Source organism: Festucalex cinctus, chromosome 5 (assembly GCF_051991245.1).
Source record: "Festucalex cinctus isolate MCC-2025b chromosome 5, RoL_Fcin_1.0, whole genome shotgun sequence".
Lineage (NCBI taxonomy): Eukaryota > Metazoa > Chordata > Actinopteri > Syngnathiformes > Syngnathidae > Festucalex > Festucalex cinctus.
The window spans coordinates 17,471,362-17,542,589 of record NC_135415.1 but is presented as its reverse complement, the minus strand read 5'-3'; the positions used below and the strand labels follow the sequence as shown (position 1 = coordinate 17,542,589).

Here is a 71,228-nt window from a genome sequence, read left to right as displayed (position 1 = left end):
AGGAAAACCATTTATCATTGTTGTTCTCCATCCATTTTCTATACCACTTGTGAGCTGGAGACTGTCCCAGCTCACTTTGGACAAGAGGTGGAGCACACCCGGGGACTGGTTGCCAGCCAATCGCAACTTATAGACCAGGAACCATGTCTCCAGGACCACATTTGGCTGTTTCATATGTCTGAAACCTCCTATGTCCAAATTTGTTTATTGGTTAGAAATGGTGGTCAATAAGTACCAGTCTCAACATGTCATTATTTGTTTGATTTTACAAATTATTGACAACGGAAGTGTGGAACTGCCAAAGTGGAGTAAACATTTTTGACTGGCGAGCACGTTCAAATGTACTTGGAAACACGTTCCAACTTCGTTGGAACATACTCGCAAATATGTTTGAACATGTGCACAAATATGTACATAATCGCGAGTCTGTTCAAACATACTTGTACGCTAAATGTGACAAACAGCATATTTTCCCATAATGCCACAGGGTATTACTTGTGCTTGCGCAAGTGGGAAAAAAAAACACTTTTTAAATTAAGCACTTGGCCCACATTATACCAATATGTTCAAAAATTAAGTATAAAAACATTGTTTACTCATAAATTTGATGATTTATTATGCCTGCAGTGTGCATGATTTAGGTTTGGTATTTTTTTTCCCATAATGCAATAGGGTTTTGACTTGCACATTGCTAAAGTTATACACCGTGGTATTATGGGAAAATATGCTGTTTGTAGCATTTAGCCTAGGGATGTAACAATATCCAAACATCATGATACGATATTATCACGATATGAAGGTCACGATACGATAACTATCATGATATTGTGGGGGGGTTGGCGATATTTAAAAAAGATCACAATATTGTAAAAAGAAAAGAAAAAAAAAGAGCTCATACTAAAAAAAAAAGCACAATATTGTGCTTTTTGTACATAACAGCAATGCATATAAGCCACCTACAATCCCTAATAACAATATTGAGGCACTTATTTGCTAATACAAGCACACATTTATCGCTTCACAAACAAATTAGATTCCCCTTCATCTGACAATTAGCATAGATTTTAAACATAGAAGGCCAAAACATCCCTAATGAAAATTAAATTGCCCTAATAAACTAGCCACGAGAGGGTGCAAGAACTGCACAAATGGAAATCAACCTGACGTTTTTAACAGATGTGTTCCTTTTAAATATTGTGAACATGACGACGACGATATTGTGGCAGTTTTAATATCACGATATCACGATATTGCCCTTATCGTTACATCCCTAATTTAGCCTACAAGTACATCGTACATATTTGCAAGTATGTCTGAACGTATTTGTGAGTACGTTTGAATGTACCGGTATTTAAATATGTTGAACATACTTGCAAATACATTCAAACGTACCCTCCAGTCAAAAATTGTACTCTACGTTGGCAATTCCACACTTCTGTAATTACCAATCAAAACTGTTGAAAATTCGGTTTCCTAAGAAGTTGTGGTTATGGAGCTGTGACTTTTCTGCCCAAGCTAAAGGTTACAGTTCATGTAATTCCCCTGTTGATCAAATTTAGATTACTGTTCAGAAAGAAAGAAATATTCACTTTCATTTATTTACAAAGTGTAACTGAACGAGAGCTCATGCAGCCTTTTGTGAGTGATAGTGGAATGGTGTCTGCACCGAACAGGTGAACTATTGAGTTTATGGATGTAAAATAATGACTTTACAATAACTACATTTATATATGGTAGCATCTTTAACCGTATAGCATTTTTACCCTTTTTCAAAGTGCTTTGTCAGAGGAACAGCGTGCGTAAAGCAAAACGAGACACAAGAATCTCTAGTATAAATACACAAACATCAGCTGTCACATGATCAATAAAACCAACTGAAGAACACAGCCAACGCAAGAACCCAACACCAGGAACTGAGACCAAGATCCATTTTGTATATTAGCTCACCAGATTACTCACATTGGCCATTAAGCATGCAGTAGTCAGCTCAAAATATGTTTGGATATTGATTTCCAACAGTTGTTGTTGCTGCTCCGCTGCTTGACTGTTAAACCAAGAATGTGTTATGTGAATAGTTTTGTGAGATTAATTAGTGGAAATGTGTGGTTTTATTGATGAAGTCTGTGGCAATCTGACACCGAAGCAATGCGCTGGTTGTGATACCATCAACTGATTTATGTGGTTGTCCACAGAACACTGGCAAGGAAATATGAAATGTGGCACTGACTTATTCATGATTTACTTCGATAAATAATGGGCACGATTATTCACATGGAGAAAAAAAAAAAAAAGAATATTTGTATTGGCAATAAATTTTCTCTTATGTTTAAAATCTTGTCTTGACTCAACAGCTGCTGACACTGTGATGATATTGGGCATTATTTGAAATGCTGCCCCCAGTGGTTAACAGAAATGCTGCAAGTGTCAGAGGTGACACACTGATGTTAATTCACATCATTGTTTAGCCACTACAGTGATGAGGGCTGACATATCAGCTGGTGGTTTTCAGATCTACTGTATAAATAAAGGTGGTTGGTGTTTTGTTTTTGTTTTTTTGTTTTTTTACATTTACAGTAACCGACTGACGTACACGTTTGCATGCACAGCTTAAAATGACATTATGCACAGAACAAGCGTTCACATATGAAAGCGCAGCTCATGCAGGCTTTGCAAGCCTCTCTTCCGACATCATTTTTCTAGTGTAGCGCTATCACTGGAGTGGATTGGAGGAGGATATATCAGCACAAGAGGAAGCAAGGTTTGACATTTGACAGACCTCAATGGACAGAATGAACTGGGACATGAATGGCAAGCTCTATTTTCCATAAATGATCATGAAATACCTTGAATTTATTCTAGACTTTCAATCAATGATCAATCAAGCAAATGTAAAGCAGCCATGTTGTGTAGGTCCAATATATAGTGAGAGTAAAATGGACCAACTTTACAATTATAGATCGGCAAAAGTGTCACGTACTAAATACTTGTAGCACTTTGTCTGATTGTTGCTCTTCTTTGCCACTCACCTCTCATCCAATTTTCCTCTCTCATCTCCCATCTGATTGTTTACGCCGGAAAACCATAATCTCTCCATTTCTCCCAGGTTTCCAATTCTAAAGACTGAAGTCTGAAGTCTTCAAGTCAAAAGATTCTGAGCCACACTAGGAGCACGGCATGCGAATACATCTAAATAAATGACACGACTGCATGTAGTCCTCATCTAAATTGCTGATACCGGCGGCAATGCAATAAGCACGACAACAATCAGAAGAGATCCAAGGCAAGAGCTGCATTCAAAAATCTGTTTTAACACAGAGGCTTCAAAATGGTGTGAATCCTGAAGAGCATTTCTACTTCCATGTTTCTCAACCTATTCAAAATACAAAAGAATTCTGCACATTGAAAACATCCTGATCCACATAGCCATAGTTATGGCTCAGAGGCCAGATCTGGCCCACCACATCTTTTTAATGTGGCCCACAAAAGCAAATCAAGCATGTGAAAAATCTGTCACTACAATATGGCCTATGACAAAGATGAGTTTGGCGTAGTGTTGCAGTTCTCAAGGTCGGATTTAGTCAATAACAGGAAAGAATGAGTGACGATAGAGTTAAAGAAGAGCACAAAGAGAAGAAAGATTCAAGTGTTCAGAGTTTAATTAAGAGTAGAGGAACCCCAGCGGCTGCCAGTGCAAGAAGCGGCTGACAAGTTCTGGGAGGCAGGCCAGAGAAAGCATGACCATCATTGCATCCTCGAAATCTATACATGGATTTATGTCAGCTATTTGTTGACTTATTTGGCCAATCCCTACATCTTTTCCAACTCTCATTTTTATTTGCCCATCACTTGCTACTTGAAATGCTATCAACCACCTGACCGTGTCCATGCTTAACTCATTTGCTCCCAATAACGTGTAAATACGTTTTTTTATGTTGTAAGTGTCCCAAAGACGTATTTATACGTGTTGTTTTTTTGTTTTTGTTTTTTTTTATGCTAGAGCATACAGAAGGCTTTGATGCAGCCTCTCAACTGCAAAGAACGGTTGCAGAAATGGTAGTTATTACAAAAACGGCCAGCAGGTGGCAGCAGAGCAAAGGAGATCAACCAAGGCCATGTAGAAAAAAAGCTCAATTACAATTTTGAATAGATTTGTGAAAACTAATGAAACTTAGCTCTCTTCTAAATGCTAATTGCTGCAAAACGAAAACAGATAGAAACATACTTTCTTTCCTGATGAAAGAAGAGACTGTAATCTTTCTTTTGATAGGTTCCATTATAGCAATAGAACACATTATTCTGTGGGCCTTGCAAAATCAGTCAAAATCCAGTAAAACAGCCGGAGCAAACGGGATTGCTTCTGTGAAAATGGCTGGGAGTGAATGAGTTTTAATGTACCTCAAACTTCTTGTCGAGCTTCTCTGAGTTATCATTCTCGAGCATGCGCTCAACTCTAATTGAGCAGCCAAAAGATAAACAAGAGGACAATGTTAAGGTAACAGTTGAATGAATTAGAGGATATTAGTGAAAGGTGGTTTGCGCATCTTTCTCACAGCTCTGACGTTTGTGCTGCAATGAGCAAGTTAGAGGCAAGAAACTCATTCATTATGAATCTCACCATTCATCAGTCGGAGCAGAGTAAGGTAGATGGTTGCTAACATTTTCCATATTCACTGCACTGGGAAGAGTGTACAATAGCAAAAAAAAAAAAAAAAAGAGCACAAATAGATAATTTTAGAGATGAAAAAGCCAACTTTTCAAAGGAAAACACTCTCTAGACACACGCAATGTGTCATCTCCTCATCCCACACTCCAGACCTGGAAGCACTAGACATGAGTGTTTGTAGTAACAAACCCCATGAGTCATCACTTTTCATTATATTGTAGTTGCGCCCACGTCAACACTCACACAGGCGCGGGATTCCACGACAACCACAGTGACGTTAATTGGCTCCTGAAAACTTGACATTGTCATTCTACGCGACAATAAAAACAAAATCTCAAGGGTCTCTCAAAACAAAATGCCTGCATGTACACTGTACATCGGTTCTGAATGAACATTAAAAAATAAAAAAAAAGCAAAAACTGAGCATTGTGGTGAGAAGTTGGAAATAAATCATTGCAAACTAAATTCACTTCCTCACAACAGATTTTCATTTAAGAAGTCAAAAAAATGATAACTCACCATTGACTCAACGGATCTCATTATCGAGATTAAAAGGAAATCCCCTCATGGCAACCAAGCGTCGAGAGTATTAGCCCCCGTGTGTATCTTTGCAGCCAGACGTCGAGATGACATGCAAAATAATGGGAGCAGGAATCCGTAGCGAAAGGCGCAGCCTCCACAGAGGTCACCAGAAGTCACGCACATGACGGGACACATACAACCACGTCAGGCTGGCAAATCGTCACCTTTGTAGATGACAGGCATCGCGTAACGGACGGGAATAACACACTTGCCCTACGTGTAGCATTTGCCGAGTCACAAATATAAACCCCTCCTTATGTCCACTAAGTGTCCCTGAGATGAAGTAGAATGAGGCAGATGAAGACAGGACAGACAGACTAACAAGGACAACAAAGGAAGTTGAAAGTGACGTTAAATGAGTCAAATTAAAAGATGAAAATATCCCGAAGTACAAAATCTTTTTATAGATGATTGGCCTGGCACTAGTAGTAATGATGACTTGGAAATAGCAACCACCTGTTGTAAAAGGACGCTCCAGGAAACCGAGGGCGAGTCTCTCTCTCTCTCTCTCTCTCTCTCTCTCTCTCTCTCTCTCTCTCTCTCTCTCTCTCTCTCTCTCTCTCTCTCTCTCTCTCTCTCTCTCTCTCTCTCTCTCTCTCACGGGGCTTGAAAACCACCCCCTTTGTAATGTGACAGAATGGCAACCATCACTGACTCGCATGAGATAAAATGGAACACATCACAAGCCAATTCATGGCTGCTGTTTCACTTCAAGCTACTGCTGACTTTGAGATGGATTACACGTGTCTCATATTGCTCGAATATACGCTCACCAGCCACATCATTAAGTACATCTAAGTACACAACAGAAGCGTCCCCTGAGCCCCTTGAAATGTGCAAAGTTTTTGTTATTTATTATCAGCCTTCACGTTATTTTACATCTTCGACTTCAATGTTGTTATTCTGCTATTTTTAGGCAACTTTTACTGTATTTTCACTATTTTATGAGCTACTGCTTCCACGTTTTATGACCGATTCTCACTATTCCAACTTCAAAATGTTCCAAAAATTCACATCAGGTGTGCTTCTATAATTGTTCTTATTCAAAAAAATTAATAAATAAATGAGGTTTTCCCGATATTCAAAATGTTTCAAACAAACTTTTGGAAGGATTTTCAGCATTCCAAAAATTCACACATACCAAAATATCACATTTTTTACAGTACCGGTCATTTTTCTAATATTCACATAATGTTTTCAGAAAATTCACAAATTCATATATTCTATGGGGTTTGCCTGTATTTCTACATTTATTCACCAATTCACAGAATTCCAATTTCAACACACTTTAAAGATTCACATTATTCAGGGTTATTTTTATCATTCCAAAAAAAATTTCACAAAATTTCACTATTATATTCCAATGGCACATTCAACTTAATAGATTTAAATTGTTCCTATTTGAAATTCAAATCATTCAGCACATTCAGTTCATCTTGGAGACAATTTTCAACATGCCAAAAAAATTCCACATATCAAAAATTCAAAATTTTCACGATTAAAATACAACCCAAAAAAATGTAAAACTTTTTAAATGTTTTCTCCTCTCATTTTTGCATTTTTATTTGACCAATTCAAACCACTCCAACTTTTAAGTGTTGAAATTACAACCTGTTTTTCTCCTCTAATGTTTACATTTTTCCACCAATTTAAACTGTTCTGACTTTAAACTGTTGCCCTTATTCTTATCCCAAATTATTTTCCAAATTTCAAAATGAAAGTAAAAAATTCAGATTCTTTCTTTTTTACCTCTAATTTGTACATTTTTTTTTCACCAATTCAAACTGTTCCAACTAAACTGTTCAGCTTAATCCAACCTCAAAATCATTTTCAAAATTTCAAAATAAAAGCCAAATTACGATTTGGTTTGTTGGTTTTTCTCCTCTAATTTCTACATTGTTTGACCGATTCAAATCATTTTAACTTCAACATGTTTCGATCATTACAGGTCATTGTATCTCATTTCATGTCATTCAAATATCATTCCACATTTGTTATCGTTCGCTCAGCCTTCACACACAATTTCTCCAGATATCGCATTCTCTTATTTTTTAGTCTACCGTACCTTACAACCAAACTCAGTTATAGTTGGCACTATCTTACCCACAATCCTAATGCAGACAAGTGCTGCTGAAAATGGATGGATGGATGGATGGATGGATGGATGGATGGATGGATGGATGGATGGATGGATGGATGGCTGGCTGGATGGATGGATGGATGGATGGATGGATGGATGGATGGATGGATGGATGGATGGATGGATGGATGGATGGATGGATGGATGGCTAGAAATGAAACAACAAACATTCATTAATTTTTGAATTACAATATGGTGACGTAGGACGAGAAGTAAATCTAGCAAACAGCCTCCCCAGTGGATTTTATGGGCTGCATATTATTATTGCTTCAGGGAGCCTCATTTGCAAATATTCAATATCCACTCACCACACAGGAAGCCAGGTCCACATTGAGTTGCAAATGATACATGATTAGCATGCAGCCTTTGGTCACTATCCTTCATATTCTAGTCTGCACGGACCTGTTCTGCCTTTCATCACAACTGTAAAAGCTTCCATGCAGAGCTCACTTGCACTGCTCAATTTCAATCGGCTTGAGGGTGGAGGCCCGTCAAATCAATGTGGAATCCGATCAAGCGACATTCATTACATCTTGAAGCGCTGGGAGAGAAATGACTGCCTGGAAGTAACCAGCAGATCCAAATTAGTTAGCGTTAGTTTAGTTAGTGTTCATTTTTGTATCATATCTGGGCTGTGTCCAGCCCAGAGAAGCATTTTGGGCTTTGTGTGGATGTTGAGCTTTGGGCGCTCTTGGGCTCTCCCATTTTGACATGTCACTGTTTTTCATTTGTTTGAACAAATCTCTCATATCTAATTGTTATGCCACTGTTATGCTGTAAAATGATCGATCCCTGCAGGAGGGGGGCTTCTCCTCGTCTCTCATTGATCTCTATCTGTTCTCTCATTACCCTGACTGGCGTGTCTGCCCCAGGTTTCAGCCTTTCTAACGATATACTGTCTCCGTTTGACAGTTGTGTGATAAGGTAGGTCCAAAAATACCCTTGTGTGCAATCATTCACATTATTGAAAATTGGACTGTTTTCTGCAGGAGGCTGACGGATACGCCGGATGACAATGACATGGGCCAAACAGAAGGTCGAGGTTTAGTATTCATACAGATGTCCACTATGTCTCCTCAGGATGCTTTTATAAAGGGACGAGTGTCTCCATCAGATGGGCTAATGATGGGATCGCAGAAGGTAAATCAGGCAGACAATAGAAAAAAGATTATCCCTCAAGGTAAATTGGTGGACAGGGCGGTATTATATTTTGAGGCTAGCCGAGGGCAAGGACGAAGTCTACAGTATGTCGTCACATGATGAAGACAGACAACTACTGTATTTTGTTGCCTCGTCTGACGGTCAAGAATAAACAAATAAAAATAGCTAGTGATAGATAATTACTCAAATTTTGTGACCAGCATAAAACAATTTTTTTTTGCATGTTGCTCATAAATTTTCATTGCCAAGAAAAAGCCTGCTACACGTGTGGGAGGAAGACACTTCAGCACGACGTGAGCGTTCAAACCTATCATCTCCAAATAGTGTTACACATTTGATTCGATTGCCTTGACCAATTCCATTTGCCTCAGACAGTATTGCGGTCGGCGCCAATCATGTACATCTCAGTGACAGCCACCAGTCTCACAGGCTGCGATGAATCTTAATTCTACAAACGCCCCCGTGACATTTCTAGGAGGAGGCCGCAAACTGGTTGGCAGAAGTACAAGTTCAGGGGATTTACACCAACACGCTGCTCACTTCCCAAGACATATAGGGCCAAATGCCATCCATGTACAGTATGCAAGACAAACTGGCTTAGTAAATGGATGTAGCTTTAAAGAAGAGACTCCATATTTACTTCCATGTTGTGTGAGTGATTGTCTCAATTATTGTGCTTACCCAATAACATATAAAACATGAGCTGTGCTGGATAAAAAAAAAAAACTTGACACAAAAACCTACTTCTCTGCTTCGTACAGTATGTGTTAAATATTTCAAAGTGTTCCATCTGATCTGATCTGATCTGAATGAAGAAAGAACACAAAGTACACACTGAGCTTTATTTAATCCATTATGACCTACATTTGTTAAACGTTACTCAGCTTGTATTATTTTTGGACATAATGTGAGTTTGTCTTTTATTTTTCCATTGCTTAATATTGACACTGTTTTTTGGATTGTTTGTATCATTTTACTCAGAGGAGCTGAAGTTGTGAAAAAAAAGTCATCCAATTCCATTGAGGAAATGCTCCTAGACCACCATTCAATACTCTCAACAGTATTAAGTTAAAAAGCAAAGAGGATTGAGTATAGAAGATGATGATGATGTACTGCTCAGTGTCCCACATTAGTGCAAGTGCATCACAATCAATCTCACTGGATGAAAGTGGAAAGTTGTTGACTTTTGATTGCTTTACAGGATGGCCACAAGAATTACTGCTGAGCTCATTAAGGTTTAGGAGGACTGTTTGTTGTGACAGAAATCAAGTCAAACGTGGACCCAGTAACTTTAACACACACTAGAAATTAAATGTACTTAAATGTTCAAGTATAAATAAACTTCAATAACAAAAATTCTCAAAATTTGGCATTCATCCTTCCTCTTATTGTTACGATAGGTTAAAAGTTCCACATCTAGTAACTGTAATTTATTATTAAGGGTTATTTCAGATTCTGAATTATTTAGTCATGCACAACTTTATAGTCAAATGTGGTCTTGATACTTCCCATTAGGAGGAAATGTGTCCCATTAAAAAAAGTGAGAAGGTTTTTAACATTTTCTGCTTTGAACCTCCCCCCATCTATGATCATCACCTCACTTCTCTTCCATCTACTAACTGGAATGCAAAATGTGAAAGTTTCCCTTTTATACATTTTAATGGTGACTCTTGACCACAAGCACAACCCTACACCTTGCCAACTTCTTTAATATTAATGCAACGCCATTAGAAAAAAAAAAAAAACCACACAGACACTGGCCAGTGTGAGCATTATGTATTATTTAACTCAACTGGCATGTTCAACAATGACGCTGCAAGATCGATGTGAGTGAAGCCCTCTTCGGTTGAGTGCAAGCGGCTCAGAGAGATTTAATGGTGGCCCAAACTCCAGTATGGAGCAGCAAGTGTACTTAATTGTTAAATCACTTTTGGACAGCTGTCTGGTGCTGGACGCTTTGGTTGGCGCCAAAAGTGATGGTCCGATTAAAAAGGCTTTACAGTAATGAAAATCAGTTATATAGTGAGCAAAAACAGAAGGCAACACTTACAGTTGTGCCATATGAAGATGCTGATTCGACAGCACGACTTTTGCTGGCAAGGATGAAAGGCCAGAATTCCGTGTCACACTGTGGCCAAATGTACAATACTTGTCGCTGGGTAGCTGAGATAGACTACAGCTCACCCACGACAAGTGCAATTAGAAAATAGACACTTCAATGTTACCTGACAGAGCTGCAAACTTCATTTCATTGCACCGTACATAAAGGCGTATTGGGGGCCTAAGGCAAACCTCGAGATCCATGTACTGCATGGAATATTAATGTTTATAATCAATGTGAACTGTGAATGAGAATTTTCTGCTATTTTTCAAGCAGGAGAAAGTCCTTTCAACCCTATCTAACAAGTGATTCACCTCGGAGCTTGTACTTCAATTGATATGACATTAATCAACATTTAATTTAGTTTACCATTTGGATCACTTCAGCAGTCACATCTTGGTGATGAAAAGTGTCACTGTCCATTTCGACTGCATCCTTCACAGCTAACTGGCAGTAGTGTGACAGCAGTTGGCAAGTGTGTCGGTTACATACATTCACTGTTAACGTCAATAATAGGGATGTAACGATAACGGCAATATCGTCATATCACGATATTAAAACTGCCACAATATATGGTCGACGTCATGTCACAAACATTTGTTAAAATAGTCATTTTGATTTCGATTTTGGCAGTTCTAGCACCCTCTGGTGGGTAGTTTTTTAGTGCAGTTTAATTTTCACAAAGCATGTTTTGGCCCTTATATGTTTAAAATCCATACTAATAGTCAGATGAAGGAGCACATAATATACTTATGAACCGAGTCAATACGTGGAAGAACTCAATGTGTGCTTGCATTAGCAAGTGCCTCAATATTAAATGTTTTAGAGATTGAAGGTTGTTTATAAGCATTGCTGTAATGTACAAAAGCACAATCACAATATTGTCTTTTTTTTAGTATGAGCTCTTTTTTTTTTTTTTTACAATAATGTGACCGTTTTTGTATCGCCAACCTCCCCACAATATTGTGATATTGTGACCTTCATATCATGATATTGTATCATGATGTTTGGATATCGTTACATCCCTAGTAATATATTATATATTACAAGGTTGAATTTTTTTGTAAATTTGATACAAATTTTGCTTTTTGTCCTCTCGTCATGTCCTCGCTACTGTGCTAATTACGCACCAGCAAGTTTACCTGAATCATGTCTGCTCATGTGCAGTGTTATGATCTCGTCCACTGCATGAGAGGAAATGACAGCAGTCAAAATGACTGATATACTTTGATTTGAATTTCTTTAAATAAAAAACACGTCAGCATTCTGTTTTCATAAGATGTTTAGGGACCACTGGAAATCTGAAAGCCCCATGTAACTTCTTGTTTGCCAAATGCTAAGTCCATCCCTGCCTTTCTTTACAAACTAGTGTTTTCAAATAACAGTATAGTCATATTCTATTCTGCTTGCAGCCATGAGGCAATATCTGGGGTGCTATGCTTTTATGTATTAACTAACATGTTATTCCTAATAGAGGAATCCTCAATTAATGCGCACTTTAAAGCTCCAGCATGCCCCAGAATTAGCGTGCAAATTCCCAGTTCACAAAAAAGGCAGCCTGCTGCACTGCATCATACGGAGAGGTGTACCTAATATTGTGGCCCACTCATGTTAGAGTATAATGTGTTTCATTGACGTTGCAGTCATGAGGCCCATACTACGTTACAGCTACGTGAGCAGCGTAAGTCGTGCATAGAGTGAGCACGTTGCATCATCAGAAACATCTTGGAATGTGCAATTGTATATTCAGGTCAAATGTAAAATGAATGATAGTGGAAATAGCACATGCACGGTGTTGGTTAAGTACTGTAATGGAGTTGTACTCACAGAATCACTTGGCTTGTTCCGCAGCTGCCCCTCTTCCTGCAGGACCGCGGCCGGGTCCACCACCAGCTTCTCGAAACACGCCGAGCCCAGCGAGGAGCTCTTCTGCTGGGACGCGATGAGCCGCGAGACGTGGATCTTCGGGCTTCCGTGGGCCGTCAGCTCGGGCTTGCTCCCCGTGCTCCCGGAAGCCGAGCCGAGATGCTGCTGCCCCTCGGCGGCTCCTCGGCTGGTCCCGGCCGCCGCGTCGCCGCGCTTGTCCCCGGTCCCGAGAGACAGCGGCGGAGAGGAGCAGCGCAGATTGGGCTGCGAGGACGAGAACACTCGGTCCAAGTGTTTCTTTTTCCTCTTGAACATCCACAGCCCGGACTCCTTCTTGGCGCCCTCTGCTCCGCCGCTAGCGCGACGCTCCGAGCCCAGTTTGGGACTGAGCCACGGCTTGGTTTTCTCCTGGAAAGTCTTCCACATCCGCCGCTGGTACGACTCTTGTCCCCTGGACGTGCCTTCATCCTTGGCTGCTTTTTGCTCCATGGTGCCCGAGCAGCATCCACCCAGCCTGAAGCGTGTGTGTGCGCGCGCGCGTGCGTGTGTGTGCACTCACAGCGTGCGCTTCAATGCTGATCCGGTTAGGACAAACACACGAGTAGGAGGAGGAGGAGGAAGAGGATGATGATGATGATGATGATGATGATGGTGGTGGTGATGATGATAGTTGGCTTGTAGTAGAATGCAAGCACCACTTCGTGGAAAAACTCTTATGTCTTATGTCTTACACAGCATTCCAGTTATCTAAGTCCACAGACTTTATTCGAAAGGCAGGGAAGACCCTAGACTGGTCGCCGCAGTCAATCACAAGGCACATAGAGCCTACAGCTTTATTTTCTTGCCCATTGGAAATCTGGTGCAATCGGTCTAAATCTGCGCAGGGGCGGGCTGGACTAAGTTGTGGTATTTTTCACTGACCCATGCAAACGGGAGCGGCAGGTTGGTTTTCACATTTTATTTTATTTTTTTAAAGGGCTTTTTATGCATTATTGTGGCCGACTTGATTTGCTGCCAATTGAAGCGGCTCCTCTCATTTTCTTTAATTAAATGCTGCTCGAGAGAGGCTCACTGATAGTCCTTGACATGACGGAAGGATCAAATGTGTCTCTGTGTGAATAGCTGTGCAGTATCCAGCAGGATGATTTTAAAAATATAATCACAAGGATGATAATGATAATGATGTATTCAATGAATTGATTATTCTGTGGTTTTGATGCACGCTATTGCTGTCATGTTTCGGTTTTGGGCGGTTGGGTTTTGGTTTAGTTTTGAGTGTTTATGTTGTCAGTTGTCCGTTTTTTTTTCTCACCTAGACTCGTCATAGTTCTCGTCCACCTGTGTGTGTCTTCCCTCCCCGTATGTGTGACTAATTAGTGCCCTCTGCCTGCTGTGTTTCCCAGGTGTGTCTTGTTACTGTCTCGTTAGTGTTGTATTTAGTCAGTGGTGTTTTTTCACGCGTCGTGGTAGCATTGTCTTGTCTTGTCCAGTTGAGGTGTTCTACGTCTGGTCAAGTTTCTCTTCGTCTGGTCAAGTTTCTCTACGTCTGGTCAAGTTTCTTTACGTCTGGTCAAGTTTCCAAACGTCTGGCCAAGTTTCTTTACGTCTGGTCAAGTTTCTCTACATGTGGTCAAGTTTCCATACGTCTGGTCAAGTTTCCCTACGTCTAGTCAAGTTTCTCTTCGTCTGGTCAAGTTTCCCTACGTCTGGTCAAGTTTCTTTACGTCTGGTCAAGTTTCTCTACGTCTGGTCAAGTTTCTCTTCGTCTGGTCAAGTTTCCCTACGTCTGGTCAAGTTTCTCTACGTCTGGTCAAGTTTCTTTACGTCTGGTCAAGTTTCTCTACATGTGGTCAAGTTTCCATACGTCTGGTCAAGTTTCCCTACGTCTAGTCAAGTTTCCCTACGTCTAGTCAAGTTTCTCTACGTCTGGTCAAGTTTCTCTTCGTCTGGTCAAGTTTCCCTACGTCTGGTCAAGTTTCCCTACGTCTGGCCAAGTTTCTTTACGTCTGGTCAAGTTTCTCTACATCTGGTCAAGTTTCCATACGTCTAGTCAAGTTTCCCTACGTCTAGTCAAGTTTCTCTACGTCTGGTCAAGTTTCTCTACGTCTGGTCAAGTTTCTCTACGTCTGGTCAAGTTTCCCTACGTCTGGTCAAGTTTCTCTACATCTGGTCAAGTGTCTCACCTCCTGGCCAAGTGTCTCACGTCCAAGCCAAGTGTCTCTCCACCACCTCCAAGCCAAGTGTCTCTCCATGTCATGCCCAGTCCTTTATTTAGTCACTGAAAATAAACTTCCTTATATAGTCTTTCCTGTTTGTCTCACTGCCGCGTTTCTCCGCCTTTGAGTCCATCCACCAAACCCACACACCTTCATTTGTGACAATTGTCATGTTGAATGAAATGCAATGTCATCAACCACACATGTATGCGGAGATCACAATCTGTCTGCCTGCACCTGGATCAAATTCAAATTACACTACCGGTGTCAATAGTTAGACTTGGTTCAAACAGGTGTAAAGTTTAGTCTACTTTCAACCAGCAAATTGTCAGGTGTGCCGGTGAGATTAAAAAAGGTATGAATAGAAGAGAGATGACATCCAAACAATCCAGTCGTTGCCAAGTGCTTCATCATTTCATTCATTGATTGAATTTAATTCCATTGAGAAAGGGTGCAACACAAATGTTTTAACACTTGAGCATTTTAAGATGGAGGACAGATAATATTAGCGTCAATGCTTAACTGCCAAGCTGTCATATATAACGACTCCCTCAGGACTGTAATCTCACTTTTAATTATTGAATGCACGTCGGTTGTATAACTCTGACAGCATTTGCTCTTTGAATGTGTTTTAATTTAAAAAAGAAAAAAAAAAGAAAGAAAAAAAGCTTCCATGAATCATGTAATCATGCACTTTTATTCATCCTTGAAGAAGAGATTGCTTGTGGCCAGGGTGTGAATAAACTTTTGCTTTAGTTATGTTGGGTAAGAGGCTCTCATGTGGAATCAATCTGGATTCAATCCAGGTTATATGTTTAGAAGCCATGTAAATTTAACAGTGAGGAAAATTAGAGACTTATGTGAAATTATGATGTAATTTGATGTGCTTTAACAACAGCTAACAGTTCCCACAATGAAACCATTTCCCTCCATGAGAATGATTTTGGAAGACATATTGGATGAAGGTGCCCACTCTCTTCTAGTGTATCTTGTTTCACTCTTTGCACTGTTCTATGTCTGGATGTGCTCCACTCTTCAAATAGGCCAAGCTTTAGTGAATGTTCTCACCCACACGCAGCAGCGCATAAGTGCAGCACTTTCTCTTTTTGGATGCTGCACTGCTGCAATGTGCACGATAAACCATCACATCACATCCCTTTGCGGCTTGTTCATCATAGCCCCCCATTAACACTCCTGCCTGCATAGACAAATTCAGCCGCTGTTATTAAAGTCAACTCTCAGTGCGTGTCTCTACGCATGGGTCATAGTATACGGAATCAAATGAATGATCATCTGACGCACAGCGCCGAGATGACGTACACGTTCAAGGACTTGTTTGCAGTTTGCTTTCACATTCTCATGATGGGATGTCACCCTGGCCTTGACATCGCTGAGGGATGATAGAAATGGAAGGAGCGCCATTTAAGCTATGGAACATTGAGTACTTTTACACAATATAAACGGCATCCAATGCAAGAGCTCTATGAAATATTCTTCCTCTACAAAGATAACCATGATATTGTCTTTATTTTTGCAGTGGTATATGTTCGTAATGGAACTAAATAAATCAGCCAACATATTACAGGGTTTCTTGCAGGTGTCAGGAAATCTAATTTAGTGCTTTTTAATCCCATTTTTAATGCAATTTAAAATGAATTCCATCCCCAAGTTGGACTGCATATACACACACATACATACATACATACATACATACATACATACATACATACATACATACATACATACATACATAAATGACTGTTTATATATTAGGGCTGTCATTTTTTTATTACAAATTATAATCATAATTGCATAATCATATTAATCACACATTATAGCTGTTCTAAATCTAGACTATAGTAAAACACCTCTAAAAAAAAAATAAAAAAAATAAAAAGATTTTCACAAGTATTACTTCACATAAAAGTGGACAAATCTGGTTACCAAATACAAATTTGGTTGTAAATTTTAGTTCATTTATACATCAATTTTATAGTAAGTAATTCATAGTTATTTGAAACATTGAGTGAGATTTGTGTTGTGGTAATTGTCTGCCACTAGGGAGCATTAGTGTTTCATGTTGGACGTTGGTGACAGGAACAGTACATTTTTCTTTTCAAATTCAGAGCAAATGGTATTTGGAGCATGAGGCAACTTACGGACTCCAGGCCATTTTGTTCATTGGAAATTACAGCCAGTTCCCAGTCTCCACAAATACATATATTTTCCTTGAATACATTTATTATTACTAAATTGTGTTGTATACTTTGCATAATATTACATGTGAAATAAAGCATGAACAACAATGTCTTTACAACAATTGTATTGTTATTATTATTTTTTATGCTTCTAGACATCGTATTCAGTGTTTTTTAATGGCCCGCAGAAACACTGTATTAGCGCCTCACTATAAAGCAACAACAACCACATCAAATGTTAAATTTACATTATTAAATCTTAATCATGCAGGTGTACCCAATGTCTTGGCTAGTTAGCCTCATTAAAAGAATAAAGTCTCATGAACAACTTTACTTTGCAACCCAGCAGCTATCCCATCTGCGTGCTGTGTTTCTTTTAAGAATGTGTAAATTATCCTCCTTAATGGTTTGATCAATATAAGCAATAATGCATCTAAACTTTGTTTTTCTTTCTCTTGACCAAATGCAATTTTACTGACAGCCAGAGGCAAGTCCACCATGCCTTAAGTAGAAGGGGGATTTGAACATGTGAGCCAAACAGCTCTTTATTGACTTTTCGATTGGACGAGAATAACCAACGAATCTGCAGCGTGCATGCGGTTCCTTTTAATGATCCTGCTGACCTGCTCCCGATGACACTGTATAAATGAGCACGACGCTAAATGTGCTCCTCTAGTGACCGCAATGGCTTCTAATTCAATTCCCCCACTAGGACAACTTGACACACAAGGTAAGATAATAAAAGGTCAGCTGGGTTGAAATGAAATGATGAAAATACAATTTCCCTCCGCGCGAGTCTATTCAACACAAGTGTGTGCTCATTGAACACATACACTAAAATAATGATCTGCTACAGCTAACGGACACGTGCTCACCGCAATGACACTTTCCTGGCATCAACACAGCTCACAGTAATGAAAAGCTTCATCTTGTTTGTTATCGCAGCATTTCATTTTCTCACATGACCTGTAATATCACACGTTGATTGAATGTGACTTAGCTGTAGAGCATATCATTACGCAGTAGCATGACCTATCTACGTGTGCAGTCAATCATACCTTCACCTGCCACAATATTAGCTAGACCTGCACAATCTGATGACAGCCAATGTGTCGTGTTTGTAGATTATAGTGTCGTCACTGCACTATCCTACTGAGCGCTCCTTTGAATATTCACGTAAAGCACCACTGAAAATGACAACCACAAGAATATGTGTTAATTCATGTCAAGTAAAACTGTTAATTACAAATGCAATTAAAAAAAACTATTGCGGAGAATTTGCTAGAACCATCTACACACAACGTAAGATATGTTTTTCATACTGTGCATGGAACTTGTTACAACTTGTCGTAAGCCTCTTTACTTCTGAGAAATTGTTTATATGCTTTGGTAGGTGCTCCTGTTTTGGTTAGCAAAGTTCAAATGGGCTCAGCAATTATTACCAATTTAATGTCCATGTGCGTACAATAACAACTAAAATGCTTTGAACATCTTCCTGGTGGATGTGTTAGATGGCCACTATTTGAGGAAAAGAAGGTATATATGTAAAAAAATTAAAAATAAAAAACAAATAAGAAAACGCTCTTCTTATAGCTCTTATAGATCTTTTGCAGGTTAATCTAACGTCACGACCGATGTGTGAACAGTTCAGCGTTCATGAATTTTATATATTTTCTGATGTATTTCTCAATTAATTTTCTGGTCTAGTTAATCTCATTTAGTGGGAGTAGTGAAAAGCTATTTTTAATCTCACATATTGGGTTTCAATTAAACACTGCAACACAGAATAAAAGACACACCTCAGTGCTTAGGGAACACACTTTACAGTAGACACTGCTTATGGACTGGGAAAAGTATACTACCTTTTTTTTTTTTTTTTTAAGGGGCTGTCTGCCGGTTTCACTCAGGAAAATGCACTTTTTAAATACAGGATTTAAACAAACAAACTACTTCTCAATTTATAGATATGAGCTTTTCATAACGTGTGGGAGTGATTTTGTCCTAAACCCCCACACCCCCAGCCTGTATTTTGCCATTTTGTGTTTGTTTTGTAAACAGCGGGCCGTTTCTGTGGAAAGACAGTGTTTACACCCCACCAGCCAATCGCAGAGCGGGGGTGTGGCGTGTCGCAAAAAAAAATCCGTGCACGCTTTCAAATTGCCGCGGGAGTGACGTCACGCAGCTGACACGTATGCCCGGCCCCGTTTGCGACAAGCCACACCCCCGCTCTGCGATTGGCTGGTGGGGTGTAAACACATTTATTTTTTTATTTTTTAAGAGATAAATTTCCCTTTTAACGCAACAGTTCTCATCCACTTATGAGCATTATTGTAACATTATATAAGCTCAAATAGTGCAGAACGAACAATATAATTGGTGGGCAGGTGGAAACTAGCCAACCACACCAGCTCCTTATAAGAGTGCTCCCCACTTGACAAATCCAATTTCACACCTTTGCTTGGATAACTTAAAAATTAGCCACATGTGGAATTTTTTTCTTAATGGTAAAAGGTGTAGTATGCATTTTTAAAAACATATTTTTTCTTATTTATTAAATCCATCAGTATAAACCTAACAGTAGCAAATTAGTAATATGATCTGTAAAGTGAAACAAAAGAACAAACTTTCACATATGGTGCTTGACAAAATTCTAGCGTTAACCTGCTTTATGTAGTACCCGACAAGGTCTTATAATGGAGGACATTCGTAGTCAGCGGAGGTCGCCATGCGGTGTTGCCGGATGAGACTGTCAGCCTCCACCCCCCGCTTCATCATCCACACTGACGCCAGTTCCTGCAAGGTCGTACATCATCACACTCACATGCATAATCAAACACAGTTTCTCAGTCATGGAACTGATGCAGTGTTCTTGCAGTTCAAATCGACATACCCTGCCGCCTTTTAAATCTTTAATCTTCTTTAATCCGCAGGCTCCACCATAGCCCATTCAACGGTGCACACACCCACACTTGTACACTAAAAGTTGATTTGATTACAGCTGATAGGATGATGCGGCGGCCTGGGCCAAGCCTCTCTGACTCCTTCCATCCTACATAAGAAAATACACCACATGATGTGCACTGGATTTTGACCAGAGATCACAAGGTTATGTTACTTCTGAAAAAGTAATAGAAGTAACGTGTTCCCATAGGAATTAAACACAAAGTAAAAATGTTAATGGGGAGTAGGTAATATAATAATAGAAAATGGGTAATAATAGGTACCATGATATCCAATTCTCAGCCAGTGACACGATAGCTAGGCTGGATGAGATTCCTAAACAAAACAATCACTTCAAAATATTAGCCAACAGTCTCACCAGGAAGTTACGGGAAATAATGCCATACAAATAATACTATTCAGATAATTTGAAAACTTGTGAGGTATTCGTGTTTGGCAGTGTCATTTGCTAAATGTATTTCGGTGATGAAATGCTGCATGGGATCACCGTCCGATCACGCAATGTTGACCTTGAGAAGATTTCTGTTGGATGCAAAGATTAGCGATTGTTGCGTGGGGCACTTACTTGATTTCTCGGCGTTGTGTTTGTTTGACGATATGCCACAAGCAAGGCTTGTCGATGGTCGAGCAGATGTGGGCCATGGTTGAGGCTAGCTCACTGCAAAGGTGGAAAAGTGCTATTAAGTGGAAGATCCTGCGCCCAATCTGCCCTATAAGGAACTTTTCCCCCAGAATATCTTTACGATATCCTTTTTATTTGACCATCTATAACTGAAACATCTTTAAATGAGTAGATTAACACCTTCGCTCTTCACAGTAGGTACTCCTGCAAGACTCTGGCCATTAGTTTTCAGACTGGATTCAGGTTCGAATTTCCTGCCCCGTGTCTGCGGAATGTGACGTCATCTGCACGTTGTGACTATGAAGAATGGTATGTGTGTAAATATATTTTGGACATTATCTGTTGTAATTTTGTGCTTTCTTTGCTGAACGTGTTTTTTGGGGGTTTTCAACTATGACAGTTTGTTTGAAAAAGAATATTATTTGATTAATCTGTTAATTGATCTTGCTAAGTTTTATATTCATAAATGTAAATGTGCAAAATCGAAACCTATTTTTTTTCTGTTTATGAAAGAGATTGATGTATATTTTCAGTCCATTTCTACTTCCAAAAATAAGAAGGCTGTCAAGACTTTGATTTTGTGTTCTCATTTTGGTATTTTTAATATTTCTTAGTTTAAGACCCCTGGCAACTTTTATTTTGTTATTGTTTTTTCTTTTTTCCCTTTCTCTTTATTGTTTGTGTGATGATTATTTTGTGTTGTATTTGACATGTTTGGCTTTTGATTACAATTTTGTCAATTAAAAAAAAAATGGTATGTGTAGTTTAATTTTTCATTAACAGGTGGCAGTAGCGATTCAAAATGGAATATTCTACGTTCAGTAGCTTTAAGATGTGAGAATTTCACCACTGCAAAAAAAAAAAAAAAAAAAAAAAATCAGTTTCTATAATTCTTGATTTTTGTGTTTTTTAGATGATGCTGTAGCGGTCTGACTCTAAGCTTGCTCAAAATTCCAAATTCTAATTAGGGTTTAGCGAAAGCACAAATTATTTTCATAACACTGAAGCAGGACAATTGGTTGGCAACCGGTCCAGGGTGTCCCCCGCCTACAGCCCAGAGCCAGCTGAGATAGGCGCCAGCACCCCCCGCGACCCTTGTGAGGAATAAGCGGTCAAGAAAATGGATGGATGGATGGATGGATGAAGCAGGACACATTTCCATATTACAGCATATGAAAGTGGCTCTCTCAGTACAGCACACTAAATAGACAATTAATGTAATTAAAGGCTGTCAACAATTGAAACATATCTCAAGTCCCTCACTGCTAATTAGTTCTGCTGGTGTTGAAAGCACAAACGTGGATCATGATGTGAATTATACTCTGCTTCATCAGCTCATATTCACATCACACTGTCATTAATTATGAGACCACATTTCTTGGGCGGGTTTACTTGCAATGGATCCCGTTTTACTCTCTGTTACATAGTCACTATTTTTATTCTGATTTTTTTGGCTCCAACAACAGAATTGATGATTAACCTGCAAAAATGCTTGACAAATGCAATATCTCAGGTGCTTTCCTTGATTATTGCTGCACATTCAGCATGTTGTCTGACAGCTCGTCACAGTCTTCCAAGCTACTCTGTCATGGTGTGTAACACCTCAGTGGCACACAAGCATGCTGACAAGCACTTGCATTACATCATGACTTTGTGATGTGTGCGTTAGTCTGCTAAGTAGAGACGGTAAACACAACACTACTACAGAGCTTTAAATTGAGTGGATGGTGGAACAAACCTTTCAGGAGAACTTTTTCCCCACAAATTACAATATGGTTTCTACTTCCGAGGGATAGTATAAATGTCTGTGACATGCTAGCACCAAACTATCCCAAGGATCAAGAATTATAGTACACTTTTCACCCTTATTACCAATCCTCGACAGTCTGTTTTAACCACATCTCGTGTCTTCACTGTTGAATAGTATCGTATATGGCCGGCGTAGATGCTGTGTCTTTCCTATTTGTTCCTCTTTATGGCCTCACGCGACGGGTTACATTCTGTCCTATCACTTCCACTCCCTGCTTTCTCCTAACCTCATCTCAGGTGTGATGGTGGCATTCGCAAGCAGCGCGAGGAACTTGAGAGACAGTAGAAAATGACAGAGCTCAGCTGTAAATATGATGCTCAAAGACTTCAATGTCAGTGTGACAGCTGGCATATTATTGCTGACAGAGGAGACTTCAAACGAAAATGCCAAGGATGACAGATGAACTGTACATAGTTTGCAGTTTAGTTTAGTAAATTATATCATTTGAATGTCGCCTATAGGGCAATTCTCCCATCACGTGTGTGACATTCTCACAAGTCTTTTTGTTCTTCCGGGCTTCAAGCTCACAAAAACACGTGATGTGGTGCAATTGCTTCGGTATCTCTGAGAAGGTAAGTGAAAATGTTGAACAACAGAATTGTGAGAATGTCACACACGTGACAAGTGGTATAGAAAATAGCTGGCTGGATAAAGTTTTGAAAGTAACTCCTAGGATCAGGAATCCCCAACGATCAAATAATATTAGTGTGGCTGTACAAGGGCTATATTTAAAAACGACCAATTTTACACCACTTCGTCAACAGAATGTCCCCATGGAGATTAAAACATAATCCGTTCTTTTGACTGTTCTTTGTCACATTTAGTCATTAGTCAGAAAGGCATTTATTCATTGAATGCTTCGACGCCTGAATGCAAAATATAGCTGAAGCTTTATGCAGTGGAATGCCCGCTTTGTGGAAGGTGATATGTAATTTACAGCATCTGATTGTGTCACACCTTATTAAAAACATTCCGTGTATGAAGCGCAACCGCCGCCTGAAGAAACAAATGAGATGTGAAATGAAATCGCATGGGGATGGATGTGAAAGCTCTGCTCATAAATGTATAATACTGCTCCTCAGCATATGGCCTTCTTTGTTTCATTGCTATGCTGCTTTGCAATTTTTCTTCACAAGATCGTACTGAAAGATGGATTAGAACAAAAATTGTTCTTAAGAAAAGCGACAAAGAAGCGCAACACACAAGGTTGCTTTGACTGTCGGGTTTTTCTGTGCGGGTGCTGGTTGGTAAATTATGGTGACGGAAGCATGGACCATTAAGATGATTGAAAAAGCAGAGGAAGCAGATCAGGGCTTTAAGCACGCATCGCAATGGACCTCGGAAGAGAGGGTTGCTCAAACTGCTGACCTTGGCGGACAATATAAAAGGTTGGAGATCATACGCAGCTTTTAACCTTCAAACTGCTAAAGTCATGTTTCCAGCAACTAAATGGAGATGACCTGAGACCACAGGGCCAAAGAGGACATGAATGTAGTTGGTGTGAGAGCAGAGGAGGCAGAGGACAGGGTTAGATGGAGGCAACTGATTCGTTGTGGCTGTGTGAAGCTTCCTCTCCAAAAATGCTCAAGTATTTTTGGTGAGCCCTAAAACTGGTCTTAACAGGCCAGAGGTGCAATAAGTGTAGACAGGAGACACAAAATTGCATCCATTTAACGCAGCCACAGTTGATGACGGATGCTTGACTGAACGTCACTGTCAGAAGCGATCAATTCATTATCATCACAAGGTGTGACATATTAACTCCTTGAATGCCAAAAACGTTTAATGACGATTGGTAAAATCACGATGTATGCTGCCATAAACGTTAAATGACTTCATCTACTTTATATTTTTTTAATTTTATTTTTTTATCAATGTTAAGTGCAACGTCTAAGTGCAGCGCTGCCTGGTCAATGGGTTATGGAATCAAAAACACCAACTAACTATGGCCAGTAGATGGCAGCATTGTGTCTCTTTTCAATGGGCTGCCAGTTTATGGAATTACAACGAAACATGACGGATGAAATCTGCTGAATGCTCGTAATCGGCAAAATCAGCTGGCACTGTGGAGGTTGTGTTGTTTTGATAATGTGTGGCAGTAAAAGAGTTAATAGAGGCAAAAAGAGGGTGTGAATTGTGTCTGTGTCCTTAGAGAAACACACACTGTTTTATCATTGAAGACACGCTCCGAATGTGGGATTAATTTTGAACTCCGAGAGTAATTTTATGCACGATGTCCATCGACCTGAAGAAAAATGTGATTGCTTGTGTCGCTGATCATTTATTCCAAGCTGATCCAATGTCAGTAGCAGTGACAAACTCCAAGTGACATTGACATGCACTCCGTGATTGCTCATACAAGCCATGTCATTAGCTTTCGGAGAGGTCACGTTTAAAACCGAGGACACACATTCTGAAGGTTGAATTTTTCAACTCAATTTCATAACAGCTGTTAAAATTTGCGGCTGTACCTAAAAACCTAGCTCTCCCTTCAAACACTACCTTAAAGCCCTGAAGCTTTGAAATAGGGATAGACCGATTATCGGCCGGGCCGATTATCGGTGCCGATATTTGGCATTTTGACAAATATCGGCATCGGCCATTTTTTAAATCTGAAGGCCGATAAAGCTGGTATCTCACTGAGCAGTGAATACTTGTGAATGTAACGAATTTGTGGTTTTCATCAGGAATTTTAAGATATTCAGTCAGTTTTTATTTATCGTAAACACATTTGGAACATATTCAGACAATTTCTCACTGCGAAGATCTTTTGTAACGTTTTACGAACCCGAACAAAACCCCCAAATTAGCTATATTAGCATGCATTTGTCACTCCGTGAGATATGGGGAACTTTTCATTTATTTAAGAAAAAAAAACTGACACTTACACTTTTTATTTTAAAAAATTAAATCAAGAAATTATGTTGAAATTTTAGAAAACTTGGGAAGCTATTTACTTGCTTTTTAATTATTATTATTATTATTTTAATTTAGCTTAACCCATGCTAATGACCCTGGAAGCGCTGCAATTTTTGTTAACAAATTGTCAATATTGTTTTTATATATATATTTGTTCTATTATATTGCAAATTGAATATCGGCTTGAAATATCGGTTATCGGTCTCCTTGTTTACGAATAATCTGTCTCGGTATCGGCCTTGAAAAAACCATATCGGTCTATCACTACTTTGAAAACCCAAGGACACACATTCTAACAGCTGAATTTTTCACCTACATTATGCAGTCACTTAACCTTGCTCTCGCAAGATGAATTATCGTGTTATTTGTGAGTTCACAAACCCTGGAGAATACATCTTGTACCGCTCCCCCTCATAACCGCCGTTACGAACCACCAATCACAGAGCGACATTGTGTTTGGGGGCGGGTTATGCAACTGTGACGAAACCAGTGCCGGAGCTAACAAACAAACCTAACATGGACGAATGGACGCTGCAATTAATTCTGTTCTTACAGAATTACTCACCGCTTCCTTGTTGAATGTTGAACAGCGAGGGGCACTTCGTGCATTTCTAACTGGTAAGATGTTTGTGCTTTTCCCCCCTTTGGCAAGAACGAAGAGGAAATTTTCACCCATGGCCGTGATTGGTTAAAAAACAAACGTATAGAATGACGCATCGTCTAATCAGCTCGAATTATTGTACAGAATGTCCCGCCTTGACCCGACCAAATTACTGTGAAGAGGTACCAGATGGATATTGCGTGGAACTCCCACTTGAGTGAACCGCATATCCATCTGGCTATTGCCAGGTTAGTAGCCACTGTTAAAAATTGGGCCTCTGTGTGAAATCCAAACCCTCCTTTGAAACCCTACTTTGTCTTCACACCTTAATTTGACGACACGAACGTCTAGTGTAAGCCTCAAATGATCTCTCTACTTTCAGTTATGACATTCTGATGATTTTTTTTTTTTCCAAAAAGATGAAGGGTTTGTATGTTAGTGATAGAGTAGGGCATTCCGAATTACAAATTTGGATTACGTCGTCACTTTAGGGACATAACACCATCTCTTCATTGGAAAGTATACGGAAACCCAGCGAGATCCATTCTGGTCATTTATGACCATGCATTTCTGCCTTTTAAGGCAGTTTTTTTTTTTTTTTTTTTAAATCAGATTGTTCAGGTGTAATATCGAGTGCATTGTCCACATTCTCATGGCTCATTTTTCCATTTGACATGTCGAGAACACATATTTCTGTGTGTCAAGATGAAAAGAGCAGTATTCATCACGCTCTCAGTGTATCTGTGACTCAGATGAAGAAAAACTGTGAAACAAGTGAACCAAACACAAGTTGAGACTGCTGGAGCAGATAACATGTTTTGCTTAGCTAAAGGTAGAATCTAAACGAGCTGTCAGCCACATGAGTTGAGCAGTACGAATCCTGACAAAACCGTAAATTGGAGAAACAAATAAGAGAGGAGGCTTCATTAAGGGGCGCAGCTGGTTAAAGAGAACCACCTCAAAGGTGGTTGACAAGTGATGGTGACACCCTGTCATCAGAGAATAAACCTGGATGCACATCGAACATTTCCCATGAGGCCCGTCGCGCAAGCACCCCACCCCTTCCTGTCTGCAGCTGGTATGAAAGTGCAGACAGCTGGAAAGAAGACAAAAGCCTCCATTGCTAAATTGCTCCACAAGTTACTGCACAGTAAGGGTGTCACGATTTCGATTTTTTATCGAAATCGATCGAAATTACGTCACGATTTCGAGCATCGAAATAGAAGAGAGGACACACGATTCGATGCCCCCCCCCGCGCCCGCCGCCACCGCCGCCACCGCCACCTCCCAGGAAAGCAAATGAGACGCAGCCATTCAGCTACTAGCTAACGGCACTTGTTAGCTGACTTCTCCTGCAGTCATGATGGCAAGCGCGGACAGACACAGCAATGGTGCTTCAAGCCGCTCCCGCTTCTCTCGTCACCAGTTTGGAAACATTTTGCGTTCCCGGTGAGTTATGTCGACAACGTTCACGTTGTCGATAAAAAGACCACAGTTGCAAGATATGCTATGTGCGCGTACTGTACTCGGCCACGGTGTTACGCCCGGCTCGTCAAGGGGAAGGGAAGTAACACAATAACAGAAAATATAGAGTAGATAAACACGGGTCGACTTTAACATCTGAGTAGTTTTAATTGAAATTTCAGGCAGGGGTTTGACAAGGGAGTGAAAGTGGAAGGTGAACAAATAATAACCGCATTTGACAGAACTGACAGAACGGAGGAGAAACAATAACTAATAGGGGTATAATACACGGATACACAATAGCGTCGCGCTGGCACAGTCGTCCAATCGGAGTGTCGCGCTGGCACAGTCGTCCAATCGGAGTGTCGCGCTGGCACAGTCGTCCAATCGGAGTGTCGCGCTGGCACAGTCCTCCAATCAGAGTGTCGCGCTGGCGCATTCAAACTGAATGGCCCGAGCCGCCAGCCGTAACAACGGGAAACACGACAAACATGACGGGACATTTACGCAGGCATCACAAAGATTTAGATTTATCAAATTCAACTAGAAGTGGGAAAACAACGGTCCAACCAACTATTTCATCCTCATTTACAGTGAAACTTCCACACACTTCAGCTCGCGCGAAACGCCAGATCCATAGGTCTATTTATAGCAGCAGACCTGCAGCCTTGGAAAACGCTGGATTCAAACATTTAATTAGTGTACTTGAACCACGCTACAGTATGCCCAGCAACTGTAAATGTTGGGATATAGTTTGTTCAGGCTGTATTTGTTCCATGACTTTGGATACAATATATTTTTTGTTGTTGTTGCACATTGCACATTATTTTAAGAGGAACGCACAGCACACTGTTGTAACCAAAAACAGTCAATAGATGGCAGGCACCCACTGTGACTTTTTGTTTTTGTTTTTTTATTTTTTATTTTACACTTCAGTAAGAACAAGACGGTTAACTTTATATTGTAAATAAATTCTTTGAATTTGATCATTCCTGCCTAATGTCAATTATCATATATTACATAAATTTACACAAAAATAATATGGAAATTGCATCACCTATATGTAGCCGATCTTTTGAAATAAGATTTACTGTACAATGAATAGAACCAATGATCATAGACTAGCCTTAGCCTACAGAAGCATATGCCTCTGTGTTATAAAGTGGGGGAGCGGAGAAGAAAAAAAAAAAAAAAAAAAATCGAATCGTGACCCCAAAATCGAAATTTAAATCGAATCGTGGAGTTGGCGAATCGTGACACCCCTACTGCACAGACTCGAAGCTCGCAGCGCTACCGAGCGCCCATCCATCACTCTGTTTTAAAAGTAGGATGAATGGATGAGAGGAGATGAGCTGATGCATAATTGATACTGGTTGTAAATACTCAACGTGCGGGGGCGTCTGGAGGGTGACAGACATCCAGGATGGCTTCCTCAAGCCAGACTGTTTACATAGGAATGAATGCAGTAATTTTGCTTCAAAGGGTGTTTCAAGCTTTACGTCTCCCATCGAACCTTAATAATTACGAAAAGGACTTTGCTAACATTGGTTGCTAGCTAGCAGAGCCATATCGACTTAGCACATACAGCTACCAATGGCACGCAACAGCTTACTACTTTCTTTTGGTAATGTTTACATACTCTAATTCAGCAAGAGGGGGAAAGCTCTGATTTTACAGTCAGCTGCAACATACATCAATTCGTGTGTCACAACTTGCGCTGTTTCCAGTTGCTGTTTTTGGCGTACTCGATGAGTACGAGTGTGTAAGTGTGTCTGTCTCAGTTCTCCGAAGCATTTCAGAGATGACACCGTGCGCGCTCGCGCCCATTGGTGGGAGCCTGCGGAAGGAGGGCATATGGGGTGCTGGTGCGAGTGTTGGGACGCAGCTTGCGTGTCGCAGCAGTGGCCGGAAATGGCGTGAGTGTGTGACTTACGGAAGTCGGAAGTCCGTGGCATCTACTCCATTGTGCTTGCCAAATAAGCACAATCCAATCTTTGCATTGCCCTCTTGTGAATAGAAAGACAAAATGTGACAAATTCAACTCACCTAAAGACTCATTGAAGACATGGCAGCTTCTCACAACACAGCTAGAGTGCCTTGAACACAGAACTCATACAAATGCACTTCATCATAATATTACAGTGTTAGCAAAACAAGAAAACATGCTACCTTACGCTTACTTGCCACTTACTAGCCCAGTGATTCCTAGCTACTGTGCTGTGGCATTAGTATTCAATGATGAGAGGTCCTATTCTTCAGGTGTGCAGCAGGCAATACCATTCAACTTTGTCACTCTAAAATTATTTTATACTATAAATGTTATCTTTAATCTTTTCCCGAAGCTTCGGGGACACAAAACAACAATATGTTCTTTCACAAGACAGCATAATATGGAAACAGAGATGTCACACTCGGAAATAAACTTGCTCTCGCAAGATGAATTCTCGCGGCATTTGTGAGTTCACAAACTCCCGAGAAGCGAAGTGCGCATCTCAAATTCAAGGTGCATTGTGGGTAGGCAAAATTACCAAACGGTCATTTAAAATGAATTGGATCCGATGGAATCGGCTCTGATAGAAACGTTTCAACGGCTGGAAAGTTGCTGTTTTTTTATTAACATGCACAGCATGTGGTATACTGATATCTGGAAAGTTGACTTGCAAGCTTTAAAGTGTACAGTTAGGCAAAGATTGTCACCACTCTAATCTCCGCCATTCAAATTGATAGGGTACTTGGTTGCCTCGTTTTTTCCCTTGCGCATGCGCAAACTTAATGCGCACTTCGCTTAATGAGGGAAGCGCAATATCAATCCGGCTACTGCCAGGTTAAAGCGGAAGTGCTCCGCATAAAATTTTGTTAAAAAAAAAAAAACTTTAATTATGGTACATGGCCAGTACCGGGATCTAACCCACGACCTTGGCGTTATTAGCGCCACGCTCTAACCAACTGAGCTAACCTGCCATCTATCAGAAATCGAAGCATGTGGTCTACCAAATGAAAACATAGGCCTGGGTAGGGTATAGAGTTTCTGAACGCGTCAATACTAAAATTGATTGGCCCGTACGGGGATCGAACCCGCGACCTTGGCGTTATTAGCACCACGCTCTAACCAACTGAGCTAACCGGCCATGTGTCAGAAAGAGAAGCATGTTGTCTACCAAATGTAAACAGGCCTATAGGTTCGGTTGAGCTTTTCGAAAGGAAAGGAAGCACAATTGAGCAGCATTGGGCGTTCATTTGTGAAATGTTTTCTCCCACCTTCTTTTTATTTTATTATTTATTTATTTATTTTTCCAGATTTAAACTGTCACAATGTTCATATTTGGTTTTCATTCATAAGGTGTGATCAATATGAAGAAAATGTGGCCCATCTTTATTTCACACAGAATGCAAGTTAAGTTTATTTCTATAGCACATTTCATACACAAGGCAACTCAATGTGCTTTACATAAGGAAAGCAACAAACAGCTTTTAAGAACATTCAAAAGCAAAGCAGCACAAAATGTACCAAAAGAACATAAATTGGCAATGTTAAAACATTAGACATTTATAGACCAGTAGCAGAATTTTGAAATATATTCTACAGCTGACTGGGAGTTCCGATTGCTTTATTTTGGTCAGAACCCAAGCCTTCTGAATGAGCTGGAATTGTCTGCTGTTCTTAAAAAAAAAAAAAAAAGAAAAAAAAGAGGCACAATGTGTTAATTAATCTGCTGTTATTTGGGGATATTGATAAAGTTGCGTGTCATCTGCATAACTACGATAGTCACCATTGGCGATCTGAAGCATTTGACCCAAAGGTAAATACTGACTGACCAATTGGGGGAACCAGTGATCTAAAAATGTTTGATATTCATTTGTTCTAGGTTTTAGCACATGTGTGAACATATCTCAAGACAAAGAAAGAAGCTGTGAATGAAAATCCAACAATCGTTGATCCCCCTTCATTTTGGCGTGCTCCAAAAGTACCTGTGTAAAAAATGAAAATGCATATTAAAAGTCATGGGCAGAAAGCAGCTACTGGAAGTTTATCAGAAAAGTGCAGAGATGTTCAAAGGATGGTAGTATGGCTTTACATGAATTAGTTCATCGTCGTTTTTGTAATGCAGGTGCCTGAGCAGGTACCAGCTGGCCACATGCGCCACAGTCGCAGGTAATTCTTGAAACTTGCCATAGACCAGCTTTTCCAACAGCCTCCTGGTTTCTCTGCAGATGGCACAAAGGGAGACGCAGCTGCGGTAAGCAATGCTGCCGTACAGTACTTATGCTCATTATCTAATGGAAGCGTTGTACAGTTCAAATAGTATCGATACTCGTAAGGGACCTAGTGGGAATTGTGAGGGGAAGCACAGGGTGTTTGATACTTAACCATATGAGCTCTTAAGATGTCAAGAGAGACTTGAATAACCCATTAGAGTTCCACTGAGCCTCTCTCTATGTAGTCACTCCAGGGCCTAAGAGAGCTTCTTTAGCTGCAAGTTATTTTATTTTTTTGTGTTTTTTTTCTTTTCTTCTTTTTAAAGGGCGGGAAAAAAATTGTCTTGAGGTGACCACGTTTGTTGTTGATCAACTCTTGCTGTGTTTTGCTTTTTCTTTGGCTTTTATGCCTTTTTTGCAGCCGTTGTTCAGGAGAATAAGGCACACGCATGGTACAACTCACCTTAATATTACATCTTGTTCTTCCTATTGCTTTTCTGAACATATGTATATGCTATGTGTTGTTATTATCCGTTATATTTTTACTTTACTTTTTCTTTTTACACACGATTGAAAATGAAAAACAATCCCTCCCCACCCCTCAAAATATTTATTTTATTTTAATATTGTGGTCTGGCAGTCATAAAGGTTTGCAATGGCGACAGTTTGACTGTGGAAGGGAAGATTTCCACTCATTTCATTTCGAATGGGATTTCTTCTTCCAAAAATAAGAAGTTTTAATAAATATCACTGGTTTGGGGCTGAACCCTATGTCACATTTGATCAGTCTGCGTGTTTGTGCATTATTTACAAATTAATTAAATTTATCAATCTTAAATGTTGAAAATGGCTTGCTCTACACGATGCAATGTTAGTGATTGAACAAGGAGGTACAAGGAATAAGCCTGATGCCAGTGATGATATTTAGTCTATTTTTTGCAACCTTCTCTCTTTTGCAACCATAAGTGTTTTGTTGAAAATATCCATACATATTACCAAATACGCTTTTGATACTGTGAAATAGTGCTGGGGTACCTGGCACCCATCTTGGTAACAAATTGGAGCAGGGCTTGGAAGAGGAGAGCCACAGGGGAGGAGCCCTGCTTCAAGGCTTCTGTCGTAGCTTGGCGGACCAGATCCTTCCAGTCGTTTCCGGGGACACCTGCCTGAAAAAGTCACACCAAACATGGATGCACAGTGAAGATGAACGTGCGATAATCATGACACTGATGTGAAGTGTTTAGGCTGTTTTTTTTTGTTTTTTTTTTCTTAATCTGCTGTTTGTATATATACGGGATTTACTATCCTCTTCATTTGAATCACAAAGATAGCTCCTTATTTGACTTTCCATTTGACCTTGGCTTATCCTACAGCTGGATGTCTTTCATCTCTTCTGCTTCATGTTGTCCAGTGCGTAGGTTATGAAAACAAACAAACACTCACTCACCAAACTGGGCCTCAGGGCTAGTAGGCTGAGACGCAGCAGACTGGCTACTTGACTGCCATGCAGGCCGAGCTGGGAGGCGATCTGCAAACTCTGTCTGAGAGCCATGACGGCCTGCACGAGCAGACCCTGGCTGACGTGCACCGCGGCTAACCACTGGAAGGTTGTCAGAAGAGATGATAAGAGTTTACATTATCAATGAGTTTACTTATGACAACTGAAAGTTGAACCAATTATAAAACTACTGTAAAGCAGTACCACAATCATTTATAACATATTTAACAAAGTATAAAGTCAAACTTTACTCCATATATCAAATATAGTTTATAATCTTTTATAGCAGCTCCTCTAAAATGGAAATTGCCATCATTCCAAGGAGCTGCAGACTGCACATTTGTTCAATAGCAATGTATGGACACAAAATGGAGGTGCTACTATAGAAAATATTCAGTCATCTTTGCAGTCAGTAAGCATTACTAGAGTCTTTCCAGACTATCACAATACAAAGTAAGTCAAGCAAATAAAATGATGTTATCTTTGATTGGCTCATTTTTATACTCTATAATTGTTATACTCTATGAATGTGAACAATGAGGCAAACACAATTGCCTGATGGACCAGCGGTGCTTAAAATGACTGAGATAGCTCATCCTCACATGCCACGCCGCAATATTGTTGGGGTTCAACGTCACAGCGCTGTTGAGCTGCTCCAAGGTAGATTCTGAAAGCAAAGTACCATCGCCGGCCTCAAGGAGGCGCTGACACTGTACTTGTCTCAGCGACAACGTCACTGCGGGATGGTCTGGGGAAACATTCAGCACCTAGAATGAAGTACAGCAAAGACAAGTCGGTAACAAGGATATTCTACGTACTACGAGCATACTCCACTACTGCATTTCAATTTTGGTTAAGATGGTTATGATACTAATGAACTACAATACTTTTTGTTTGATTACCAATGGTCAACAATAGTCATATGTCAAATACAGTAAATTATAAAACTATAAGACTAAAAATGAGAGAATATGAGTGTGTAATGTCACCTGTGAGCAGAGTGCTTCTGCTTGCTCATGTTGCCCACTCAGCATGAGTCCGCTCACTGCCTGTTGTAGTACCCATCCTTCCAGAGACTGAGCTAGGGGGCGCTCTATCTCCTCCAGGCTACGCACTGGGATACACATGTTTTGATTTAGCTGTGGCTTCTATCATACACAACACAAGATGAGGGTACATTTGCACTCAAATGACATCCACTACAAGATTTTGTTGGTGAGTGTGCAAAGCTACAATCTTGGCCTTGCACAACAATGGCCCAAAACAGTCAGTCAAGTCGCCAAGTCAGTCTAACAGACCTCAAAATCAATCAAAAGCTTGCAGAGCTGAACCTTCCAGTTTTAAGACTTTCTGTAAAGACGAGTGGGCCAAAAAAAATCCCCTTCTTAGCGCATATGTATAATGTATCGTGTCAATTCATTAACAAAAAAATAAATAAATAAATAGACATGGATCAGTTCTTTGTAAGTGAGCAAATTTACAAATTCAGCAGGGAATCAAATACGTTTTTATCCCCAGTGTAGCATAGCGCAGGATACAAAACACATACCTTTCTCAGAAACCACTGACATGAGGATTTGCTCTAGTCCTTGCCTACGTGTGGCTGAGCCAGAGAGATAACAGGAAGTGTTTTCTGTGTGACAGGCAGCCATTAATCCTGCCCACGCTGCTGGATCGTCTGGAAGTAGAGGCGACACTGCTCAAATACCTTACAAAAAAAATGTGGTCTCAGTACCTTAACTGTAATGTATAGGCCAGCAATAAATGGAAAAAAATGCTTCTTCTCAGCTACACATATTCAATTCTTACAGAGTGACATAATAAAGCCCATGTTTTGGTGTTTCCAAAATGTGTGCTTGCAAGATGGGTGTGAATCTACCAGGACAGAGCAGCACAGCTCTCTGCATGGTCTTGAGAGCATTCCTGTGAGCATCCTCTCCAGAGTGTCTTCCACATGCCAACTGGTTCACTCCACTGTACAGCAGTGCTCTCTACAGGTTAAAATTGTTTTATTTAGCAAAGTGAAAATCTTCCTCCCTCTAGTGTAGGGACCAATTAGTAGTTATAGCTTTATATAGGCCACAGAGGAAGTGAGCTAAAAATATAACAAAAGCAATTGATGATAATACACTGGAAATATAAGGCTAGTCTACCTTTCCCTGGGTCATACTTGAGAAACAGGCAACGTGTCCAGCAATGGCTCCCCCCTGGAAGACATTAACTTTTAGCATAATTTGGCAAGCTATACAAGTGTATTTTGGTGTTTGCAGGTGCTTTACATTTGCCTTCCTGGGGGAGTACTTGGGTACCAGTTTGGACAATAGCGACCACAAAGATGAGTTCCCCGGATAGCTGAAAGACACAAAGTGCCCCGTAGTAGTTAGTTGACATGTAAAATGCAGTTGCATTGTATCTATAAGTGCATATTTTTCCAGCTCACATGTGAACAGCTCTGGAGGCCTCTCTTTGCACTGCACTGTAGTTGCCCTGCAGCGCCAGTAAGGTGCAGGTGAGAAGACAGCGCTGTTCGATAACAATTGCACAGGATGAGCCTTGTTTGAGCAGCTCGGTACGGGCAGCAGTGGCCAACGTCGTATCATTGTGAACCAATCCAAGGGCACATAAACACAGAAGAGACTCTGGTACTGGTTCCTTCAACATGGAGCTGAGGAGGACACATTAAGGCAGTGCATCGGGGAGTCAAAGTTTAGTTTAATTATACCTTGTGCCAGCTAGTGGAAAAAGCATTTACTTGTTATGACCGTCACTAGTCACTAGCATAGATGAACAAAAGTGCAATATTTTATATATTGTTACTAGTAATGTGCTTCTCGGGTCGAATCCCTGAAGCGTGTGCCGAGTAATGTAGATGAGTGGTTCATGAACGGCGTGTCAGTGTGTGTGTTGATGACGTACGTGGTGACGTTTGAAGCCCCACGAAGCAGGTGTACCACGTGACTGATTCAGGAAATGATTCGCTAGGTTTGAGTGTAGTTCGAAATGAAAGCGGCAAAGAAACGCTATGGGTTCCCCTTCACTTTTTCTGTTTTCCGGTCCCTTATTGCGCTACTTTTTTTGCTTTTGGCATTCGATTTGACGAGCTTATTTTTGCGATGGAACCAGCAAGAAAGAGATTTTCCCTTGTTTGGGACTGGAGCACTTTGAGCAGATCTCACCTTAGAAGGTAATGCACTGCAATTACGGTACTATTTTAACAGATTCCAATAATAAAATAAAATAAAATGTGACAACACATAAAATTCACATTTTTCTGTTCACAGTTGAAAGTCCCCTTCAGTGCTGGGAATCACAGAAATATACGCGTCCAATTCTATACAAACTTGCTATCTCATATCGATGCACCCCTGCTTCGTCAGTAACATGTGAAAGAGTTTTTTTTTTTCCAAAGCAGGTGAAATTCTCTGCAAAAACAAACAAACCGCCTGAGTCCAAAAACTTCGGAAAAAATATTGTTTTTAAATAAAAATGAATAAGCACTTTATTTACCTCCTTATTTCACATTTTCACTTGTTGCATAAGCACAAACATAGACAAAGTAACAGAACAATTCATGTTAAAACACTCTTCAAATATATATTCTTTTGTATTTAGAGCATGATTTACACCCCACCATTTTATTGCATGCACCAAGCATGTTATATATTTTTCTGTCCACATGATGGCGTAGTCGAGGAAATGAACCATCTTGAAGCCCCTACGTGTGTGTGAAGCATTTCACTGCAGGGCTTCATTGCTTTACGGGGCTTCATTTTGCCATCACTAATTGTTACATTGAAAGTTTTTTGACCGCTCACAGTCATTCATCTTGAATTGATTTTTTTTTTTGTGTGTGTGTTGATCAGGGTCAGACAGAAAAAGTTTTGCTTCTTTCTGTCCCCTTTCATTTCTTTTAAAGAGTGAAAAAAAATGAATTGAATCTCTCACCAAATACTAATATGCCACAGCACAGTGGTTGAGAATCCGTAACATAGTGGACTTACCATTTGAACAGCAGGGTCTTGGCAGAGTCTACGTTGCCCTGCTGGTGTCGCAGCAGGGCAAGCGCTGTCAAGGCGTACGCTGTCTGATTTTCACTCGAGGCCACAGCCAGGGCACGCTCGTATGCTACAGAGCACATATAAAACATTTCACAGTCCCTCGGGCATACAATCTCAAAGGGCTCCAGGGCTGCTACTTACTGCTGATACTCTCTTGTATGAGTCCTGCCTTACAGTAGGCCAGAGCCAACCCTGACAGATCACTGAGCTCCTCTAGTGGAGTGGACTTAAAAACATGGATTGCCTCCTGCCACCGGCCACAAGAACTGAGAAGGACACAGTAGAATTGAGTTTATGAGGCAGAACAATGATGAGCAGCGGTGCGCACATTAAAACACTCCGTTTGCTGGGATTTAGGAGGATTTCTCACCACAAAGCACGAGCGTAGTTGCTCTGAGCAAATGACAGTTGTTCTGAGAGGGATGTGGACCGAAGCAGCTCAACAGCTCTGAGGAGAGAGAGAGAGAGAATTAAAAACATCCATCCATCCATTTTCTTGACCGCTTATTCCTCACAAGGGTCGCGGGGGGTGATGGCCCCTATCTCAGCTGGCTCTGGGCAGTAGGCAGGGGACACCCTGGACTGGTTGCCAGCCAATCGCAGGGCACACAGAGACGAACAACCATTCACACTCACAAGCACACCTAAGGACAATTTGGAGCACCCGATTAACCTGCCATGTATGTCTTTGGAATGTAGGGAGGAGACCGGAGTACCCGGAGAAGACCCACGCGGGGACGGGGAGAACATGCAAACTCCACCCAGGAAGGCCGGAGCCTGGACTCGAACCCGAGTCCTCAGAACTGGGAGGCGGACGTGCTAACCACTCGTCACCGTGCCGCCAGAATTAAAAACACAATTCTAAATCAACATTATTGTTACAAAGCATGAATCATAAACAAAAGGTCAGTCAGTCAGTCAGTTAGGTAGGTTGATAGAACAATAAACACAATTTTCAGGAAACTTTACATTTTGGTGCAAATATGATGAAAAATATACAGCATTTGTCTCAGCTTCATTTGTTCACAATGCACCATAATTTGATAAAATATTAGAATGCAAGTCATTCATTTGCTGCCATCTTGTCATGTCGTGAGATCTTTCAAGTGCAACAAGCAGATTTTTCCACCCCTGTCTGTGTTATACGTATTACTTCCTATTCCTACTAGATATAAATAAGAAATTGTAGAAATAAAAGTTGCTAAAAAGTTTCTAGCATAAGTAAATAGTCCTTGTTGTGAGTTTTTTTTTTCTTTTAGCACAATGATCTATAAAACCCGTTTTCATAAATGTATTGAACAGTGGTTAGGATATTGGTGCAAAATGAGGAATTTGAAATCACTTTTTGAAGTTATAATCTTCATGCAAACCCAGCAATGGAGACAAAAACTGTACAGAAACTGACAAGACACACACTTGTGTATGAACACCACCTACAGGACGGTAGTGGAACAATATAACCCAATGTGTGAAGATTTTTTCAAATCAGACAGACATTTCTTAGGATCGTTCAGTTCTTGTGGACACCTTCTCTGAGGAAGAAAAAATAAATATAAATATAAATATATATATATATATATATATATATATATTTATTTTTTTTTTTTTTATTTGTGTTTTCAGTTATACCTGTGATAAGCTTGTACAGCTTGTCTCTTCAGCTGCAGATGTTCGGCCAGAAAGCCCAGCATGATGAAGGCATCCGCATCCGACTGTATCCTTTCTGGAAAGAAAATTTCACATTTCATAAGAGCATCTTCATAACCCACATAGCAACAACAGCATTCTTTGATGGCGTACCGGTGTATTTGCTGAGTGCCACCTGGGCTGCAGAGATGGCATTCATCTGCACTATGTTGTAGCGGTACAGTTCAGAGTCTCTCTTGCTCTTATCCAACAAGGTAGAACACACCCAGTGGGCATAACCTTTCACTCCTTCCGTCTTCATGAAGGTGCGTAATCAGGTAGAAAGGAGAGAAATATGCCACACGAAAAGGTTATACATACATAAGGTTAAAAAAACAAAGAAAAAAAGAAAAAAAGGTTTTGGTCCCGTACATGTGTGCTAAGCTCAGTAGTATGTCTGAAAAGATCCATGGTGTCATAGCTGCCAACTCTCTCGGCTATCAGGGCCTGGAAGGATGGAAAAATGTCACATAAAAATAATAATAATAATAATAATAACCATTGTACTTTTACTTACCATAAGCAGGCATAAAAAAAATCCCAAGTCAGTTTAGTGACAAAAAAAAAAAAAAAAATTCATTGAACCTACCTGTCCAATCCAGCAGTTGACATACAGTGGCTCCAATGACTGTGCAACCTTGAAGGCCTCATGGGCAAGCTAGACAAGGCATTAACAATCCAAGTACATCTATCAGTCACCAATGATGAAAAACAATGGAGATGTTAAGTTTAATATCAAACACTCACCTCAATATTGTCCTTTTTCAAATACAATGTGCCAAGGTTGGTCCAGGCAACAACATTCTGCAAAGATATTAAAATCCTAAGAAAAATATCTGAATCACATGTATCACCACCAAGGCCATTATACATACATTTGGTTCAATTTGAATGGACTTGATGAAGCAATGCTGAGCCAGGGCCAAATTCTCCAGACCTGGTGTTAATAAAATATACCATAAGAAACTACTGAATTTAAAAGCATTTTTTTGACATCAACAATTGCTAATTTTGGCCAATGATAAACAAGACCTTTGCTTGTGTTGATCACTCCCAGAGCGTTCCAATAGCTATGATTGCCACCATCCAACATAACTGCCTTTCGTAAACACTGAAAAAAGCCAAAAGTGAATTTAAAAGTGCATGTATGGTGGAAATAATAAGAATTGCTGTATACTTGTTGTGCTTTCTCTAGTAGCAATGATTGCTCCTCGTCTGCATCGCAGGGCAGGCGAGCTTGATGAGAAAAATTGAGTCCGAGATCATACCACAGACTGGCAACTTCTGGCATGAGCTTCAATGCGCGAGTGTAACACCTGTGGATGCAGTTTGGAATGAAAGCATCACACAACATCAGTAAGTAATTAAAGATAGAGGAGGTAATTAGCAGGAGTCGCACCTTTCACCAACTCTGAGCGTCTGAGCTTGGTTCAGCAGGTGGACGTGAGCTTGTGGCTCCAACCCAGCCAGCGTTGCTGGCATCTGAACCTGAGCCCTCTTTTGCGACACTGTGCTGACAGCAGAGCAGGCATCTCCTAGCAGCTTCCACAAGCAGGACAAGTCCGATCGCAGCTTTACAGCTCTGAGGTCAAAGATCACATAAGTTTCACCTAACAGGCAAATCCAGTTTGGTCAGGTCAGCGTGTAACAGCCATTTGAAGACGCAAATTAATTCAAAATGACAGATTACTGCTACGACCTTATATTATACATAAACATTTTCCACAAACAAACAAACTTCAATAGTTAACTCAAGATTAATCGCAAACTTTATATCTGTTCTAAATGTACAATAAAATGTACAATACAATTTTTTGTAAAGTTTTCATACTCTTGTTAACAAAAGTGAAAAAAAGTTAAACTAATAGAAATATGGCTTCATCTTTTAGTCACTTATACAGTAATTTCATAATAATACAATTTAGCTAAAATTAAAAAGATGTACTTGCACTATAAAAACAAGTGTGGTATTGATTTACGTTGGTCATTTTTCTGCCACTAGATGGCAGAATTGCATTTGTAAGATGGTGACAGCTTAGTGCATTTTTCTTTTCATATTAAGAGCGCTCTAATCTTTAACATGTTTCCTGGTACAGGCTTTCCAAGTAAGTGGAGGTCATTAATCGTATGTTAAAAAACATTTGTGGCGTTAAAGTTACTTTAAATTTATTCAAAATTAACACACTAATTTTGACACCCGTACTTTATAGTAATGGAATATTTGCACCTGAAGGATGGAACTTACAGTTCACTGATTGAACTAGGAAGCCAACTGTACTGTTAGAAATGTAGTAGAGCAAAATGAACTGAACCATCTGGTGGAAACGTGGCTGTGGATAAGGTGGGAGACACTTTCAGATGCCGCATTTCGAATTCCGACTTACTTGAAGAGGTTCTGTATTGCTTGCTCAATCAAGTCAATGGCTCCGCCGTCTCTGCAATCCTCCATTAAACTTTTTGCCAGGGAGAGCTGACATTCACCAAGACCTCAAACACACAATTCAAGTCAAGCTAACCATCGCAAGTGATAGGAAAAAAAAAAAGTGCATTATCACACACATTGTTCTACCTTTAAGAGCAGGGACGTAGTTGTGTTGTGCTGTGATCTGCAAATACTCTGCGACGGCCTCGTTGAATTTGCCTAGGGTCTGTTTGATCGCGGCGACCTGGTAGACACTATAAATGGATGTAGGCTGAAGAATGTGGGCTTTCCCAAAGGCCTTCAAAGCTGCTGTGAAACTCTGGCGGTTAAGGTAAGCCTCGCCTAAACACTCCCAACACACCCAGTCCTCCGGATCTGCTCTCAGAGCTGCCTGGAGACTAGAAACACATAACATATCACCATCTACAATAACAACAAATTCTTGAATTTCCACAATCAAAATGAGCAACAGAAAGAACTTGGTCCTTACTCTGCAATAGCCTGTTGATGCTGTCCAACTTTTAAGTAGTAAAGGCCTCGTCTCATCCAGGCCCATTTTGCAGAACCTGGAGTTGCCTTCTCAATCACTGACTGGAGTATTGCCAAGGCGCTGTCCTGTAATATTGAATGTAGTATAAAATGCTATGCTAAAAACACTCTGATAGAAACATGAAAACAAAAACACACAATCAACAATGAAACAAATGAAAAACAAGTCCCAGCGTTACCATATCTCCATGCGCCATGCTGAGATCGACTGCAGCCGCGCCAGACTCGGCGTCGTCACTGTCCAAGTCAAAAGCCTTCTTGTAACAGCCACGCGCCCGAACTGAGTCATTAGCCACCTCCCGATAATAATGTCCAAGGTAGCGGAACACGCAACTGAGGTGTGGGTCCAACTTGGCAGCCTGAGACGCACACAAATGAGGCTTAAGAAACCACCAAGCTTTTAAGAAATCATTTCTTACCAACCTTGAGAAAGTTTGAATGCGCTTTGCTTCTATCTTTACGGGTCTCTTCTCCCATGGTCCAGTAGAGTCGGCCCAGCATGAAGAAATACTCACCGCAGTCGGGGCTTTGTGCGACCGCCTTGAGGAAACTGGCGCGCAAAGGAAACTGAATTGTATTGACTGATCCTGGTCCATAAGACTACGCTTTTACCTCTGCTCAGCAAGTTGCTTCTGGTCCTCCGCTAAGTGGGCCAGTCCCTTCAGCGCCGACGCCTGGGCCAGGTTAGGGTGAGAGGCCGCCAGCTGTGATGACAACTGCGAAACGTGCAGTGTTTATACAGTGTAGGAATAGGAAGTAATAAGTTATAAGAAGCTCCCGTTTTTTTTGCAACACTGTACGAGTGTGGTCAAACTAACCTTTAATGATTCAGATATTTGTCCTTTGTTAAGGTATGCACGACCTTTAAGTGCAACGAGTAATGGGTCTTTGTCAGCATCAGTGATCTAAAAGACAGGAAGACAAAATGCACTCAGATGAAAAGTTGTTAAGGGTTAATTTTACATTTAAACCCAATCAAAATATGTTATTTTTTAATCTCAAGGCTATTACAGTCCATGTAAAAGGAATCAGTGATCCCATTTGTAATTGTGATAAAAAATAAAAATAAAAAGTACAGGTCAATTTCACCAGCATGGCAAAACAAGCGTCAAACAGCACATGTGATGTCATACCAGAGAACATATCTCTAAAGCCTGCTCTGCAGCCTTCTCCTCTCCACTCCGAACCAAAGCTTCAAGCCTTAGCTTCAGCAGTCGGATCTTCAGATCCTTGTCTTCAGGCACACACGCCGTTAAACCTATTGGAACACATCCGTACACACTATCAACTTCCTGAAACTGGTCTTACGTGGTTACTACATGTTTTGTATGATACCTTTGGCACATGCTTTAGCGCAGTCTGAGTATTTGTGCACTTTTAGCTGAGCCTCCGCCAGACTGTACCAAGCTGGGCTAAAGTTCCTTTTCTTCAGTCCTGACAAAACAGAAAAGAAGTCAACCTTAACAACAATGTATTGCGAGCTGGCTTATACATCATATATGTGCTACTTTCATGCAGCTACAACTTACTTTTAAGTATTGTGCAGGGCAGAGTTCTATACCAATGCTAAGTAAAACTACTAAAATAAAATTCTTAAATATATATCTTTGTTATTGTGTGTGTGTTTGCTCGCACACATTACAAACCTTGTTCAAGGTCCTTAACGGCATCTTTATACCTGCCCTCATGGAGTGCTTTCGTGCCAAATCCCAAATCACACAAAGCGTTCTCAGGCGCCAAATTCCGAAGCCGTGAAAAGCAACTAACTGCCTCCTCACTCTGGACACCTGCGACGATACAACACCGCATATACCCTTTCTGCATATTTGATCTGTAAATATCTCTAAACAAGTGAGCATCTACACAATGTGAACCTTTTTTGAGGTAGTGGGAACAAAGGACTTCAAGAGGATAACTTTGGGCTGGATAGAGAGCCAGCATGGTCTCACACGCTTGTTTCATTTTCTCTTCTTCCTCAGGCAGCTGTGGCAAAGACATTCAAGGCAGAAACAAACAGTTAGCCTAACAGAATATTTGAGTGAGAATCTATACCGAAAAAGCAAGTACATTGGTATTTTCTATTGATTTTTTTTGACAGTAGGTCAAAATTAACTTGGGCAGTTCTGCTGTGAAGCTGACGAGATGCTCTTACCTTGGAAAGACATTTAATGTAATCGACCGAGAGCTTCCTGTGTTCTTCTCCGGGTGTTGGCTCTACAAGAGCCATGGCCTTCTCAAAAGCTGCGCATAACTGATACAAAGCATAGGATATTAAACACAAAACTTGTATTAGGAGAAAGTCGTTTTTAAGTACAAGTGCAACTCTTACATGCTTTTGAGTTTCGGTGTCCTGCTCGTTGTCATTGAGGCAGTTTGACAGGAGCTGGGCCATCTGCTGCCATAGTTGCAGTAAGGCTTTCTTGTCTGCACCATCGTCCTCTTTCAGTTGAATCAACTGCAGCCAAACCTTTGCCAACTATATTAGCAGGCAACAAGAATGGTCAAAGACAGTATAAAGGTGGATCAAAAGTGGGACTCTTAAATTATCTAGATTCACTAGACACAGTAAGAAATATTTCATGATTTTTATATTTTACAATTCTGATGATTATTGCCTTAACCAACCAAAAAAAACACACTCATACCTGTCCTGTACATGTAATTATAACAGAAGAATCAATCAAAATTATTTTAATATAGAAATTGACCTTCTGAAAAGTCATTTTCAATGTGTTTAATGAATCTGTATTATAGATGTTATTTTCACATTTTCACTTTTAAGAAATCTACTGGAATTAAAAAAGAAATAAAAATACAATATTCTACTTTATTGAAATGTACCTGTATGCATGACTACAAGAGATGAATAATGCAAATAACAAACCTTGGAATATTCTTTGTCAGAGTGATGTATTTCTTGCAGCTTTCCAATCACCTCATAGCACTTGTTTTTGTCCGTGCTTGGAAAAGAGGACACAATTTGAAAACAAAACAAAACAAAACAATCAGAAGTATCACACAATTGTGTTGGCTTTCGACACTCTTGTATTTTACCTTGCATACAGCTCGACAAGCTTTTGATAGACATTAGGTAGCTCAATTTTGAAATCCCACTGATCTGTCTTCTCGTATAGATTGCTCAGGCCCTATGACAGATTAGAAAGCGAGTGTACTACACACTTGTGTGTCATTTAGAATGCAGTGAGTAAAGTATATCTATCCCTTATTACCTGCCATGCCAGGAGCTGTTCTGGCTCCAGCTCCACAGCTTTCCTGTAGGCCGTCTGTGCCTGATCCGGTTGCTCCAGCTCGCTGGCAGCCAGGCCAATGAACACCCAAGCATTGTAGTTGTTCTTTTCAAGCTTCAAAACAGTCTGTCACCGCATAAGAAAGTAAAGTCAGACATGCAAGCGTCTCTGCTGATGTCCAACAAAACTTTTACAAGGGGATTCTTGCCCCATGGCAGCAACAAAACCCAAATGTGTACATAGGTCTTACTTACGCTAATTCTACAGTGCAAACATTTGAGTGACAAACACATGTAAGCCATCAACATACTGTTGTATACTATAAATCTATTTCATGGGAAGCAGTATAACGGTAACCCAGTGTAAAATCTTTACGCCGTTCGTAACCTCAGACCGTCGTATATCGAGAACTCCTGTGCAGTATTGCAGTCGAGACTCGAGACCATGGTTACACCTTTCATTTTGTCCTCACCTTGCAATGTTTCAACGCCTCTTTGAATTCCTTGCTTTTTATAGCTTCCTTGGCACTCTTCAATGCAGCTTTCACTTCTTTGCTCGACATGGTGGCGTGGTTACCTAGGAAGACATTAAAGCAGGGTTGGGCAAACTCGGTCCGCGAGGGCCGGAGTCCAGCAGGTTTAGGATGTTTCCCTGCTCCAACGCACCTGTTTCCAATAAACAGGATTGTTATCAGGCTTATGTAGAGCATCCAAAACCTGCAGTACTACGACCCTCGAGGACCGAGTATGGACAACACTGCATTAAACGTACTAGATATGTGATAAACACTTGAGTTTCACTTAAACGTGTAAGCAAATGACACTGAATTGCTGTGATATGATTGATAAACCGCTAAGTGTCTAATTCGACAGGGGACTAACAAAGTAAAGGTATTTTTTAGGTACCCGTTAGCTTTTTTTGTAGCTCCTAAATATTGCCTGTTAGCGTCAAACACCAAGAAATAAACCGCTAGTGTTTTTTATCATTTATTGTGCATATGACAAGGTGAAGCCTTTATAAATTAATAAAAAGTTAGAGAAACTCACTGTTGTACGTCGACAACTTGCACGGCTACAGCCAGTGACCCGGAAGGACAAGAAACGTCATCGCGCTAACTCTTCAGAATCAAATGCACTACAGTTATTTTAAATCGCCGTAACGATTTAAAGGGGGAGCAATGGGGTATATGCCACGGAAGATGCGGGACTGTTTTTTGCACAAGTTTGTTTTCGGTTCGGTTTGCGACGTGTGGGCTGGGTCAAAAATACTTGTGCTTCCGACTTTGTGCCCTTCGGTTGCGCGTTCGCAACGTGGACCGGAAATAAACTGCAAAATCACGTCCCGCCTCTTCCGAGGCATATACCCCATTACAGAAAAGTAAAAATAATAATAATATTAAATAATAAAAATAATAAAAATTCGAAACAAATACATAAAAACAAAAGTACAACAAATTGTGCTCGGTATTTAATTAAACGAAATACTCTAAAGTATATTTACAAATGTTGGAATTGTAAAAATTTGGGATTATTTTCATACAAAAGATCAATATCTTTTGTAAAAGTATGATAGTGCTAGATTTGGTTGGTTTATTTATTATCAAAATCAGAAAACAGTAATACTCCCTGAGGAATTGCGCTGTTGACTTAATCTCAGTACAAAGACAAACAAAAATAGATTAAAAATGATAATAATAATAATGATAATAATTTAATAATAATAATAATAATAATAATAAACCAGACGAAAACACAACAGGCAAATGAATAGAAATAACCAATAACAAAACATTGCATATCAAACGTCAAAGAATAAGTGAACTGATTATGTCTGAGCATACAAATTTGAAAAATCAAATTTGTGAATTCCAGAAAATTATATATTCAATTCAGAGAAGAATTCACAAAATTGAAACATTTTTTTACAACATGACTATAAAGCAAAGAGTACTAGTAATCATAAGGAATTGTCCAGCCACCTGTCAATAAGTCTCTCATTGGTAACGACATCTTTTTGCCAATCAATGTGCCACCTGAGATTGGCTATGACCTGACTGTAGTTACTACGTACACTTTGGCGCCAGGCAGCAAATTCTTTTTTGTTGTAGACATGGACAGTTGCAGAAACGTTTGGATAGTCTACAATGCTGCGTAACAACTTGTCTAGTTGTGCCAGCACATCTGGGAATTTGAAGGCCACGTTGTTAAGTTCTTCCTTATCCCGTGTTAGGTCTGAAAAAAAAAGAAAGAAAAAAGGTATGCTTAATTTCAGGAGGTCACCTTGAAAGCTGGAAGCATGTGCTTACCAAAAAGCTGAGGCGGCACACTCAGACCATCAGCATAGGCGATGTATTTCCACTTGCCACTTCTGAGCATGTAGGTTGAGGCATTTACATTGCAGCCATGATATTCGCTCATAACCCAGTCTGGATATTCCCTCTTGGGAAACATTTTGTACTTGGATAGAAGAGGAAGCAATGAGTGGCCACTGAGGTTCCCTATTCCTGAGATTTCAGCAATATCTGCCACACAAGACAAATGTGAGTAGGAATAAAAATGTGCAAACACTGATATGCTTTCATTCTTTCGATCATTTTGTTTACCCATCAAAGTAGGGTAGAGATCAACCAATGACACAAGCTGGTTGACCTGCAGCCCTGACGTTAGCCCAGGCCCCATGATGAGCAAGGGAACGTGCGAGCTTCCCTCAAACATAGACATCTTGTAGAACTGACGGTGCTCCATAGCCAGCTCGCCATGATCGGCCGTGAAGATCACTACAGTGTTGTTGAGCAAACCTGTGTCTCTTAATGCGGAAATGACCCGTCCTGTGGAGAGAAGGTTAAACAAATTTTAGGAACATGGTTAAGCTGGAGCATATTCCAAGTTTATTTAGTGTGAGTCATATGTATTAAGAGTCCATTGTTTTTCAGTCTAGACATGATGTGATAGAAGTGTAGACTTTCGGTTTTAAATGAAGACCTTTTGCAAAAATAAAGCATTTACTACTCCTGGGTCATTTTCGATAGGATGTGTCAATTTTCATTGGCTGGATAAGGTGACATGTTTGTAAATAAAACCATAATAAGTACTATTTGGATAAGAACATTATTTTATGAAGTTCAGGACATCCTAAAATTCTGAGTTTCCTCTTAAAAGTCACTTTCACTGTTGTTTGCGGGTCTTACTGCCTTCTCTTCCATTTTGTTGCCTCAAAGAGACTTGAATTACTTTCGAAGTATTTTTAGAGGCATTATCCAAATATTTTTCAGCTGCTGAAAAGTGACGTACTCCCTCATAAAATGTAATATTTTTTGCTGTCAACCAACCCAACATTGCATCTGCTTCAGCACACATGGCATAGTAGAAAGCCCGGATTCTCTTGACTTCCTCTTTTGTGAAATTCCCACTGCAGTTTTTGGTAAAGGTGGAGTAGTAGTCAACAGGGTGCATGGAAGTCAAGGGTAGCCACGTGGGAACAGAGACGAGCTCAGAATTAACCTGTGTACATACCGTAATTGAGCAATTTAGGTATAGGTAAGCAGTTCATTACTGCAGAGAAAAAGTTGAATCATGCCTTTTTCAGCCAGTAAGGAGACGAGCGATAGGTGGATCCTCCGGCATTGGGCCCCAGGGAATCAGTCTTGTACGTGTGAGGTAGGTTGAGGCCAAGGTAAAGGGCGAAAGGCTGGTGCGAGTACGCAGCCTTCTGATGGATCCATTCTGCGGCAAAATCTGTGTTTTTCCAGTCCACAGTATTGACTCTCACTGTTGACATGTTTCCAACCAGCTGAGCGACAGGCCGGCCTTCTTGGCGCAGCAGGAAGTGAACATCCCGTGTCCAGGCCTCAACACGATTACTGTAATAATATGAGCACCACTAAATGCAAACAAAGATGTATGAGGTGTGTAAGAAATGTCTGAGGACTTGTGTCATAAAAGACATTTCAAATCCAAACTACAAGTTATCGCCTTAAAAGTAATCAACACATTTTTTAATTCCAGTGTGCTTTCAAATGAGTAATGCCAATTCACATGCAGTGTAATCCCACCCACCCCTGACAGGTACCTGAGAGAATGCCCCCCTGAGGTGTAGTCCAGCTTGCCAAGCATCTTTGTAAGGTAGCCGCTCTTCTCCAGCAGATCCATCCATGTGGTCGCATTAGTATCAAGGCACTTGTAATTGTTCCAAGCCTGGTTGAGGTGAACAAACTGGCCACTCCACATCGCTACAAATGCAAAATACATGATGTTTCAACAATATTATTTCATTTAAATGTAGAAAGTCACAATTGGATGATGATTGACATCAATTAGGATGGTGATGACTTGCCTGCACGGGAGGGGCAGCATATTGGAGAGTTTGTATATGCATTAATGAAGGTGCTCCCCAGCTCTCTGAGGTAGTTTATATATGGAAGCTGCACGACTTTACTTCCAGGATCAAATGTCAAGCGCCCATCCTGCACAAAGAAGAACAAGTACAACATCCACTACAAGAAGTGTTTAAAAAAAAAGACAGTAACTCTTCTGTATTGATTTGAAAGAGGTTTTGATATTTAACATGTTTATTTTTGTAGTTTGAAGTATTCTAATACAGCCCTGCATTGCACAGAGATGTTTCAAACAGTAAACATGTACAATTAAATGGGACAGAAAGAGCTCTGTGCAGTTTTACAACACTACCGCATTCTACACAACTAACACGATTCAGTATGTCCAATGCAAGTGTCAAAAAAAAAAAAAAAAAAAAACTTAGCATGATTGTTTTCATGCTGGAATGCACGTCATATAAAATACATAAAACGTGTTAACGTCTACTCACAAATGCATCAGTCATCACCATGACGATGTTTGGGCTTGTTCCGTTATGACACAAACCTTCAGCAAACATTTGAAATAGGCACGCCAAAAAGATTATTATATTCATGGTAATGTGCTGCGAAGCGGCGCGGGTGAAAACTTATCAAAAAGTACATCAATAAATTCCTCATCTGTCTGCAAATGATGTACTTTGGCACCAACAACATCCGGGTTCAGTTAACAAAATAAGAGCTTCTTTACCGCCCTACTTGCTGATGTTCATATCATTGTTATATAATTAAAGATTGCTATTGTTTTGCCATGTTTATTATAATATGAATTTACACTGCGTTAGTGTATATTCTGACTTGATTTGTCAGTTGTCACCATAGGACGGGAACTCGGTCGTAAGTTGAGCAACCCCGTTACGTCCTTGTACATGTAATGACACCTTATGACCGCTAGATAGAAGCATTGATCCTTTTCGAGTTAAGATAGAAAAGTGCACTGTGTAGTACTACAACTTTTGGACTTTGGGTGGTAGAGAATCTTTGGTGTAGTTAGTAGAATGTTTAATAATTGAGACTTTAATAAAGCAGTCTTGTAAAGAATTTATATGAGGTCGTTTGGCACTAATGGAACAAAACAGGTGTTTTTTTTTCCTTTTTCTTAAACTGTTGTTAAAAATGAAAATATATATATATAAAATTAAAATAAATAAAAACTGATCAAAATTACAGCACCATGGCATAACTTGAATAAAACTTGTCATAAAAATGTTCATAATTAAACGCAAGGTAGTTCAGCCTCTGGATAGAACACATCAAACTTGTGATATGCTTATGGCAATATGTGTACACAGAACTCGTCCGCTCTTATGAAAAGGCGTAGGCTTAATGTCAATGTGAATATCACCGCAGCATGAAAAAAAAAAAAAAAAAAAAAAAGCAGTACAAACACTCTTCCTCTCCCTGCCTCTTCAGATGAAGCCAAATTAATAACAAATGGCATTTGGTGTTTGTATAGCACATTTTATTTACACTGTTCAAGCTATTATTGTTGCACTTGGCAGCATCATTCATTTCTTAACAAAAAAAAGACACACTAAGAAAATTTTTAAGCTATGGATGTTTCATTTTGTATGTATATATATTGTAAATGCTATTAAATCTGTCCCTGTTTACACATGAGATAAGCAGTTTGTTTTGCATTTTGATGCCTTTACTGTAGTCATTGTGGATAAAAACTAAACTAAACTACTAAACCCTGGCCTACGGTGTGAGTACCTTTTTTTATTCAAATATTTTTATAATTATAAAATTCTATTCAACCATCTTTGATTGCCAAAAAAAAAAAAAAAAAACTTGTGCTTTTAATCCATCCTTATCAGCATGCATCAGCTGCATCAGCATTGCTCAAGCACCAAGTTGTGAGAATCAAACCCCCGGATACCATTGGTTAGAGCCTGAGGCCATATTGTTCAACCACTTGTCAGTTGTCTACCCTACAAACGCATTCAACTTGGCCTTACTGTAATGTTTTTGTTTTTGTTTTTGCAGTAGGCCTACTGCGATATGGAAAGCCGCAGTGCTGCTCAACAGGTGGCGTCGCATCATAGTGCAGTAACCTCAGTGGCCTGCAGATGGCATTTTGAGCTTGTTGGAGTTGTTTTTCTGTTCAAACACAATGGGATCCCTGCCCCCATTTGTGAATGGATCCTTTTTACATTTTCATGCAAAAACAACATCATGCGGACTTGAAGATGTCATATTATTTTATTCAAATGCTCATGATCAATTTTTTTCCCAACACCTCCACCATTTCTACTAATTTATTGGAGCAAGATGTTACAAGCCCTGCGTGATTGGGGAGTGTTGAGGAGCACGAGTGTGACAAATGATGCATGATTGTGCACACACACACACATACACAGTGCAGCCAAAACATATGCCCACAAATTGTTGGAAGCTGATCAACACATGGTGTTTATATCTAAGGTGGGGATCATGCTTGAGTTGGTAAAGGAACTAGGATTTGTATAATTTAGTCTATGTTTAAAAAAACAACGACAAATGAATATATTTCGTGTAAGGCCAGTCTCTTTATACCATCTTTCAGCTGTTTGAGCAAACTTGTCATCTGGCCCTCTCCTCCTTTGCACAAGGCGGAAGGAGGGGGCAGCGAGTGATGGTTGCGCATGCGCACGGGCTTGTTTTTCACATCTCCCATCGCTTAAAGTGAGGCGAGCTGCCAGGCTTGCCTTGTCTTTAACCGGAGACCAGGCGGCTGAGAGGCGGACGATAACAGCATCCGTTGCTGTTATTCAGCCTTCACGCATCTCAATGAACCGCACACATCGACACCACTGATCGTGCCTACTGCTTCTCGCAGGGAGGCACCAACACTTTTTTTTTTTTTATTCATTCCCCCTCCACCAGACATTTACTTCAATGTTTAAGTGTCTGTAGCCTCCTCCTTTTTTTTTTTTTAAGCCTGTAACCATGGTGCTCGGGAAGGTAAAGAGCTTCACGGTGAGCTACGACTGTCTCAATGACAGCAACGTGCCCGTGTTCTCCAGCGGGGACTGCGTCTCAGGGAGGGTGATCGTCGAGGTGACCGGCGAGATCCGCGTCAAGTCCCTCAAGATCCACGCCAAAGGCTTCGCCAAAGTTCGTTGGACCGAGTCGCGGAACGCCGGATCCAACACGGCCTACACACAGAACTACACGGAGGAAGTGGAATATCTCAACCATAAAGACGTTCTAATTGGACACGAAAGAGGTAAGACCGGCTTTTACTTGTTTTATTAAGTTTTGGGGGAAGATATGCTGCAGCTTCACCGTTGCATTAATAAACATTCAAAACTACACCATAATGGAGTTTTTAGGGCTTTAATAGTTGCGCTTTGTCACGTTTTTGAATGACAGCCGCATACGTGGTTACCTGCTGGAGACGATGTGACAGAATGAATGACAGCCGGAGCCCAGCTGGACGTTTCACTACATTTGATGGGCGAAAAACTACTATAATAGACATTTTCGAAGCGGCCTGAGAGGATTGGAACATGCACGAATGTCTCCACGGCTTAATTAGTGAAATTTTGCTCACAATCATGCGGTAAAATGCGTTTCTTTGTGGCTTTTCTTAAGTTTCCACCCATTGTTCAAAGCGGTTCAATCCTGTTCAGAAAACTGGATTGGGAGTGGGCGGGTTTACAGCCCTGGCTCCTCCCTTGCCTCTCTGTGATTGGCTGAAGCGCTCATGTGGGGGCATAATTACGTCACCTTTGCGGATGGCGACTGGAAAACAAGTTTTTAATTCAAAGGTGTATTAGATGGCTTTATGATAAAACTGCTTTCACACAATTTTATATTGTATTATTTTCGTGAAATTCTATAGTCATAGATCCAAATTGAACCATAAGGAACCAAGTTTCATTGAGTTTTGTGTATGCTCATGTCTATATTTTTGATTCACTTTTATTTAGCTTTTACATCTTTGTGACCTCTCTGGTGTGTTCTATTTATTTAAATTTATTGTATATATTATTTATATTAATTTTTTCGACATATTTTGTTATTGTTGAAGTTATTTGAAACTATTTTTTAATTAGTATGCAATTATCAAATCTTGTATAAGTATTGAATGAATTGCACACAAGAAAGTAGATTGGGATCGCCTGAAATTCAAAAAAGATAAATTAATGCAAATGATTAATAATTGTTATTGCTTGAATTATAATTTTATTATTCTGCAATCAGTTTCAACAATAACGATGAAATGGCAAATAGACTATGGGAACTGAGGTGTTTGCACTGAAGTTACGATGGGCGCCTTATTCACAATTGTATTATTCTGCAGTAAAAAGCCACAGCGGGATTTATGCTGCAACAAAAACATGAAAAATTGAACTTTTTGTATTCAAACAAGTCAAAAAACTAAAAGTGTGTTCTGGATAGAGGAGCTACAAGACCAAATAGTTGAAAGAAAACAAACAAAAAACGTAATTTACACATTATGTCATTACGTGAAAGCAGATGCAATAAAATAATTCCAGATGCATTGAGGAATACAAATTTATACAATCAAGGAATGGAGAGACAAAAGAAGGAAATGATGACTAAATAAGGGACAGCAAACACCAGGGAGCTATATGACAAAACAAAGGTGAGATTGTGAAAACAAAAGCGATGATGTCATGGCATCATAAATGGCTCATAATTAAGCGTCCAATCTGTTTACTCTGATGACATCCATCCCTTATGACAAACTGTCTTGTATTCATCCACCGTCAACTGCTTCCCAATATCAGTGTAACAAATTGGTTGTTTAGAGTTCATTAAGTGATAATTTAGCAGCAAAATGAAACATCCCTCATGAAGAATTGCACTTGTAGCACAGTACTTTCTTCTATGGTGGAGGATGAAAAACGCTGTAGTAGTTCTTGCAGAGCCGAGCTGTGCAAGCTGCAGTGTCGCGCAGTGAATGTGTAATGAATGCATGTGTATGTCTGTGCAGGGTAGTGGGGCTGGAGTGGGGTGTGTGTGTGTAGGAGCTGCTCGCACCGGTTTAGGCCGGTCTCCTCCTGCTGCTGCCTTTTGACTGACAGCTCTGCACTTGTTTACCACACGTCTGCTGCTTGCAGGCGGGGCGGGAGTGCTGAGCTGGCAGAAGCAGCTTTTGACTTGCCTCCTTATGGCGTCAATGGCAAATGTGTTTTATTCCACAGCGGAGCTGCGAAAGCTGCACATTATGGTGTGGTTGTTGCTAAGCAGACTCTGGTGTTGTTGCTTGTGGACTGGATTCCTTGGTCCAGAGATTCCGCTCCCAACTTTTATTGTGCTCAGTACATCACGAAGGGACCGTTTTAGTCTGAAGAATATGTACAAATATGAAGCATTAAACATTCCTCTACTTTTTTGACCCGAGTGGGTTAAATGTTTTGTGGGTTTTTGTAACAGTTCCTCTGTGGTTGTATTTGTTTTTCGTATTTGCATGGTGGGCTGGGTCAAATGCGCTTGGCACCCCTGCAATGCATTACTTATTCACAGGCAGATATCCTAGTAAAATCAATTTATTCTCTTCTGTCTCCCCCACCCTCTTTTTTTTGTTTTGTTTTTGTTTTACTTTTTCTGTGGTATGACTTTCAGATACCCTCGTAGTGCAATGTAACCAGGTATGGTATACATGTGTTTGGAATAGCGTCCGCCTTGTTTTTCAGATGATGACAACTCTGAGGAAGGACTCACCACTATCCATTCAGGAAGACACGAGTATGCATTCAGCCTGGAGCTTCCACAGACGTGAGTGTGCTCACCCTGCACAAAAAAAAACAAAAAAACAATAAGTAGGTCTGGGTTTTAAAAATGGAATACTGTAATCGATATTAAATAATTTTTTCTTTTTAGAGCCTGATGTCAATTCATAAAACCATGAATAGATTATTTTAATGTCCCCCCACCCCCATAAATTCATAAGAAAATAGAATTTTAAAGGCCAACTTTTTTTATTTTATTTTTTGTTCCCCCCCCCCATAAATTCACAAGAAAATAGAATGTTAAAGGCCAATGTTTGTATTATTTTTTTTTTTTTCTCCCCATAAATTCACAAAGGCCAACTTTCATTTTTTTTATATCTTACTCTTTTCTTGAAATTTACTATTCACATGAATTTAAAAGTATTTTCTTATATTTATGAAAGACCTGACTTATTGCACTTTAAGACAATTCATAATCTTTTTATTGTATATTTACAATTATTGAATTAGAATTATGATTTTATTTTATTTTTTTAATCTCATACTTGCTGATGTCAATGTTTGTGCACCATGTTGTTGTTAACAAGTTACATTCTTTAATAAACTAAATAATTTAACCAGTTACTGGCTCTTCAAAATTTTATTTGGAATTTAATGTTTGTGGAGTTTTTAATCATGTCTTTTGATATTTAAGAAGAATTGATGTTCCATAATGAATCAATATCGTATTGAATTTGAATCAAACTGAACTCTTGTGAATCCAAATTTAATTGACTGAAGAAATTAGAATCAATACCTATCCCTATTATTAAACTTCTTGCATGTAAATGTACCTTTTTTGCACATCCTTTGCAGACCTCTGGCTACCTCTTTCGAAGGGAAGCATGGCAGCGTGCGCTATTGGGTGAAGGCAGAACTGCACAGGCCGTGGCTGCTGCCCATCAAGACCAAGAAGGAATTCACAGTCTTTGAGCACATCGACATCAACACTCCGTTACTGCTGGTAAGTGAGAAAGTGTGACACAACAAGAATGACTCACCCGAGACCCAATTTTCCTTTGGCGTGTCACAACCTTGGAAACTTTTACAGCCGGTCTTCTTATGCAATTCCAAAACTGTAATTTTCGGTTACCGCCCCAGTGCTGTTTTATAATCTCTGAATTTTGGATGAACCTTGTGATCAGAAAATAAGCTCTTTCCTGGGACTCAAATTCATATAAAAAAAACAACAACATAGTAACCTAGTGCTTCATTTAATCTGTGACCACTGTGGAAAAGCTCAAATTTTACTCTAACAGGCAATAGAAGCTGACCTTGGACCGTTTTTTTGCGAAGTTATGTTTAATTTAGCTTCTTTTTCAGTCACCACAGGCCGGCACAAAGGACAAAACACTTTGCTGTTGGTTCTGCACCTCAGGTCCAATTTCCCTAAGTGCCAAAATTGAACGGAAGGGGTACACCCCAGGTAAGAATGCGGCCGACACACTTCAGTCGTTCATTCGATTAAACCTGAAGCGTCTTCATTGCTTCGCTTCTTTTCCTCCGCAATGACGTTACAGGAGAGTCGATCCAGATCTTCGCAGAGATCGAGAACTGCTCGTCCCGCATGGTGGTGCCCAAGGCGGCCATCTACCAGACGCAGACGTTCTATGCCAAAGGGAAGATGAAGGAGGTCAAGCAGCTGGTGGCCAACCTGAGGGGCGAGTCCCTCTCCTCGGGCAAGACGGAGACCTGGAGCGGCAAAATGCTCAAGATCCCGCCCGTGTCACCCTCCATCCTGGACTGCAGCATCATCAGAGTGGAATACTCGCTCATGGTAAGTGTTTAGGAAGATTGTAATCTGAGTGCAGGGGATCTTTGTGAGTTTAGAATTTCAAGGAAAAGATTGTGGAAAGTGGGTACATTTTGAAATAATCAAAATTATGTTGCGTTGAATTCAAGTTAAAATGTACATTTTTGTTTTTAAGATTTTACTACTTACAAACTGTGGCTTGTATAAAATTTACTCAATGAATTGTGCTAAAATATTTAGTGCTGTTGAAGTTAAAGCGTTAGCTAATTAATCACAAAAATTTATCAAATTAATCATGTATTAATGTAGATTAATCACACTATTAATTTTGACCGCTGATGATCCTTTAGCTGACAGCAGATGGTTACATTAAAAGTAGCACAGGTGTGTTTGAACAATAAACATAACTACATGCATCAAACTAAAGTGTTTAATAAATGTTTGCGTATGACATTCAGAATATTTGTTCATGTCAAACTCATGAGTTGTGCCCCCCCCATTTTAAATTATGAAAGTAGTTAACTGATTAGAAAAAGAAGAGGATGAGTGTTGTGCAGTGGATACAATTTTTTTTTTATTTTTTTTTTTTTTTTTTTTTTTTTTTTTGAACATTGTTGTTGTCAAACTTGTGCTCTGGGACTTCAGTCCATTTATCATTAATGAATTGAGTGGACATGTGAATATTTACTTAGAAAGTACCAGTGTGCCCCTAGAATTTCATGTTAGAGGCCACTGTACTCCTAGTTAAAAAACAAACAAACAAAAACACTTGGATCTTTCTCGTATCTACTATAAGCATCTGACCCGAAGACATTGACCCAAATTACAGGGCGTTATTCAATATCCCTTCAGGTTCTTGAAAGAACTCATCTTTTGTGGTCTCCTTGTGTGCTTCTGTAGGTGTATGTGGACATACCAGGGGCAATAAACCTTTCCTTGAACCTGCCGCTAGTCATCGGAACCATCCCCCTGCATCCATTTGGCTCGCGCACGTCCAGCGTGAGCAGCCAGTGCAGCATGAGCTGGCTGGGGATGGGTCTGCCCGAGAGGCCTGAAGGTAGGCGGCGGGCGTCTGTCTGCTCCTTTTGGATTCGACTTTCCTGAATTGCTAATGCGAGTGGCTTCTTCGTTCGTAGCTCCTCCGAGCTATGCGGAAATTGCCACGGAGGAGCAGCGGCAGAGCAGTCTGGATGTGCCAGCAGCTCGCGAGGATCTGGATGGACCTCTGTTTGCCTATATCCACGAGTTCCGCTTCCAGCCTCCGCCTCTCTACTCAGAGGTTAGCCTGGTTTAACACATTTTACATTACAGACTTGCTTAAATAAGACGCACATTGACTCAATTAAAACCTCAAATATGACTCGTATAACCACCCAATGTGGTTGGCAACTTTGCTACAGTAAACGATCGCCTTGAGATGTGGCATCTCTAAAGCCATGTTTAGAGAGAGTTATTGCAACTAAACTTTTAATTATTTGAACGAAATGAAACAAAAACAAGCTGGGACCTGATGTTCACTGGAAAGTAAAGAGCACGGACGTTTAATTTGGAATCGGAGAGAAAGTTGTTATACAAATGTGTCAGTGATTTGCAAAATTTGGTAGAAGTGCCACAATTGGTACGTGGGCTCCCTCTGTGGTACACGAAAGAATCACTCAATTAGATGCAAATACTATTTACAATGTAAAAAAACAACAACATGAAATTGAGTCAAACGTATTAGAATTAATCAGCCTGCTTAAGTGTACTTGTCACATACAGTTCAGTGGTACTTTTAAATATATTTGCATTTGTGTTTTTCTGAAGTGTTTATTAAAAAAAAATCAAGTTCTGTTTAATCTCTTTATCAATTTATTTCAATGGAATCATTTATTTATTTATTTATTTATTGCAGTGTTAGTGCTCAAACTGGGAATAACATTTCAGTGGCTTACAGTAATATATGCAGTTATAATTTTGGGAATAAAAGCACAATGTTGGTTATGGTGGTTAGCTAAATATGTTTTGAGGCTGTACTTGATGTAAAAAGTTTGAGAACCGCACCTTAATAATAGACCAATATGTTTTGTTTTTCCCCCAGCTCCGATACCAATTTTTATTAGTAGTCAATGACATCGATAAGCGATATTTCGTGACATTTATTTTCACTAAATAGAAAATATTGGCAGCAAAATTTGAAAAATAGAAACTCTAGCTCTTATTTATTATTTTTTTTAATTTTTAAATATGTTTATTGACCAACTTTTAGGGTTTGTAAAATATTGGAGGGAAAAAAAATCTTTCAAAGTTCAGGATCTCCTGAGGGTAGTAGCATGTATTGAAAAGTTAAATAAAAACTTAAACAAGTAAATAGCTCCTTATTGTTTTCCAAAATATCTGAAGTATTGATTTATTTATTTATTTATTTATTTATTTTTTTAAACATTTAACTCAACCAAAAACAGAAAGTTGTAGAGTTCCCATCCATGGTCAGCAGCATCTCTGAAAATGTAAATAGTTAGTTCCCTGAAGTTAACACTTTTTTTTTTTTTTTTTCCTTAAGTGGAACTATAATCAACCATATGATTCTTCAAAATGGCCGATATTCATCAAAATGCTGAATATCGGCGCCGATAATCGGTCTATCCCTACTTAACTCATTCACTCCCAGCCATTTTCATGTTCTATTGCTATCAAAACATGGAACCTACCAAAAGAAAAGTGTCTCTTCTTTCATCAGGGGGAAAAAAAGAAAAAAGTACGGTATTTTTTTTATTTTATTTTTTATCTGTTTTTATGTTTTGTAGCAATTAGCATTAGAATTAGCTAAGTTTCATCATTATTCACAAACCTGTTGAAAATACTGGGAAAAAGAGCTTGTTGCAACATGGACCTGGTTGATCTCTTATACTTTGCTGCCACCTGCTGGCCGTTTTTGTTTTTTTGTTTTTTATTGTAATAAGTACCATTGCTTTAAGCGACCGCTTCAGGTCAGAAACTGCATCGAAACCTTCATACAAAAACTCTAGCATACAAAAACCTAGAAAACGTATAAATAAGTTTTTGGGAGTGAATGAGTTAATAAACACTTGCTACTGCGTCAAGGTGGTTACTGTAAATAATAATGACATAATATTTTCCCTGTTCCCCAGGTGGATCCTAACCCCGACCATGCCGACCGTCCAGAAGTGCGCAGGCCCGACGCCTGTCCATCACGCTGAGATGTCGTCCTCAAATTCCCTTGGCTGACTCGGGAACCCAAAGAAAACCCGCACGCTACGAGGCTCCACGTTGTTCATTCTTCTCCTAAAACGGCGTCGTCGACGACCTGAGAGAAATCCGAAGGATCTGACCAACAAAGACTGAGTTGGGATTGGACAAATGTGTTCCTTCAGTGACACAAAACGGACAGTCACAGTTTTGGTGGCTCGCTCGTTCGTTGGGGTTTGGCCTGTGTACAGACATTTTCCATCTGTATGGCGAGCCTCCAGTAGCGAGGAAGAGCGTGAAGGTGTGGCACATAAAGGACACGATGCTTCACCAGTCACGTCCAGACTGCATTAGAAAAAGCGAAACGACGCCATCGCCCATGGTGCGGACGCCCTCGACGAGAGCGCCACCGATAAGAGCAAAAGTCCTCCTGCCTCATTTTGGGATTTTGTTTTGCACATTTTTTTTTTTTTTTCTCCTTGACTTGACTCGAGTGGCTCATTTTAAGCGCTTGCGTTTCCAGATTGCAGGAGATGCAAGACTGGAAAAGACATGAACAATGCACTGATTTTGTTTTCCTTGAAAGCTGTTTAAGATTTCTTTTTTTTTCCCTTTGTGACGTTTCCTGAGCGACTTACGACGAATAGACTTTTTCTTGTTTCTTTGTTTTTTGTTGGACACTAACAAAACCAACCGCAGCACACTTTTTGTCTGCCTAGAAGCTCTTTGAAGACTTTGCCTCCTTTGCTTGGATCCAGTTTGGCTTCCCTCTTTTTGTTGGCGCCGGTCATAGAATTATTGATTTGTGTGTTTGGAGCAGGGGTTTGCAGGTCTCATTTTGATACTAAAACGTGGAGACTTTTCTCCTTAATGTATGCCTGCTGCCCCTCTTTTCCTAATCTTACTGCCCAGAAATCACTGTTGAACGTATCAAACAGTGTGAACATAGCAGAAGATTTTTTTTTTTTTTTTTTTTAAATTGCACTGTTGAGAATAATGAAGAGTTCTGTTTGTGTCATGCTACCAAAACTATTTCGACCGACGTGCAGATGAGCTTGGCAGCTTTTGTTAGACACATTCCCTTTTTGTCCTGCTGCACTTGCTCATTTTATCAGACCAGTGAAGCCAGAATGCTTATTTATAGAAAGAAAAAAAAAAAATTGACGCCACTTCTAGTTTGGAGAAGCAAACCTAATTGCGCAGTCTGGTCAGAACAAGTAGTAGTAGGTTGACATGAGTACTACATTGGTTTTCTCACTCATGCAACACAATAGGCCAACTGCGGTAATATTGGGTTTGTCAGGAAATAGGATGTGCAGCACTTTTTTTTTTTTTAAATAAAAAAAAAAAGCATTGTGGTGAAGGTCTGGATTAAAAAAAAAACTCAAAAAGGTACTAATCATGTTTCAGCTAAGCAGTGTTGTGTAGGATGTGGATGCATTATTTAATCACGAAATATGAGTTTACATTATGTGATGCGTGAGTATGCGTGCATGTGTGGAGATCCAGCCGACAACCCGAACGCTTCTGACGACAAGTGACAAACTGCAGATCATTCAAGTGATCTTATCTTTGTGGCCTTGACACAGAAAAGATGTTTGTTTCGTTTTTTTTTTTTTTTTTTTTTAAGGTTAGTTTTTTTTGCCTCTCGTTGGTTCTTGTCACCGTTTTGTCGTTAATTTCCATTCGAAAGGACAAAAAGGGAAAAACAAGTCCTTTTAGCAGCAAGATAAGACAGCCCAGAGAGGCCTGATTAATTTGTTTTCCACTTATCCGAGGGCATTGGTGTAGTTTAACAAACAGGCAACCCACGCGGTCTCTCAGGCTGTTGATCAGCCCGCCTCCGAGGAAGATGTAAACTGCCTTCTCCACTTTTTTTTTTTTTTTTTTTCCCCCCTTCCCCTCTGTTGTAATTGTTTGACGCTCTTATGTTTCACAATGATGAATAAGCTGACATAAGCTCCACGCCGGTCGAGTTCGCCGGCTTGAGTAAGTCCAAAAGTAAGATTAAGCTGATAAAAGGCAGGAACTGAAATGTTCAGAGGAGAAACAGATCGGGGGGGAGATGACGTCTGAAACATTTTAGAAACAAAGTGCAATATCATTCGCTGATGAATTTTCTTCATTCTCCGTTTCTACGTTTGTGCTTTTCTTCTGTTAATCGTGACGATGTATGGATATTCTATGAATATGCTATGTTCTGAGTGATTTCATCTTTTGTCTAGTTCTTCCTTTTTTTGATTTGAATAAACATTTTGTTTGAAATGACCAACATGTCTGACACTTTTTTATTCACTAATAACACTGAATTAAAACAAATCACATTTGTCACTCAAACATACTCACAAATTCTACATTAAAAAAAAAAGTCAAATGTATTGTACAAATAATTTTGTCAATGTGATTGTGACTAATGGTTAATGTATGAATGTATAAGTGTGAATATAAACATATAGCTATTGAACTTTGACAGGTGTCTATTTTATGAGGTCAGTCCCATGAGAGAAAGCATAAATTTCTGGACTATACTCCTGATATGAGTGTGACAGCGCCTCTAGTGGCCGTCTGAAATATAAAGTCTTATACTGTATATGATGAGACTTTTGAAATGTAGTTTTATCCTAAATACCTTTTAATATGTATTCATGAGACATTCACATAAAATTCAATTCTTTCCATTGTGCTTGTAGAAGGCAACAATGTTTTGACAAAACAAATGACCATCAATCCATTGTCTTCATCCAGATTACAGGTGACATATTCAGTCTGACAATCAATGAAATGTCTTCAATTAACTTAACGTATATTTTTGGAGTGTGGGCGGGAGCCAAGCAATTGAGGGATTCGAACCCAGAACTTCTCTAAAAAGGCAAACATACCAACCAACCAACCACTCCACACGCATTGTGTAAATTGCATCCTTAAAAAAGAATCTCTCGAAGAACGTGCTAATTAAAACCATGTATGACCTCCAGTCACAACACAGCAGTTAACGCTGATCTATTGATCCCTTCTGCTAACAATGGAGTTGTGCACTTAAACGGGTTCAATATGTCGCTTAGCAGAGGGGCAGCAAAAGGTGGCATGGCGGCAAAATGTGTCAAATTGCTCTCAAATCCGAATACAGACAGTTTTATTGTGTCGATATTCGCCATATCATTTTTGAAGCGATCATGTGAAGGTGTACCAAACTCTGTGCACGAGTTTCAGCTTTCAGCAGGCCTCCATTGACGTACACTTTGTTTCATCAGCCAGGAATCAATTGATGACGTCAATCTGTTTTGGTTTTTTTGGACACCAATTGATTCAGATGGACGCGTTTGCGACTTCAGCTCACATTCGATCATTCCCGACGGGTTTGGGATTTCCGTGCTGTTACACGTTGAGCAGAGAGGTGAAAAAAAAAGAAGTGAGAGAAGAAAGATCTGTTGCATAACTGAAGCAGGACATTTGATCCCTCGTGTGCTACGTGACTGAACAAAAATGCATTTTTGGGGGGCTTCACTGGACGACTCAGCAGATGTGTCACTTTAGTCTGCCTTTATAACCCCCGCCCGCCCACTCAACTCCGCCTTTGACTTTTTAGTGGGATATAGGGGGGACCCTTTTTGGGTGCCTGGCCCCTACAGGGCGAAAGAAAAGGAGGAGGGGATTATTGTCAGCGTGGAGCACATATGTGAGCGTTGCTCATAAATGCTGACGCTACACGGACATCAGCTGTTTCCTCACATGGGATAATCCCACTATACCCACAATCCACTGCAGTGTGACATCATAGCAGCACGCACGCTTTGAAACAATGACACAGCTGTAATAATAATTTACTTCAGATAATTAGTTGTGTCCAAATCTGTAGGAGGGGAGACTCAACTATAATGACTTGATTTGGACAGCTGAGCTAAATGAACTAAGTGGTCACTTTATTAGGAACCCTGACATCATTTTTATGAGATCCATCCTGCATGTTGGTTCATCTGAGGGGTGTTAAAAAAAAAAAATCGATTCGGCGATATATCGCGATACTACATCGCGCGATTCTCGAATCGATTCAATAATAGGCAAAATCGATTTTTTTTTTTTTTTTTTTTTTTTTAGGATTCACACCTTAAGCATGGAAGAATGTTATATGAACGGAACATTAAGCCTTAATATTTTATTTTAATGCTGTTTAAACATGAAACAGATTACAACCTCTATAAGACTGAAATTTCAGATAAATAAATAATACATTTTCATATAAATCTTACACTCTACAAGCTTACTGATTAGTATTTTCTAAATTTGAATGAAAAAAAATCGCAACAATCGACTTATAAATTCGTATCGGGATTAATCGGTATCGAATCGAATCGTGACCTGTGAATCGGGATACGAATCGAATCGTCAGGTACGAGGCAATTCACACCCCTAGAACTTCATCTTATCTTCACTGGCCTCTTTCTTTTTTTTTTTTTTTCATGTTGACATCCTCAGGGAAGTCAGTTGATGTGAACAATCCCCATCATCTCTTGATGAAAGCACACGACATGTAGGCTCTAACGCACACACACATACACTGCATACGCACACACAGTGGCTTCAGTTCTGTGTTACAAAGCCAGTATTCTTCAGCGGACACAAAGAAAACAGGAGCTGCAGATGGACAGAGAGGGAGAGGGGTGTGGGGAGAGTTTTTATTTTTTGTTTTTTTTCCCCGACTGTCAAGCAGCTGCTTCATTCCAGTTCTGGGCACTTCTACACCAGGCTGCTGCTGCTGTTGCTTGAAAGTGATGCTGTTTTTCGACCTTGCCAGCGGGCACAACTTGTTTACCCTCAACATGCCACAGTGGAGAGCAAAGACGCAAAAGCACCACTATATACAAAAAAAAAATAACAGTCTAAAAAAAACACTGCACCAAATTGTCTTATCTTTGCCTGCAGGCTATCTTCAAGTGACATTTTTTTTCATTATGACATTTTATGTAAAACAACAGCTTGTATGATGACATCACACTGGTTTTAGTCGCTTGCAGTGGCATCCGTTTTGTTTTATCATTGGATTGTGCTGATATTTTAACTGTTCAAGAGCGCCTATATTGAACCAAAGCACCTAATTTTCATTAAAAAAAAAAAATCAAATCAAAATCAAAATCTCAGCAAACCGGGCGGCACGGTTAGCACGTCCCCTCCCAGTACTGAGTACTGAGGCTCCGTCCTTCCTGGGTGGAGTTTGCATGTTCTCCCCGTGCCTGCGTGGGTCTTCTCCGGGTACTCCGGTCTCCTCCCACATTCCAAAGACATGCATGGCAGGTCAATTGGGCGCTCCAAATTGTCCCTAGGTGTTCTTGTGTGTGTGGATGGTTGTTCGTCTCTGTCTGTGCCCTGCGATTGGCTGGCAACCAGTTCAGGGTGTACCCCGCCTACATCCCCAAGGCAGCTGGGATAGGCTCCAGCATGCCCGCGACCCTTGTGTGGAGCAAGCAATAAGAAAATGGATGGATGGAAAAGCGTAAACATAAAAAATGGGGAAAAAAAATGGACATTAGCGTTTTTCACATAGCAGCAATGATTTAAAAAAATAATATTAAAGAGATACTTTACTTATTTAGCCATTTTTGGCAGTCAAACAATATTTTGCCTATAATAAATTTGATATTTTCATTATTTTTCATGTACAATTACTACCTTTAAAAACATTTTGCAACTTGCTGTCGACTGAAAATGACATCACAAAGGCTCAGGTAACCAATCACAGCTCAGCTTGTGAATGTCACATGACCAAACCTAGAAAGGTGAGCTGTGATTGGTTACCTGAGCCCTTGTGATGTTATTTTCAGTTGACAGCAAGTTGCAAAATTTGTTTTTAAAGGTACTAAATGTATGTGAAAAATAATGAAAGTATCAAATTAATTATAGACATAATATTAACTTTTTATTGTTATAATGAACTAAATAAGTGAAGTATCTCTTTAAGTGAGAGCTTGACCAATAGTCCTATGCATTTTAAACCACATAACATCTGCTTAATACAATGAATAAGAAGTTGAAAAGAAAATTTTAACTTTTTTTGGAGAGCTGGAAAAGTCTCAAAGGCAACTTATTTTGACTCGTACTGTACAATGCTTGCAGAACAGAGCTGTATCACACTGAGAACTTTTGGAATAGTCCAAACACCTCCCACCGCATATAATAATAGCTTAGCATTGGCGTGTGATAACCATTTGACTACATAGGTATGCTCCACAAATGGTGCATGTTCTATTTGCGGAGCCGAAGACCAAGAATGGAGAGACACATTCTCTTGGGTTATGTATGTCACACATGAACTGGACGTGCATTAAAGGTTGCTGGCAGTGGGGGCAGGGTGTTTGCTGTATAAAGAGAATGTTCGAATGATGATTGCAACAGTATGGGAAATGAAAGTTGACACTTGAGCGCTTATGCAAGCTCTCTTCACCCACCCTCTTCCTCACTCATGGCCCAAAGTCCTTGGTCATCTTATGCCATCTTCCAAGGGCTCCGCATCCCAGACGGGAGGTTTGCTGTTTCACTACTCATCTTATTTTACCCTCAGCTTCCTTTTTATAGCTCACGCTGACTCACAGCCACTTTCCTGACACCCCGCCCCCCCTCACCCGCTCACATTCTCCTGAGTCACAGGCTGCAAAGACCACCGCAACCCCCTCCTCACGCTTTGACCTTCCTCCTGTGTGGCTTTCACTCCTGAAAAACAACAGGTGCGAGTAGGGGAGGGTGCGTAGGGGTCCGCGCTTTCCAGTCACGCCTCGCTGATATGCTAGCCGTCTACTTCAAACGGCCAGTCTTCAGAAGGCCGATCTCCCGCAAAACCATGCCAAACTTCAGACGTCTGCACATTTAATACTGTTGCTCCACTTTAGTGTGTCTCTGCCGTATTACATGCGCATTCTTTCCATGCAGACCACACAACTGACTGGCTGCAAGGATTATGTTCAAACATTCAGTCAACAAGCTACAGTACACTAATGTACACCGGCAATATAGTGGCTTGATGTCACACTTTTTACATGTTTTTATTTTTCTTGGATCAGTACAAAATGTGTAGCAAATGATCTCAGGTGTATATTTTGTATTAATGCAATTTTCTTATTTTTGTGTCAGTGGCAGTTACAAGCAATCAAATTGAGAGTGTGAACATGTGACATGTTGCTCCACCATCAGGTAAGTTGTCTCACTATATAGGGTAAGATGTCACACAGGATTTTGTAACTGAAAAAAATATGGATAAAATTCGAGTTGTCCTCCTCTTTTTTGTTTTACTTAAAAGTGATCATTGAAGGTAGCCATAGAAAATGTTTATGATCTTGAAAAATTTGTTGAAATTATTCATTGAAAAAAAAACATGAACGTAAAATGTGATGTGTACTGTAAATTGAATTACAAGAAAGAAAGCATTGTTTGATCAAGTTCATCATGAAACTTAAACCAGTCCTGAAATGTGGAAATAGTTCCAACAACAACTCGAGATCAATTTGTAAATTCTCAAACAAAACCTGACAATCCAGTTTCCTCACTCATCAGCCTCATCATTCGAACGTCAATATTGTCATATGTAAGCCAATTTGCCAGCGGTGTATTTTTGATATGTATTTATCTTTGCATATGTCACGTGACAACTATCCCCAAAATGACTCGGACAGGTTGCCACAAACTACCATGTTGGCTAAAACTCCAGTTGAAAGTTAGCTTAAAACAGAGCAATGAATGAGGCATGACGAGATGCCTGATTCTCTTTAACGAGTCCACATGTATTGCTGCTAGAATTTGTATATGGATGATCCTTGTTTTGACATGTATATAGTTAATAAACTTTGGGTTGTGCAAAAAGGTTAACTGGCACCCATCTCAGCTCACAATGTGCTATTCTCTTCTAGGACAGGATATGACCCGTTGACTACATGTAGGAGGAAAACTAGCATTCCACTTTTTAGTTGTGCCATCTGAGGGAGAACATAATTGCAACGTGACAACTTAACCCGTGTGACAAGAAGCCCAGGTCTCCCGACTTGAAACGATCTATGGATGTGAATGTTCCGAATATTTGGTAGCACGGTGGGCTAATGGTTCTGCCTCACAGGTTTGAAGATCTTGGTTCCAGTCTCAAATCCAGATACTCACATTTGCAAAACTTGATTAGACACTAGAGATCAAGAGGTCAATATTTATGTGAGGCCTGCGCGCTTTATAAAGCATCACACGAAGTTCCAAAGCACCTCACATTGCTAACCCAGATTCCCGTAACCGCCTCAAGGTGATAAACCCGCTTCCAAAATAACATAACACGACAGCTTTGTGCCCACCTCATCAAATGTGACAAAGTCCAGGTTCAAATGTTAGTAGATCCATTTCGAGTCAATCTGCATACGTTTGGATGTGAAGTTGCACTTTAATTGAAAACAGCATTGGACACTTGTGAGGTGGTCTGCAACAGTTAAGTAGACGTTATGTATCATTTTCCATAGAAGTTCCATGTAGCAGGTCAACATATCCACTGCGCATCATTCTATACTTGTATTTTTAATGAGAGCTTAGCTGCTAGTGTAGCACAACATTGCTTTAAATCCTCACTGCTGACTTGACTGGATGACAAATTTCTCCTCCGTTTCGCTGCCAGAGAAGCTCAGACGCTCGCGTCTCGCGTTCCCCAATTTTCCACACGTCCAAACCGGACTGGACCAGTGGGGCAATTCCCCCCTCATCCTCAACCTTTGCTCCTTTGGGCTGGACCGACACCAAGCCCGCTCCGTCTGCGCAGCTGCTGTCTGCTATGCTGAAATCAAAGACACGACCAGGTGGCTAACATTCACGCACACACTCACACAAAAAAAGAGTCAAGGCACGAAGCGCATACATGCACGCAAACTCATTGGAAGCTTGTTGCTGCTACAACTTGTTGCCTAGCAACAGTCTTTGTTGTGTCAATTGTAGTGTCCAGTGACAATTTAATGGGAGCCACAAATTAACTAAAAGAAGTGATGCTCAAACACTGCCGGGAGTTCAATGATGTCAGGATGCAAAATAAAATAAAAGACACGCCACGTAACACTTCTCTCGCGTTTATGTGTAAATGTCACTGTCATCAAAGCTGACCTTAAGTCTGACCCAGGCTGGTCTGCTCCAGTTCTGTGACTCACTTGAATGACCGCTGGATTATAGATAGATAGAAAGAAAACAATGAGTGTGTTCATTGTGAAACTAACTCGGGATATGGCAGTCTCAATCTCCGCTTCCTTCAAAATGAAGGCTGCCTTAGTGTGGTAGGTTAAATCTGTCCTGTCACAACTAACTAAATATTTTTGCCCAACATGCTACTAAATTGTCAAGAGAACAGACACTAGTGTCAATTGAGAGCTCAAGTATTGTTCTTGTTGTCACGCATCTTTATGGCTATCGTTAGCCCAATAGCATAGTAGCCTGAGTCATATTTGAACATTTTAGGGAAAAAACCCCACAAAGAAGATCAACAAACTAGAAGATCTTTGCACATTACCATGACCTGTATGACAGAGAATCTACAGACACACATTTATATTTTCTATTGATATTGTTACAGGAAGCAAAAATGACTCAGGGAATTATGCTATTAAGCTAAGCTAACATATATAAAAATGTGATTCTGGTTACTACTTGAAGAAAGACAACACACTAACAACAGTGATCTATTGCTCATAACAGCAAATACTTTGTCTGGAGAGGCGGTCCTTGTCGTGCATATGCTCCGGCACCATAATCTAACGTACAACAATGAGCGCTAGTGTATCGTTTAACATAATTAAGTCTCTTGGTGCTACAGGATTGAACTGGTTTTGTGTGGTTGTGCTCACACAAACGTCCAGTGTGCCGGCCCGTGGTGACTTTCTCTCTCTGATGGGTCACTCGTGACATCATTTTTGGAAAGGTCACTTGACGACGTCCCACTGAGCTCAGCACTGGGGCTCTCTTTTTATCGCCACTGTAGCAAACCTTTCTTCGCATGCTCGTTCCACAGTTCTGTTGTCCGTTATCTGCTATATGTGATAATGGCTGCTTACGTAAGGCTGTAATGACATTTACAAAGACAAAATCACCGATCGACGCAAATCGAATGAGACCACAGTGACGTTGATCGCTGACGGTCGTGACAATGATCTTCACGGCGGCGGTTCCTTGCTCACACCAAACGAGACTTTGTCCCACAAAAGTTGTGTATCTGCACAAACACAACTATTTCAGGCTGCAGCGGGGGTTAAAAATATCAGCAAGGAGCGGTCCGTGTCAACTCTCCGACACTTGGGTGTCCCGTATACACGGCGGCAGCATTCATGCATGCATTGCTATGCGTTTAGATGTGCACGTACAGTAGTGAAAAGCAAGAACATCCTGGGATTTGCTTGGACATACACAGAAGCATGCATAGAACACACACATGACTCAACAGAGGGATCACTGTGTATAGTGGCGCTGCCATTGACACAGTCGAATGTATGTGCGTGTGTCAGTGTGTTATTTGCTGACATGATGTGTCTATTACCCCCGTCCCCAGAAGGCTGTTTGCTTAGGCTTGAGAGCATTGCCTTTCACTTTGCAGACTCATATTTCAGCTCAGAGTTGAGTGAGAGGTGAGACAGGCCTAAACATCGCCCACATGCTTCTCAAACTTTCTACATCATGTAACGGCCTAAAAAAAAGAATCCTTCTTATAAATGTTCAGTAAATTAACAGTAAGCAGAGTTTTAAAAGACTACATGCAACCACATTGTGCCTAAATGTAAAATACAACTTAAGAGTAATTAATACTACAATGAAAAAACAATTGGGTCAAGAATGACCCAAAAACCAAAAACTTCTTTCTTTTTTTTTTTTTAATTTAACCTGAAAATTATGGGGCTATTTGTTTAACCCCAAAAATGTATAAATGTCTGGTTATTTATTTATTTATTTAATCTGAAATTTATGGGGTTATTTGTTAAACAAACAAACAAAAAAAATGTTTGGTTATTTATTTAACCTGGAATTATTTTTTTTTTAATTTTACCCAAAAACTCGGGTCAAACAAAATACCTACAAAGCAACCTAATTTTTTGGGTTAAATAAATAACCCAAAAAGTTTTTACAAAATAATGATTTTAGGTTTGTTTTGTGGCTTATTGATTTGACCCCAACTTTTTGTTTAAATGGCAAAAATAAATAAATAAATAAATAAATAAATAAATAAATAAATAAATAAAT

The 71,228-nt window shown here is 40.0% G+C and overlaps 4 protein-coding genes, 1 long non-coding RNA gene and 2 other non-coding genes across 14 annotated transcripts in view; 1 reads left to right on the top strand and 6 right to left on the bottom strand.

Annotated features, from left to right (window-relative positions):
• The window catches only part of mctp1a (multiple C2 domains, transmembrane 1a), a 107,097-nt gene extending 93,969 nt beyond the window's left edge, over positions 1-13,128 (bottom strand). For 4 of the 7 annotated variants that reach the window (XR_013283521.1, XR_013283523.1, XM_077521373.1 and 1 more), the window contains exon 1: positions 12,475-13,127. Coding sequence is in view for 3 of the 7 variants with exons in the window: in XM_077521373.1 (XP_077377499.1) it covers positions 12,475-13,002 (528 nt within the window). In the remaining 4 variants the exon portion in view is untranslated. Of the gene's footprint in view, positions 1-12,474 lie in introns of all 7 variants that reach the window. The other 3 variants (XR_013283520.1, XR_013283522.1, XM_077521375.1) reach the window with 3 other exon arrangements.
• A 6,481-nt stretch (positions 13,129-19,609) lies between these two features.
• Positions 19,610-20,545, bottom strand: LOC144018941 (uncharacterized). Its single transcript, XR_013283556.1, has 3 exons — positions 20,454-20,545; positions 19,818-19,976; positions 19,610-19,720 (listed from the first exon to the last, which is right to left on the bottom strand). It is a non-coding gene; the product is annotated as an uncharacterized LOC144018941 (long non-coding RNA).
• Positions 20,546-30,191: 9,646 nt separating this feature from the next.
• Positions 30,192-30,265, bottom strand: trnai-aau (transfer RNA isoleucine (anticodon AAU)). Its single transcript has one exon. It is a non-coding gene; the product is annotated as a tRNA-Ile (tRNA).
• A 93-nt stretch (positions 30,266-30,358) lies between these two features.
• trnai-aau (transfer RNA isoleucine (anticodon AAU)) lies at positions 30,359-30,432 on the bottom strand. Its single transcript has one exon. It is a non-coding gene; the product is annotated as a tRNA-Ile (tRNA).
• Positions 30,433-30,676: 244 nt separating this feature from the next.
• Positions 30,677-46,300, bottom strand: skic3 (SKI3 subunit of superkiller complex). 2 transcript variants are annotated; one of them, XM_077522418.1, is made up of 41 exons: positions 46,009-46,300; positions 45,435-45,538; positions 44,945-45,088; positions 44,769-44,860; positions 44,599-44,674; positions 44,044-44,190; positions 43,867-43,965; positions 43,589-43,697; positions 43,361-43,501; positions 43,050-43,148; positions 42,848-42,972; positions 42,533-42,619; positions 42,327-42,430; positions 42,138-42,264; positions 41,894-42,073; positions 41,656-41,780; positions 41,313-41,563; positions 41,128-41,230; positions 40,143-40,325; positions 39,921-40,059; positions 39,776-39,854; positions 39,619-39,680; positions 39,491-39,547; positions 39,333-39,401; positions 39,116-39,190; positions 38,858-38,999; positions 38,687-38,780; positions 37,428-37,505; positions 37,199-37,323; positions 37,001-37,124; positions 35,440-35,664; positions 35,279-35,351; positions 35,153-35,206; positions 34,879-34,990; positions 34,549-34,677; positions 33,989-34,113; positions 33,602-33,766; positions 32,949-33,101; positions 32,537-32,667; positions 31,381-31,510; positions 30,677-31,273 (listed from the first exon to the last, which is right to left on the bottom strand). In XM_077522418.1, exons 2-41 carry the CDS (start codon positions 45,522-45,524, stop codon positions 31,196-31,198), a joined length of 4,701 nt encoding a protein of 1,566 aa, XP_077378544.1. In that variant the 5' UTR covers positions 45,525-45,538; positions 46,009-46,300; the 3' UTR covers positions 30,677-31,195. The 2 variants fall into 2 exon arrangements, with proteins under 2 accessions (XP_077378544.1, XP_077378545.1); XM_077522419.1 differs by having other exon boundaries at positions 45,435-45,627; positions 46,009-46,042.
• Positions 46,301-46,733: 433 nt separating this feature from the next.
• On the bottom strand, positions 46,734-49,977 carry arsk (arylsulfatase family, member K). Its single transcript, XM_077522420.1, has 8 exons — positions 49,787-49,977; positions 49,295-49,424; positions 49,031-49,190; positions 48,539-48,821; positions 48,291-48,462; positions 47,565-47,789; positions 47,268-47,483; positions 46,734-47,193 (listed from the first exon to the last, which is right to left on the bottom strand). Exons 1-8 carry the CDS (start codon positions 49,889-49,891, stop codon positions 46,919-46,921), a joined length of 1,566 nt encoding a protein of 521 aa, XP_077378546.1. The 5' UTR covers positions 49,892-49,977; the 3' UTR covers positions 46,734-46,918.
• A 2,031-nt stretch (positions 49,978-52,008) lies between these two features.
• Positions 52,009-62,270, top strand: arrdc3a (arrestin domain containing 3a). Its single transcript, XM_077521991.1, has 8 exons — positions 52,009-52,545; positions 54,986-55,067; positions 55,877-56,024; positions 56,384-56,486; positions 56,581-56,837; positions 57,714-57,870; positions 57,950-58,092; positions 59,945-62,270. Exons 1-8 carry the CDS (start codon positions 52,266-52,268, stop codon positions 60,011-60,013), a joined length of 1,239 nt encoding a protein of 412 aa, XP_077378117.1. The 5' UTR covers positions 52,009-52,265; the 3' UTR covers positions 60,014-62,270.
• The last annotated feature ends 8,958 nt before the right edge of the window (positions 62,271-71,228 follow it).

Coding starts and splice junctions, on each gene's coding strand:
- arsk (XM_077522420.1), bottom strand. CDS start 49,891: ATGAATATAATAATCTTTTTGGCGTGCCTATTTCAAATGTTTGCTGAA. Junction 49,191..49,294: donor ATGCTGCCCCTCCCGTGCAG/GCAAGTCATCAC, acceptor TTGCATTTGTAG/CGATGTGGAGTGGCCAGTTT. Junction 47,194..47,267: donor TGTGCCGCCTCAGCTTTTTG/GTAAGCACATGC, acceptor TTTTTTTTTCAG/ACCTAACACGGGATAAGGAA.
- skic3 (XM_077522418.1), bottom strand. CDS start 45,524: ATGTCGAGCAAAGAAGTGAAAGCTGCATTGAAGAGTGCCAAGGAAGCT. Junction 43,966..44,043: donor ACACCGAAACTCAAAAGCAT/GTAAGAGTTGCA, acceptor GCTTTGTATCAG/TTATGCGCAGCTTTTGAGAA. Junction 33,767..33,988: donor CAGAAGCACTCTGCTCACAG/GTGACATTACAC, acceptor ACTTCATTCTAG/GTGCTGAATGTTTCCCCAGA.
- arrdc3a (XM_077521991.1), top strand. CDS start 52,266: ATGGTGCTCGGGAAGGTAAAGAGCTTCACGGTGAGCTACGACTGTCTC. Junction 52,546..54,985: donor TCTAATTGGACACGAAAGAG/GTAAGACCGGCT, acceptor CTTGTTTTTCAG/ATGATGACAACTCTGAGGAA. Junction 55,068..55,876: donor AGCCTGGAGCTTCCACAGAC/GTGAGTGTGCTC, acceptor CATCCTTTGCAG/ACCTCTGGCTACCTCTTTCG.